We start from the raw sequence: 72,089 nt of genomic DNA, 5'->3' as shown, positions 1-72,089 counted from the left end.
CACTCTCTTCTCCCCCCTCCCTTGTCACTCTCTTCTCCCCCCCTTGTCACTCTCTTCTCCCCCCTCCCGACTCTCATTCCCCCTCCCTCCCCTGTCACTCTCATTCCCCCTCCCCCCCTGTCACTCTCACCCAGGGCCGGCGCGTCCATAAGGCGGCACAGGCGGCCGCCTTAGGGCGCACCGGCTCTGGGGGCGCAAAATTCCAGTGACCGGCAGGAGGGAAGTGCTCCCTCCTGCCTGGTCACCTCCTGGATCCCTGGAGCTGCTGGGAGGCGTGCGGCTGCAGTTGATTAGGAGGAGGCGGCGAGGGAGCTCTCTGATCTCTCTGACCGGCTCCCTCGCGCGCCTTTTGCTGATGCCGCGGGAGCCGGAATATGACGTCATATTCCGGCTCCCGCGGCATCAGAAAACAGCCTGCGAGGGAGCCGGTCAGAGAGATCAGAGAGCTCCCTCGCCGCCTCCTCCTAATCAACTGCAGCCGCACGCCTCCCAGCAGCCCCACTGGACCACCAATGAAAGACCCACGCCAGCACTCCAGGTAGGGAGGCTGGGTGGGAATTTTTTATTTTAATTTAGATAATTAATTACTGTGTGTGTATGTGTGTGTGCATGTGAGTGTGAGTGTGTCTGTCAGTGTGTGTGAGTGAGTGTGTGTGTGTGTCTGTCAGTGAGTGTGTGTGTGTGTGTCTGTCAGTGAGTGTGTGTGTCTGTCAGTGAGTGTGTGTGTCTGTCAGTGTGTGTGTGTGTGTGTCTGTCAGTGTGTGTGTGTGTCTGTCTGTCAGTGTGTGTGTGTGTTCGAGTATGTGTCTGTGAGTTTGTGTGTGTGTGTGAGTATGTATTTTTCTGTAAGCCTGTCTGTATGTATGTATGTATCTGTATGACGGTATGCCTCTGTATGTATGTATGTGTCTGTATGTCTTGTACGTATGTTTCTGTATGTCTCTGTATGCATGTATGTATGTAACTGGATGTATGTTTGTCTCTGAATGTCTGTATATATGTCTCTGTATGCATGTATGTAACTGTATGCCTTTATGTCTCTGTATGTACGTATGTGTGTGTCTCTGTATGCCTGTATGTCTTTGTATGCATGTTTCTGTATGTATGTATGTGTCTGTATGACGGTATGCCTCTGTATGTGTCTGTATGACGGTATGCCTCTGTATGTATGTATGTATGTATGTATGTGTCTGCATGCCTGTATGTCTCTGTATGTATGTTTCTTTATGCCTGTATGTCTGTATGTATGTGCCTGAATGTCTTTGTATGTATGTTTCTGTATGCCTGTCTGTATGTATGTGTCTGTATGACGGTATGCCTCTGTATGCATGTATGTCTTTATATGCCTGCATGTCTATCTCTGCTTGTATGTCTCTGACTGTATGTGTCTGTATGTCTCTGTATGATTATTTCTGTCTTTGTATGACAGTGTACCTGTATGACTTTGACTGTGTGACTGAAAAATGATGCCTGTGTGCCTGTGGCTTGGGAGGAAAGACACACAGGTGAAGATGCATTTTTTTTTTTTTAATGAGGGTTGGGGGCGCCAAAATGCATCTTCGCCTGTGTAACTAAAAATCCTAGCACCGGCCCTGCTCTCACCCCCTATCAATTTCTTCTCCCCCCCCCAGTCAATTTCTTCTTCTCCCCCCTACCCTACCAATTTCTTCTTCTCCCCCCTCCCCAACCAATTTCTTCTTCTCCCCCCTCCCCTACCAATTTCCTTCTCCCCCACCTCTGTTGTAGCGTGGCCGAGCTCTGTATGGTCCGCGGGTACAGGGAGCTTTTTTTTCCTGCACCCGGCCGGACTAAAAGGAAATGCACACTCAGTGTGCACTTCCTGTTAGTCCGGCCGGGTACAGGAGACAGATGCTCCCTGTGCCCGCGGGCCATACAGAGCTCGGCCACGCTACAGTGATGGAGTGACAGAAGGGAGCGCTAAGCGCTTCCCTCCTGTCAGCCCCTCTCCTCATGCTGCGCCCGGGCGGTGCGCCCTCATGGACGCACTACGGTGACAAGATCTTAAGTACTTTTTTCTGTGGCGCAGCCCTTCTCTATCTGTTTCCCTCTTTTGGGCAGGAGCCTTGTGTGCAGTTGGTCAAAATATACTGGTACTGGAATTTGCTGCTTAAATAGGCTGCCTGATTAGCAGCAGGGCTGGTTACTACTATCAGGTGAGTAACCATGGCAACATACTGAATGAGCTGATCGTTTATCTCAGCTGAAAACTCAGACACAGAAAAAGGAAGGGTTACTGTTTAACCCTTTAAGACCGGAGAGCGTACTATTACACCCTATTTTAAGCGGCTCTAAACGCTGCCGGGCGTAATAGCACGCCCTCTGTTTTTTTTTTTTACTTACCCGGTCACGGTTGGGGGGACTCCCAGGGAGCCCCCCGCGGCACGTACGTCCTCCTGGGGGCCCCCCGGCCATGTGAGAGTGAGGTCCTTGTGAGGTAATGTAATGACAGTTAGTCCCCCTGTTGGCTGGAAATCAAATAAAAAAAAAAAAAGTTAATAACTGTAAAAAAAATAATAATATACTTAGATCATATATATATATATATATATATATATATATATATATATATATATATATATAATATATATATGATCTAAGTATATATATATATATATATATATACACATATACACACACACACATACACTGTCTAGGTGTATTTTACTATTATTTTACTATTAATATATATATATTATATATATTAATATCAAATTACACGTAGACTGATACTGATTAAATATATATATATATAATTATTGTTATAAAAAAATGTGTAAATACGTAAAAAAATAAAATTAAAAAAATAATTAAAAAGAAATAATTAAAAAATATATAGATGTGTGTTATTTCGTTCTAACTGTATTGTGATATTAATATATATAAATTTATATCAAAATACACGTAGAACAAAATAATATATATATATATACATAAATATATACATATATATCACTATATATATATATATATATATACCTATATATAAATAAAAATATTTTTCAAAAATTATATATATATACATACGTATATATATATACATATATTAATTATACACATATATTTATGTAATATTTTTACATAACTAGGTATCTTAATTAATTACAATTAGCGGGACCTGCCTGACAACCCATGCCGAAAGTAAAGGGAATTTAATTTGCTAGCACTATATTTAACCCTATAAGACACCAAAAAACCTGTACATGGGGGGTACTGTTCTACTCGGGAGACTTCGCTGAACACAAATATTAGTGTTTCAAAACAGTAAAATGTATTACGATGATATCGCCAGTAAAAGTGACTTTTTTTGCATTTTTCACACACAAACAGCACTTACACGGTCGATATTATTGCTGCAATACTTTTTACTGTTTTGAAACACAAATATTTGTGTTCAGTGAAGTCTCCCGAGTACAACAGTACCCCTCATGCACAGGTTTTATGGTGTTTTCAAAAGTTACAGCGTCTAATATAAGGCTTGTGTTTCATTTTTTTCACATTAAAATTCGCCAGATTGGTTACGTTGCCTTTGAGACCCTATGGTAGCCCAAGAATGAAAATTACCCCTATGATGGCATACCATTTGCAATAGTAGACAACCCAAGGTATTGCAAACGGGGTATCTCCAGTCTTTTTTAGTAGCCACTTAGTCACAAACACTGGCCAAAATTGGCGTTTTCTGCATTTTTCACACACAAACAAATACTAACGCTAACTTTGGCCAGTGTTTGTGACCAAATGGCTACTAAGATGACTGGACATGCCCCATTTGCAATACCTTGGGTTGTCTACTATTGCAAATGGTATGCCATTATGGGTGTAAATTTTATTCCTGGGCTACTATACAGTCCCAAAGGCAACGTAACCAATCTGGCGAATTTCAATTTTAAATGTAACGTGCTATATTTGACCCTGTAACTTCCCAAAACACCATAAAACCTGTACATAGGGGGTACTGTTTTACACGTGAGACTTTGCTGAATACAAATATGTGTATTTTATTGCAGTTAAAGCAAACAGTATTATGACATTGACAGTTAAAATGTCATGTAGAACTAAAAAAATTACATTTCTTATTTTCTCCCATTTTTTTCATATTAAATTATGTTTCATAGCTAAATATTTGATATTAAATGAAAGCCCTGTTTCCCCTGAATAAAATGATATATAATAAGGGGGGTGCATTTAATATGAAAGAGGTGAATTACGGTTGGGCAGACATATAGCGCAAATGCCAGGTTTTGTTTACGTTTTGTTTTGTTCACAACGTGTACATTTGGCTCAGTCCTTAAGGGGTTAAAACAGCAAAGAAACCCTGACAGGGTCATAGTAATAATAAATATTATTATAGGGGCAAGCTCTGATTGAATGACCCTAGCCTGCCTCTATGATGAGGCAGGCTAAGGACACCCCCAGAAGCCCCATGATGCACTGCCTTTAGAAAGGCAGCACCATATTGGAAGCTTGGCAGCTCGGTAGTCAGGAGAGGCATTGCAGGATGCCTTGAGCATCCTTCCAGTGCTCATATTTGGTCCTTAAGGACTGTTTTTTGTTGGAAATACTTAGTACTCCCACGATCCTTAAGGGGTTAAACACTAATATTTGTGTTCAGTGATGTCTTATGAGTACAAGAGTGCCCCCCATGTACATGCTTTATGGTGTTTTGGAAGGTTACAAAGTTAAATATAAGGCTTGCAAATTAAAGGAACACTATAGTCACCTAAATTACTTTAGCTAAATAAAGCAGTTTTAGTGTATAGATCATTCCCCTGCAATTTCACTGCTCAATTCACTGTCATTTGGGAGTTAAATCACTTTGTTTCTGTTTATGCAGCCCTAGCCACACCTCCCCTGGCTATGATTGACAGAGCCTGCATGAAAAAACAACTGGTTTCACTTTCAAACAGATTTAATTTACCTTAAATAATTGTATCTCAATCTCTAAATTGAACTTTAATCACATACAGGAGGCTCTTGCAGGGTCTAGCAAGCTATTAACATAGTAGGGGATAAGAAAATCTTAATTAAACAGAACTTGCAATAAAGAAAGCCTAAATAGGGCTCTCTTTACAGGAAGTGTTTATGGAAGGCTGTGCAAGTCACATGCAGGGAGGTGTGACTAGGGTTCATAAACAAAGGGATTTAACTCCTAAATGCTAAAGCTGTTCAGGTGCCTATAGTGTCCCTTTAAATTCTCTGGACTTTCTGCCGGGGTTGTCAGTCAGGTCCCTCAAATTGTAATTAATAAAACCATATAGTTATGTAAAAAAGATTATATAAATATACATGTAAAATTTCATTCTAAGTGTACTTTGAAAATGCACTCTCTTTGACATTTATGATTTTACATATCAGAATATAATGATAATCATCTGTTCCTTAGCAGATCATTGATCACATAAATTAAACTGCTATCAGCTTCCCCACACCTTTCTAACCCACCATGCTTCCTCTCCCCCAGCTGTGTGTGAAGTGAATGCAGTTTGTTTTTGTGTAAGGGATAGAGAGCAGTGTGTGTTTGTGTGTAAGGGATGTATTGTGTGTTTCTAGTTGTGTTTAAGGGATGCATTGTGTAAATCTGTGTTTGTATGTGTAAGGGATGCAAGGTGTGTGTGTAAGAGATGCATTGTGTTTCTATACATGTGTAAGAGAAGCAGTGTGTGTTTGTCTGTGTGTGTGTGTGTGTGTGTGTGTAAGGGAAGCGTGGTGTGCTTCTGTGTGTGTAGGGATGCATTGTGTGTGTAGTGTGAAAAAGAGAGTTTGTAGGGTAGGAGAGGGGCTGAGTCCTACCAGCCCCTTTGTGCTTCTCTTTCCCCCCTTCCTCAGCCTCTTGTCCCTTACTGTTCTCCCCTCCCATTCCTTAGAGCTCTCTCTGCCCCACTGTCCCTTAGTTATCTGCCCTGTCCCTTAGTGCTCTCCCCTCCTGTCTCCTAGAGCTCTCTCCAACCCTCTCCCCGTCCCTTGGTGCTCCCCCCATCCCTTAGTGCTCTCTCCTACCCCTCCCCACATAGAGCTTTTTCCTGCCCCTGAGTCCTCCCGTGTACCTTAGTGGTCTCTCCTTTCCCCCACCCTATTAGTGGTCTCTCCTCTCCTCTCCTCACCTGCCTCCCTTAGTGTACTCTCCTCTTCTCCCCCTCTTTCCATTAGTGATCTCGCCTCTTCCCCTTCCCCTTCCCCCTTAGTGGTCTCTGCCCTCCTCTGCCCCTCCTAGTGGTCTCTCCTCACCCCTTTCAATTAGTGGTCTCTCCTCTCCCCCTCCTGCTCCCCTAGTATTCTCTCCTCTTCCCCCTCATTGTCTCTCCTACCTCCACCTTTAGGGATCTCTCCTCTCCCCTCCCGCTTAGTGGACTCTTCTCACCCCCCTACCCTAGTCGTCTCTCCTCCACCCCCCCACCCTCCTCTAGTGGTCTCTCCTCCAACCCCACCCTCCCTTACCGATCTCTCCTCACCCCCCTATCCCATCCTTAGTGTTCTCTCCTCAAACCCCCTCCCTCGATTAATGGTCTCTCCTCACCCCCCCCTCCCTTAGTGGTCTTTCCTCACCCCCACCCTTTCATTATTGGTCTCTTCTCACCCCCTCCTCCCTCCCTCCCATAGAGGTCTCTCCTCCACCCCTCCTATTCCTGTTCCCCCTCCCATTCTGGATTCGCCCTCCCCCTGTTTCCCCTCCCATGGTGGTCTCTCCCCCTCCCTCAGTAGTCTCTCCCCTCCGTTCTCCTCACACCCCTCCCCTCCTACCCTGTGTAGCGTGACCGAGCTCCGGTCCGGTCAGCAGTACAGGAGTTTCTGCTTCCTGTACCTGGCCGGACTGACAGTGCTCACTTCCTGTCAGTCCGGCCGGGTACAGGAAACGGATGCTCCTGTACCGCGGACCAGAGCTCGGCCAGGCTACATTGAGGGATTGGCAGGAGGGAGCGCTGTGCACTTCCCTCCTTTTGATCCCTCATATCTTCGCCCCCGGGCCGGTGTGCCCTCATGGACGCGCCAGCCTGGGCACTGCGGCAGCGGCCTGAGGCTCTCTATAGAGTGCTCAGGCGGCTGCAGCATGAGGGGAGGCGGCGTTCCTGGCGGCGCCCCTTCCTAAGGGGCACCCTAGGACACTGCCTAAGTGCCTAAAGGAAGCGCTGGCCCTGTATAAAATATATATATGCAATTGCAAACTGTCATGTTCCGCATTTGATTTTGAAGCCATATCACTTGCTCACACATTTATATCTTATGTCAGCATGCCTGTGATAGAATATTGCCAAGTCATTGCTAGTGTACTAAAAAGACACTATATGCACCAATATAATTTTACTTTTGATGAAACAGTTCTGGTGTTTAGATCATGCCCCTGCGGTCTCACTGCTCAACTTCCTGCCCTTTAGGGGTTAAATCACTTTGTTTATACAGCCCTAGTCACACCTCCCCTGACTGCGACCGACACAGCCTTCCTAAACACTTGCTGTAAAAAGTCATCTAATGTTTACACTTAATTTATTGCACAGTCTAATTAATTTAGAATTACTGAACTCCTTCTCTGTTAGTAGCCTGCTGGAGCCTGCAGGAGCCACTTGTGCGTGTTAACCCCTTAAAGACGATCGCGGGGTTAACGGTGCTCCGGTCTGCCTCTGTATTAGAGGCAGACCGGGAGCACCCGATCGCGCTGCCCCTGCAGCAGTTCTCACCATCCACCTACCTGCGGGTTCTGTGAAGTACAGGGAGACGGATCAGAGCTGAAAATCTCCCAGTGTAAAAAAAATTAAGAAAGTTTCATTAAAATCCCACCCTCCTTTACCCATTTTAAATAAAAATTAACCCCATTCCCTGCCAATTCCCTGATGAAAACTCGGACTGAGTTGAAACGCGTCTGCAAGACTGTGACTCTGTGTGTTACCATATGGGACCTGCACAGTTACCATTTTAACTTTTATTTACAATAAATTTATTCTTTTTTATTCATCACTTTGCTGCTGTTTTTCCTATTTCTGGGGGATACCATCCAAGATTCTCCACAGAGCCTTCTGAGGCACCCTTGGGCATCATATACAGAGCCTGGCACGGCTCTGGAATTCGTGAGTGTATTCAATCACTTCCACATTTCTTTTTTCTGCATATACAGGCTATACTATGTACTATTTTTTATCTTTATAGGTCTTGATATGGAACATCTCCTATACGTACCTGTACATGTATAAGTATTAATATTGCCTGTTCTGATACACAGGGAGTGGTGTGTGTATTTGGCACTTGTTGCTTTTAGTACCCTCTGTTATTAAATTTATTTTATTAATTAATTTAAATATTTTAAAATGATATATTTAGCTAGCTGGGGTGGGTGGAAGTTAGTGGGGAATTGGGGGATTTGGTATTAGGCTAACTAGGGGTTAACGTTAAAAAAGTTTTAAAATAAGCTTTAAAAAGTTTTTAAAAAGTTAAAAAAAAAATTTAATAACGTTTAAGTAAAAAAAAATACTGTGTATTAGTACTAAAGTATTATACTGTGATCTAACTTTTTTTAACCCCTTCGATTTATTTAATGAATTAATTTAAATATTTTATAATTATATATTTTGCTCGCTGGGGTGGGTGGGAGTTATGGGAAAGTGGGGATTTTACTGTTAGTGCTGCTTACTGCTAGTTAGGGGTTAACGGTAAAAAAAAAAAAAGCTTATAAAAATGTTAAATCTGTAAAAAAAAACTTTAAGAACATTTAGGAAAGTTAAAAAAAAATGAATAAGCAAAAAAAAGACTTAATAACTAGTTATAAAAAGTAAAAAAAATACATTTAAAAACGCTCATAACCACTACACCTGGAACAAACTAGAGAAAAAATGATCCCACGCCAAGGTTCAAAATACGCCTTTTGAATTACCCCAGGGTGTATTCTTTAATAAATAGTATGTGTTTGTGGGGAAGTTTCAATAACCAACCATCTAAACTACTCCAAAATGGAACATAGACACAGCATAAAACTTCAAAGTTAAAAAAAAAACTGAATGCCTGTGTCTCAAATGTGCCCCTTCAACATCCACATATATCTGGCAAAGGTACATACGGGGGTATTGCTGTACTCAGACGACATAGCTGAGCTACATATGTAGTATTATACAGTCGTAGCACACATAAGGTTAGCAAAATATACTGCGCAAACTCACTTTGTGTGTCAAAAGGCAGAAAAAACGCTTATTAGCACTACACTTGGTACAAGCTAGCGGAAAAATGATCCCACACTAAGGTTCAAATTATGCCTTTTGAAATACCTTGGGATGACTTCTTTAAGAAATGGTATGCCTTTATGGGATAGTTGGATTATATAGCCTGCTAAAATGGGACATGGACACAGTGTACAAATTCAAAGTTTGAAAAAAACTGGAATGACTGTGTCTCAAATGTGCCCCTTCCATGTCCACATATGCCTGGCAAAAGTACTTATGGGGGTATTGCTGTACTCAGACGACATAGCTGAGAAACATATGAAGTATTATACAGTCGTAGAACACATAAGGTTAGCAAAATATACTGCGCAAACTCACTTTGTGTGTCAAAAAGGCAGAAAAAATGCTTATTACCACTACACTTGGTAAAAGCTAGCGGAAAAATGATCCCACGCTAAGGATTAAAATATGCCTTTTTTAAATACCCTGGGATGTCTTCTTTAGGAGTTTATAAGCCGTCGCTCTGTCAAATACTCAGGCCGACACTGTTGCCAGTGCCTTGGTCTGGATTTTCACCAAAGTGGGGTTTCTGAACGAAATCCAATCTGATAGGGGAACTCAGTTTACCGCAGACCTAACCCAGCAGTTATGGGAGGTCTGTGGTATCAAACCCCTACTCAGCTCCCCTTACCACCCCCAGACTAACAGTCTCTGTGAGCGTTTCAAGGAGATAGAATGAGGTGATATTTGTCAATATATAACGAGGAAAGATCTTGTATAGTATATTTTAATTATGTAAAGATATATAAATTAGGTGTTGCTAAATGATGCAGGTTAAGTTGATGTAAACAATGACTGCTCTTTTCAGCAGATGAATCATGTGTTGGAAAAAATTAAGAGGTCCCTGTAGCCTTCAATATAAAAGCTGCAGGTCTGTGTGCAGTACAAATAATGAGGTAAGTATTCAGAAGAGAATTGTCTCTGTGGTAACTTATAGTAGACTAAAGTCATACACCGTTATAGTTAAAAGGACACTCCATGCTGGTGTAGGAAAGAAAAAAAGAAACAAAAACCCACCATGTCTAGCTAAAATCTACCTACACATTGCACCTAACATCCATGGCTTCCTGGAGTACCATATTTAAAAACATCTAGAGTGAAGCAAGTGATAATAGACATTACAATTAAGTTATTTGTTGAGCACAACCACATTCTAAAGAGCGGGATGTTTTGAGAAGAGTTCATTGGAAATCTTATTTTGACAAACAGAAATAAACCAATACAGTTAAAATGAACACCTCAGATAGGAGTTGACCCATTTACTTGAACGCATTATATGGAATGCAATAAAATATATCTTCATGTCTTCATCCTGAATTTATGTTTTCTTTCATTAGTTGGTCCATTTTCAAACAAATTAGTTCACATATGCTCCTTTTTAGCACATTGTTCTGATTATATTTCTTCCTTTGTAAGGTTGCTTCCTATTGTATTTTTCAACATATTAACCATAACCACTTTCCAAGTCTCCACCCCCTCCAAAGCCAGGAGCCATAAATATATCTTAAACCAAATCCACCCTCCTGTGATGACCAGGAGGGCGACTTAAATCCCATAACAAGGTCACAACATATACAAAAAGTGGGGTGGGTGGGAACAGCAGCTCAAATATTTTAACCCCTTCAGGACCGGCCTGTTTTTGCGATGTTTGTACGTTGAGGACCAGAGCAGTTTTAACACTTTTGTGGTGTTTGTGTTTAGCTGTAATTTTCCGCTCTCTCATTTACGGTTCCCATACAAGTTATATACTGTTTTTTTCACGACAAGAAGGGCTTTCTTTACATACCAGTATATATATTATGTCATATATTGTATTTAAAAAAAATAATAAAATATGGTGAAAAATAAAAAAAAAAACATGTTTTTGGACTTTTACTTGAAAAATCTTTTACTTATCTACAAAAGCTAATGAAAAAAACTGCTAAATAGATTCAAAATTTTGTCCCGAGTTTAAAAACACCCAGTGTTTACATGCTTTATTGCTTTTTTTTGCAAGTTATAGGCCTATAAATACAAGTAGGAAATTGCTGTTTCAATATATATATATTTTAAATGTATCAATAGTGACATTGTTACACCGTTATCTGTCATAAATCCCCGAAACACACCTAACATGTACATATTTTTTAAAGTAGACAACCCAGGGTATTCAAAATGGGGTATGTCCAGTCTTTTTTAGTAGCCACCTAGTCACAAACACTGGCCAAAGTTAGCATTTATATTTGTTTGTGTGTTAAAAATGCAAAAACCGCTAACTTTGGCCGGTGTTTGTGACTAAGTGGCTACTAAAAAAAGCTGAACATACCCCATTTGCAATACCTTGGGTTGTCTTCTTTTGCAAATGGTATGCCATCATGGGGCTAATTCTCATTCCTTGGCTACCATACGCTCTCAAAGGCAACCTAACCAATCTGACAAATTTCAATTAAAAAAAAAAAAGTAAAATCAAGCCTTATATTTGACCCTGTAACTTTCACAAACACTATAAAACCTCTACATGTGGGGTACTGTTATACTCAGGAGACTTCGCTGAACACAAATATTAGTGTATCAGAACAGTAAAATATATCACAGCAATAATATCCTCAGTGAAAGAGCTGTTTGTGTGTGAAAAATGCAAAAAACTTCACTTTCACTGACAATATCATCGCTGTGATATGTTTTACTGTTTTGAAACACTAATATTTGTGTTCAGCGAAGTCTCCCGAGTAAAACAGTACCCCCATGTACAGGATTTAGGGTGTCATAGAAAGTTACAGGGTTAAACACAGTGCTAGCAAATTAAATTATCTGGACTTTTGGCCTGGGTTGGCAGGCAGGTCCCTCAAATTGCAATCATTAAAATTACTTAATTAGGTAAAAATATTACATAAATATGCACGTAGAATTTTAATATATATACATATTTATATATTTGACGTCTACGTGTATATTTATGAAATTATTTATGTAATTATGTATGTGGACATATGTATATTTCGTATTATTTTTATTTATTTATTTATACATAGATATATATATCATTACATTCTAAGTGTATTTTGATATAAATATATATATATCAATATCAAAATACTGTTAGAATAAAACTGAATATATATATATAATTTTTTTTTAATTATTAAAAATTATTTTTATTTTTTGTTATTTATTTTTATTAACATATTATTTGTATTTTATAATAATATATATATACCATATATATAGTTATTATATATATTGTATATATTCGTGTGTAATTTAAATATAAGTGTATTTTTATAATTATATACGTATATATAAATATAAAAATACACTTAGTGTGACATTATATATATGATATATATACATATATTATATATAGGTATATATAGATATAATACATGTATATATAGCATATATATATATATACACATATTATTATTTTTTTACACAGATTTTTTTTTTACACTTTATTTTTGATTTTACAGATGCAGGGAGACTGCCTGTCAGCACAGACAGTCCCCCTGCAGGCAGATACACAGACCCCTATTGCGGTCATGTGATCGAGTGATCACATGGCCGTGGGGTCCTGATCTGCCGAGGGGGGACTGCCCGGGCAGACAGGCAACCCCCCTGGACCGGGAGGAGAGCTGATCGCCGCCGTGGGACCGACGGCGATCAGGTAAGTAGCCCAAAACCGTTATGACGGTTCAGGACCGTCAGCGGTCCAAACGCACGTTTTACCGCTGACGGTCCTGAACCGTCAGCGGTCCTTAAGGGGTTAATACAGCCAACCTTCACATTTGTCTGGCACAAGCTGAGGTAATTAATTTTGGCGCCTTTAAATTTATACCCCTTATTTTCCTTCCACTGTGGTCCTCGCGCTGCTATCTACCAATCAGGCCTCATGCACTGGTCGCGAGCTCACCGCATTTCTAACAGCGCAAGCTGCCCTAGCCCTGCAGCTAAGCCCCAGCACGAACGCTATACTTACCACTCAGTACGCTCCATCAAACCTCATGAGGCTGCTCCTTATGCAGTCCACGTGCCCGACATTACATATTTTTTTTATCAACTTTTTGTGGTGTCTACGGATTGCTTTCAATGTACATTGTTAGAGCATTTTGATGTTGTACTGTTCTTTCCTATGCAGCATATGGATGGTTTTATTTCTAAAACATATTTCAACAATACGTGGAACCCTTTCATTTATTGACCCTGTGAGAAATCTGTTTTTAGAAGTAATTTTTTCAGGGCCATTTCTTTTTTTGTTTCAACTCGACGTTTATTGGCATATCAAGATAAAGAGGGGGTACAGAAATGAAAAAGGGGGGTGGGTTAATGGTACATTTGGAAATTCACGACTGTCCATTACTAATCACAGAGTAGTATTACATGGTGACAGATTTGTTTTATACAGAGTAAAATAAAATCAACGTCTCTGCCTGCCTGAACCCTTTATGAAGGCAGAGACCCTATGAACAGGGGTTTTAAATCGATCATTTATCATAATTTTATTATTACTATTTTAAAACATATAATTGATCCTATACATATCTTATGTGTAAAATATCCAGTCGTGGCTCAACCTGTATGTAGGTATGCTCCCTTGCTTAACTACCGTACTCTTCTTTTTGTATGTCAGAGAAGGTACAACATGCGAGTATTATTGGTGGTTGGGTTTCTGATTGTATAGGTGTTCCTAGTCTGGACTAGTCCTTATGTGCTTTGGGAAAAGATATTCCTCGAGAAAATATCAGTACCTGGGGTTTTGGGATGAATCTGGAGAGGGAGAGTAGTATAGTCCCTATTTTTCATGTTGCTTTCCAGATCTATCAACTCCTCGTTGGAAGTGCTAAGTGTAGTTGGGAAAGTAGGATAAGGATAAAGGGGCATAACCTTATTGTCCACAGCAGGTACGATCTGTAGAGTCCCATATGGTAGTGAGAACCTGGGAGCATTGTGACACTTGTACCTAGTGTGTATAATTTAGAGGGTCACTTTTAAATGTACGTAAAAAAAACAAGTCTCGATATAGGAACATTCAGGCAATAGGCAAGAACCAGTCTCCAGTTTCTGGGCAAGACACAAAATAGCATGCCTTAAACGCATGGGCTATTTTTCCTGAACCAAATGTATATGATCCATATACTGATCATAAGAAAGAAACCCCTGCCCCCTCAAAAAACAACTGAATTGCCATGGAATGTAAATTTTAAGCTAAAATAATCAGCAGAGCTAGTGTGCACATTCATACTCGAATTTGGAGGAGACGCCCTCCTTTGTTAAAGAGGAAAAGGATGTTTTCTGTCAGTGGTACACAGCCGCCTGACTCAGGAAATTTCCCACAGGTGACTTTGATGTCCCTTTTAAAGAACCTACAATGCTTTTGCAGATATATGAAAGTAAATATTTCAATACAGTCACAATTGGCTATTCTGAGCATTTACAAAGCAAGTCATATTAACAAAAGCTGCTTATGAAGTCAAGGGGCATTATTGCTGGATTATTGTCTCAAGAGAGGATTTGGCAACTGTAAAGAAAATGTAAGCATTGGTTAACAAATATAGTAGACTGGGTATAGGCAAGGAAGGAGAGAGATAATTGTGCAACAGATGAGGGGGTGGATACATACTTAACGATATAAACAGTAGGTCTAACATTATTGCTAAATAATGATGAATTCTCCAATTAGGAAATAAAGGCTTCTCAAAGGCAATGTGGCATACCAATAAACATCATATTGCAAATTGGGCGATTTATTCCCCTTATTGGGTTCTCGGCAGCATCATATTTTCTGATTTTTCTTATTATACCAATACACACAGAGAGAGGTGTAGTGTCGTTAGATACTATAGAGATTTTTTTTTAACCCATAATATCCATTTAAATAATAGGCAATATTGCAGAATAACAGCACATTGTTCCAAACAAAAATCGGATTTCGATTTTAGAGTAAAGATGGAATTTGACCTTGCTTCAAAATGTGCCTTCATTTTGATCAATAGCAGAAAAATTGCGTTTATATTCAATCTATATTATGCAGCCATAAGTATGTAAGGAATTTACATGATAGATATACTCACACTCACAAAAGCAGTATAATGTTATAGATTTTCACATCTTCCCCTTTTGAATACCCTTTTCAAATCAACTTAATGTGGCACTGCTAACACAGTTTTGTACCAGGTACCAAGTAACCTACATAGGTATGCCTCTACTGCAAAGAAAAAGTGAAGAGGAATGTACATGTCAAAGGTCTTATAGGGTATACACTAATGGCTGAGGGCACAGGATACATGTAGAAGCAATTAACATTACACAGAGCCTTGTTAGAGCAGAGCTTTCTTATTAATACAAGCCACTCCCTATTCATGAGAATAGTATTACATGGTTGGTCATGCAGAATTACAAATGTTCATAAAATGAGGATGTATGTTCTAAATCTTATTAGAATTGGTCTTCATTGGAAGCCTGCTATCCCACTGTAGCATCCACACCAATGCTAAATTGAATCAAGCATTACATCATAAATTTGTTTAAGAAAAAATAAGAAAAGCTCAATTTTTCTCAACAAGTCAGTACATATGTTAGCTGTTGTGGCAGTGAAATAGAAAAGATCACTTTAAAAAATAAATAATTCAGCACCCAGAGCACTTCCTGAGTGCTTAACACTATCAAGAACTGAGATCCCTTCTCGCTCATAGCCGACATAAGCATACTTGCAGAGGAGAGGGATCGGAGGAGTGAAAGGGTCTCTCTCTTTTTCTATCATATGGTGGCAGTAATTTATGGGTTTTGCTCCTCCTTGTGGACAAGACATCTTAACAAGCACTTTAGATTAAAAGGACCCTCCCCCCTTTCCCTATAATCTGCAGAACCGCAAAACCTACCCCGTTTTTTTTTTCTTGTCCCGATAGGGAAGGACAGGACATCCACAGGGTGAGACACACGGGTTGTCTGTCTGGGGGACCCGGTCTGAGAGCTGCCCAGGCGGGAGGCTGAGAGACCCATGCTCCACAATCGTTACGGAGCAAGTGGAGGTTTGTCTTCTTATGCCGAGAATGGTTCCGGCAAAAGGCTGAGCTTGTTGCTGAGCAAGCGCACAGCGGTGGAAGGCTCGCACGGGTGGTGATGCGTTACACCTAAGCTTCCGGGTGCGCAAAAACGCATGCACAATCCGGAAGCTTAAAGACACCTACCCCCCCCCCCCCCCCCCCCAAAAAAGCAAAAATTTGAATTCTGGCGCATAAAAGAGCTGTGCAGGTACCCACTGACTGCATGGATGCAGGTCAGAAGAGGTACGCCGTGTCACCTGCCCCCCACACGGCTCAGAGGTATTTTGAGTTAAGATTACAAGAAATCTTTACTTCAAAATATTCTCTGGAAAATTTATAGGAACTTTCAATCAATCTAAGCCTCCGTTTATACATTTCTCCACAGATATGTCTAGCCCAGCTTATCCTGAGATGGACAAGGAAAAGCTGACTGCCTCCATGCCTAGAAAGGCTACGGTAAAATCCAAACATCTAGTTTGCAGTGAATGTTCAACTCCTCTTCCAGACGGATCAAGGAAGAAAATGTGCAGTCAGTGTACTGCAAATTCTTTGGAAAGAGATTAGCAAAAAGATATGCAATCTTTCCTAACCTGGTTCCAAGAAAATCTGGCCCAGACCTTGGAGACTATTAAAGAGTCTAAAAAGATGGAATCCCCTATACAACAAAGGATCAAAAAAAGAAGAAGATGATCATCGTGAGAATTTATTTCCTCAATAGATTCAGATGAGTCAGGATCCTCATCAAGTGAACCGGCAGGGTTTCCTTCGGATGAAATCTGAAAATTTATAAAGGAAGTTAACCTAACAATCCTACCTCAGGGATCTGATAATCCTAAAAGAGGTTTTTCTGTTCAACAAAGCCTGGTTGATCTAATATTCAGGGAATGGAAAAACCCTGAAATACACGCCTTTATTTCCAGACACTTCAAGGATATCTTCAGACTGGCTGGCAAAGTTATCTGGGAAGATCTCCTAAAAGTAGATGTGCAGGTGGCGCATGTTTGCTAAAAAAAAACAAAAAAACTATCCCTATAGGGGAGACTTCAGCTTTAAAGAATCCAATGGATAAAAGAGCCAAAACCTCTTGTAGGCGAGCTTACCAGACGACCGGTTTTCAATGCAGGGCTTTACTGTCAGGAGCAGCAGTTGCCAGAGCAAATGGCATTTGGCTAAATACGGTACAAGATATTTTATCTTCTGACCAGGTTAAAGAACTTAGCCACATGTTTAAGAACATGCACTTGGCAAACGAATACCTTTTGGATATGTCGGTAGAAGTTCTTAAATTGGCGTCCAGAATTATGGGATTGTCTTCAGTAACAAGACGAGCTTTATGGTTAAGGTCTTGGACGGCGGATTCAGCTTCCAAATCGGTCCTTTGTGAGCTTCCACTGGAAAAATCTAAATTATTTGGCGCTCCCTTAGAGGAAATCATTAGGCAAATGTCAGAAACCAAAAAAGCGCTTCCTCAGGATAAGAAGTTCTCCTGGAGATCAGGTTACAGGAATTACCAGTATAAAAATAGGAGATCTTATCAAGAGAGACCGCATTTCTTTCAAAGAAGGGATAAAAATCGGAGATTTGAACAAAGAGGTGAGTTTAAAAGAACCTTCAGAGATAAAGAGAGACGTTTCTGACGCCAGAAGTGTGGGAGGAAGGCTCCAACATTTTTTTCCATTATGGGAACAGACCACAGAAATCCTTGGGTTCTAAATCTTATCCAACGGGGACACAAGATTATATTTATGGAGAAACCAAGAGCAAAGTTTCTGGTATCAACCTACCAGTCTTCAAAGAGAACACAGGCCCTATATTGTCAGACCATGCTTCTGTTACACAAAAGGGTGATAGAAAGAGTACCAGTAAAACAAACGTTTCGGGGAGTCTATTCAAGATTATTTCTGGTTCCAAAACCAGACCACTCTTTTCGTCCCATTCTGGATCTAAAGAACATAAACCGGTTTATCCCTTATCACAGATTTCGCATGGAGTCAATCGCTTCTATTTTTCCTCTCTTACAAAGAGGCGACTTTATGGTAAAAATAGACTTGAAGGATGCTTATCTGCATGTTCCGATTGCTACGGCTTCAAGAAAAATTCTACGATTTGCGATAAAAAAAAGGAAGATCCACCGTTCATTTCCAGTTCAGGGCTCTGCCGTTTGGTCTATCATCTGCCCCAAGGATATTTACAAAGATCCTAACTCCTCTAACAGCTCATTTGAGGGAATTGGGAATATCGATTATCCCTTATTTGGACGACTAGCTTCTAATTGCACATACAGAAGAACAGCTGCGCAAGGACCTGCAGGTCACTATAAGAGTTCTTCAAAACCTAAAGAAGTCAGTTCTCATTCCAACAAGAGAAATAGAGTTTCTCGGATTCAAGATCAATTCAGTCTCCATGTCAATTTTTCTTCCCAAACGAAAAAGGAGGAAAATCCGAAAAACGATTTCCAATCTCCAAAGGATGGGAAGTTGTTCCTTCAGACAGGCCATGGGCGTTTTGGGCCTTCTAATTGCCACCTTTCCAGCAGTCAAATGGGCAAGGTCAGAGGTCAGACCCTTACAATGGAACATCCTGACTACCTGGTCAAAAAAGGAGGAAGATCTAGACGAAAAATTCTTGTTATCCCCTCAAGTGAAGACTCAGCTTGCTTGGTGGAAAACCTCAGAGTGCTTTTCAGGAGGATTGTCTTTTCGTCCAAAAGACTGGATAATAGTCACTACAGATGCTTCAAGGACAGGTTGGGGAGTGCACTTAGGATCCACCATGTTCCAAGGAAAATGGTCGTCCGGGGAGGCGAAGGAATCCGCAAATTTCAGAGAATTATTAGCAGTTCTTTACGCTCTATATCACCTCAGGCTTTGGTTACTTCAAAGAGCGGCGAAGATCTAATCAGACATTCGTACAGTAGTCTCATATATCAATCGCCAAGGAGGAACAAAAGTAAGGAAGCTTTACAGTCTTTGTGCAGAAATTATGGAATGGGCACAAAGAAATCTGGAAGACATCTCGGCAGTTCACATAAGAGGCAGTGACAATATAATAGCCGACGATCTAAGCAGAGGGAAGTGGGACCAAAAAGAATGGTCTTTGAACCCGGAAATTTACTGAATCCTGACAGAAAGATTCGGAGTGCCGGATGTAGACTTGATGGCAAGAGCTTCAAACAAGAAGGTTTACAATTTCGCCTCCCTATTCAGAACAGATCAACCCAATTGGATAGATGCTTTTTCAATAGAGTGGGACTTCCGCCTGGCTTACGTCTTTCCACCTCTGCCGTTAATCCCAGAGGTCCTTCTCAAGATACGAACAGACAGAGCGAGAGTATTGGCAATAATCCCATATTGGCCAAACAGAGTCTGGTTTTCTGCTGTAAAGAAGATGACCATCAATTATTGGGAACTTCCCAGATCAAACTTCCTCATCGTGTACAGGGACCTGCCCGTGAAAGTTCAAGAAATATTCAGGTTGATGGCTTGGCTACTGCAAGGCTAATCCTTCGAAACCAAGGTTTGCAAGAAGACAGAATAGCGGTCTTACTCCACGCTACTAGAAAATCTACGTCTAAGATATATTTTAGGATTTGGTCTAAGTTTCTTCACTGGTGTAAGGATCACCAGTGCCCGGTTTTACATCCATCCATAGATAACATTCTCCATTTTTTTACAAGATGGTTTTGAAGCCGGTCTGGGAGTCTCCACGCTCAAAGTTCAAATATCAGCCTTAAATTTTTTTCTAATTAAGGATTTGGCCTCCAATGTTATCAGAAGATTTTTCAGGTCCATCAACCTCAAAAGACCACCTAAGCGATCGGTGTTTCCAACTTGGGATTTAGCCCTGGTCCTACAAGCTCTTAGTGTTCATCCTTTTGAACCTTTGGAGGAAGTTCCATTAAAGATTTTGTCTTAAAGTTTTGTTTCTGGTAGCCATCACGTCGGCCAAAAGAGTGGGAGAACTTCACGCTCTATCCTCCTCGGATGAATTCACCTTATTTCACGAAGACAAGGTTGTTCTTTATCCAAGACCGTCTATTCTACCTAAAGTATTGTCTTCAAAGAATATTAATCAGCCAATTATATTACCTATGTTTTTTAGCGATGCTTCATCTCCTCAAGAGCTCAAATGGCAAAAATTGGACGTCAGAAGAGCGTTATTTGTATATCTAGCCAGAACAAAAGAATTCAGAAATTCTGATCATCTATTTATTAATTTTCAGTGCACCTCAAGGGTAAGGTAGCTTCCCGCGGTACCTTATCCCATTGGCTCATTCAAGCTATCGAATTGGCGTATTCTTCGGCAGGCCTTCAGTCTCCAGCTACAATTAAGGCCCATTCTACCCGAGCAATGGCTACCTCATGGGCGGAAAAAGCACTTGCATCTCCAGAGGTCATCTGCAAAGCAGCGTGCTGGTCGTCTTTTAACACTTTTATCAAGCACTATCGGCTAGACATATTCTCTGCCTCTGAAGCTGCTTTTGGGCGAAAGGTGTTACAAGCTGTGGTGGCCTAATTCCCGCCCAGATGGGTATCTTGCTATATCCCATAAGTTACTGCCACCATATGACAGAAAAAAATGAAATTTTTACTTACCGTAAATTCTTTTTTTCTTAATATGGTGGCAGTACTGCTTCCCTCCCTCTTTATTAAAGAATTTTTTTCAGTATATATTTTGTCTGTGTTTTTCTTGTCACGTACTGGGGTAGGTTTTGCGGTTCTGCATCTTATAGGGAAAGGGGGGAGGGGGTCCTTTTAATCTAAAATGCTTGTTAAAGATGTCTTGCCCACAGGGAGGAGCAAAACCCATAAGTTACTGCCACCATATTAAGAAAAAAAGAATTTTCGGTAAATAAAAATTTCTGTTTTCCTGCTGCATATCAAGGCTGCAATTCTCTACAGGATTCATGTAGGATGATTGAATCTCTGAATTACATAAAATGCTTCTGGACTTTCAGATCATACAAGATGAATGATATTCTGCCAGTGAACTACAAGGTTTGAAGCATTAACTGGCCATTAAAATAGCCAATGGTTAATATAAACCTATATACACACACACACACACACACACAAATATGCATGGACACAATAGAAGAAAAATAGATGTACATTAAAAAAAAAAAACCAAAAACATTGTATATGCAAATAGAATATGGTTAATGACATGCTAATAGCACACATCTTTAAAGATCTAATTAATTACCAGAGCTTGTGACACAATGAATACAAATTCCACCATTTTAATGCACCCAATTGTATATAAAACATTTTACATTATATCGGTACATTGTTCTGTAAATTATCTTTTTGGAAGTTATGATGGAAGCATCTTTAACTCATTTAATTGGACAAAAAAACAAAACAAAATTAAAATATATGACATTTTGGTTGTGGCTGACATTTTATTCAAGTAACCACTGCTTGTCAAATCTTAGAGATTGGTCGGGTGTGTCTGATAAAATAATAATGGCAATTAGACTAATAGTTTGACTAAAAGTCTCTTGGTAGCAGACTAATGTGTAACAATCTATCTTTGATGGAGTTATAATTACATATAAGAAGTGTACCACTGACAACATTGTTAATTTGTAAGATTTAATTAATAAAAATAACAAAAATCCAAATAAGGACCCATAAAAGTCACCAGGTATCTACAGTTAAGAGTCAGGGATTGAATCTTTTATATGGAAAAGTCTGTCAAAAACAAATCTACATCCAGGGAACTCCTGAAGAGGCACTACAGAAGACCTTGGCGTTTCAGATCTTCGTAAGTCTTCTTGTTAACTACGTTCCCACTGGAGTCTTCATATTCTTCCTGTAGCATACAAGAAAATGATAAAGGTTAGTGGCGATTACCCTAAAGACATGAAGATTTACAAAATCTTTTACTAGTGTAAATTTCCATAAATGTTAATAATTCAGTGATCCTTGAAAGAGGAGCAGCACTGACAAAACATGTATTTATGTCCAAAGAAAGTTCCATATTGGAATTGAATTGTTGATTTAAGGAGTTGTAATACAATATAAATATAAATATTTTGGGAAATCCCAGAGTGCTGGCTCAATATTTTACCAATGGATGGAGTGTTGCTCAGCACCCAGTAAGCAATCGCATAGAAATTATTAAGTTGCAGTGCAAGGACATTTGGAAATAATTATACATAAATTGTATGCAGTCTAAATTTAAGAGGGGTAGTTAAAACCAATTTGCAATTTTGATAGATGCAAAATACAAACTACCGATTGAGAAAGCTGTACTGGACACAGTGAAGCGTGAAGACCATAAAGACTTTTTCTTGTATATGTTTATTTCTGTTTTTAAATTTTTGTTGTTAATGCAATTTTCTATTCATTTCAATTTGGGATATACTAATAGTCCAATGGATCATCTTCCACAATTGCTGTTGAAAGAAGGTTGGCAGTCCCCTTAACCCCTTAAGTACCAAACTTCTGGAATAAAAGGGAATCATGACATGTCACACATGTCATGTGTCCTTAAGGGGTAAAGGCTATTGCACCTAGAGTCAGACTTAGGCTCTTATAAAGGTGAGAAGCCATTTGTACATTGCACTTATTTCAATTTATTTGAACTTATTACTCCATGAGCCTTGTTGTTTCTTCCCCTTCCTCCTTATTTCTTCCCTGTTTGTGATGACACCCATGTTAAAGAAACAAAGAGGGAATGTGTCACCTAAGCACACACAAGTGGATAAGATTTGAGCATATCCTAGCTGGCTCTTGTCCATGTGAGTGTGCTTAATGTAGATTTTACACAATTTTCTTTACCCAAATGTATTAGACTATATGAGTTTCACGTTTTCACATCATCCTACTGTTTTTTTAAACCCTAAAAGGGTTAGTATTAATTTTCTAAGTACTCCACTATATAAGCTAGTGGTGATGTACTGTTACTTAGTGTGCACTTCTATCCCTTTTGCATGTAATTGTGTAATAATTGAGAGAAACTAACATTTGTGTGGTAACTGCTATATTTGCCACCCGCACTTAGTTGTATTTAAAGCGCTTTGGTTTTAAACACCTATGCAGAGTTTTGCTACATACTACTCAAGAGTTTCCAAGTGAGAACATCACAGCTTCCTAATTTTCTATGTAGTCACACAAAACTATGCTAGACTATGGGATTTTGCAACCATAAGCAATCCCTCCTGATTGCTTTCTTCCTGTCATTTTGTTCAGTACTTTAGAGCAAGTTTTAGCTCTAATTTATTTGTGAATATCGGCACTATAATTTTTTCCTCAAAGCTTTACTGACACTTTACCAACAGTTTCTGCTTCCTCAAGACAATATAAATTGTTTAAGAATGCAGCATTTATATAATCTAATATTCTGACTACTTGCAAAGGGCAATAAGAAAGCAAGGAAGACATCTTGAAGTGGGTATGAAATACTGCTTCTTCCACTATATCTCAACAGAAACACGCTCTCCATCCACACCATAAGGTAAAAGCAGTCAAAGACCACCACAGGAATAGGAGCATTATTTGGCAGGCAGTTTCTGAAAAGGAAGGGTTTAAGGTAACAAATATTTATGTATTCTTTTGTATAGAACACTATGGGACTGCTTATTTTAGGAGAAAATAATGAATGTACTTAATACTTACAATTTGGCTATTTGGCCTTTAAATTTGCAATACCATGGTAAATTACAGATAATACAGTTTGGCATATGTATATGTCTGTGAAAGAATGGATTATTTTGTGTGTCTTAGTATTATATTTTTGTAAGTGTGTGTATGCTCATGTCAGGACGGAAGGGTGTGTGGTTTCTTAACCCCTTAAGGACCAAACTTCTGGAATAAAAGGGAATCGTGACATGTCACACATGTCATATGTCCTTAAGGGGTTAAAGGAAAATGATACAGTTGAATTAATCCTTTTTAAAAAATTGTTACACATACACAAATTATATATATATATATATATATATATATATATATATATATATATATGCAAAAACAAAACACTAATCTGAAGAAAAAAAGAAAAGAAAAAAAACTATTCACATTAATTGTGGCAACTAATATTTAGACCTAGATAGTAGCTTAGGATCTGACATTTAATACCCCGATAGTATAATCAAAGATTTATTAAGCAGATGAACAAAATATAATGCATCCCAATAAGCATGCGCGAGAGAGAAGGACCAATTCCTGCCCTCCGAACCCAAACCAAACAAAATAAAAAGGAATAGAGAAAGCAGAGAGAGATTGATTTGGATGTAATTAAGAGCATCAAACTACACCGCAAATACATTTTTTGATTAGAGTCTTTTGTGTTTCTAGTGGTATACTTGAAAAGCAACAGTTAACATAAAAGCTACTGTGAGAGAATTTGCTTACCTCAGTATCTGGCTGCCACCGTTCAGATGCCTTCTGGAGCTTAAGTTTGGACCACACTAGAAGGCAGAGGAAAAATAATGCAGCTTTTATTAAAAAGATTCTGTCTGGGCGAGAATGTAACGGCCTATAGATCTTGGTTTCACACTTGCAACTGTATGTTTCTCCCTGTAATGTTTCTCCCATCTTACGCTTCTCTCATGACTGGTGTCACAGGCTAGCAGTCTACTGTGTCCTGTAGGATGCCATTCTTACTACCAGAAAATTAATTCCTTGGTGTTTTTTCAATAGATGTGGCTATAGAAATATTTGGTCCGGAGAGATAGATATTTCCTCCTTCCCCCAGTTCAGCCTACAAACTAATTGCCAATAGGCTCCCCCATCTGTCACTTACATTTCTTCAATGTATCAATTATTAGTGAACGCTTTTACAAATAATGTGTATTAAACACCCATATTTCCTACACAGCTATGGAACTTGCTGGCACATTATAAGTAATAATAATAAAATAATATCAGAGGACACATGTACGGTTATGGTGCAAATTAAAGATCAGCATACAGAGTTCAAAATAATAAAGATACACAGACACTATGCAAGCACATTACAGAAAATGTATTTCATTTAAAATACTTATTACAGTATTTACATAGAGAATGTGTATAGGGAAACTACAAGAACCAAACACACTGCAACTCACTGTAGTAGTTATAATAAATGGAGGTTGTTGGTGCCGACATGAACACAGAGCTCAAGATGGTAGAACATTAGGAAATTTTATTCCATATTATTGTGTGTGCATGTATATCTTTATCTATATCTAAAAAAACAAGTAGCAAGAGAGGTGAGAACAGACAACATCTCAATTAATCTGACCTTAGGTGAGTCCCCGCTCAGATCTCAAGCTGGTTTTAGCACATCTTGTGCCAGTACAGAGAGAACATATTTGAAGCATATCAGACTGGTCCCAGATCTGACATGCCAGCAAGTTCCCTCTGCACGAGGGATACAGCAACCCCAGACAATCATTTCAACCTTGTAAGGTATCAGTGAGGTATAGCCAATATCCCGCTAGGCACTGTGAGCAAGGGGTCCATGTCTGGATTACCCTTTAAACTTAAGGAAAGAAAAAAACAGGTAGCAAGAGAGGTGAGAATGGAAAACAGCTCAATTAGCCACTAATGGCACAAGATGAGCTAAAACCAGCTTGAGAACTGAGCAGGGACCCCAAGAAGGGCAGGCTAATTGAGCTGTTGTCCATTCTCAGCACTCTCCTGCGACTTGTTTTTTGCTCTCCTTAAGTTTCAAGGGTAAACCAGACGTGGACTCCTTGCTGACGGTGCCTAGAGAGATATTGGCTATACCTCACGGAGGATGCCTAACAAGGTTGAAACGATTGTCTGGGGTTGCTGTAGCTCTCATGAAGAGAGAGTCGGCCAGTATTTAGGATCTGTTCTTCCTTTTTGGGTGGAATCAGTCTGAGAAGCAAATAGCCTGGTTCTCTCTGTAATGGCACAAGATGAGCTAAAACCAGCTTGAGAACTTAGCGGGGACCCACCGAAGGTCAGGCTAAATGAGCTGTTGTCTGTTCTCAGCACTTTCTCATAGAGAAACGTGTGTTACAATATATTGAATTGTATTACCAAATTTATGCAAGTTTTCTAGTCTGAGAGAGCCAACAGTTTTGCAACATATGAATCTGCACAGTTATTTTGGACAAAATTACAGGAAAATTAAACTTCCTTATTATGGAGATTCTGATTTGCATTTCCAAAATGAAGCGGGTAAAACACAGGATGCTCCAAAACCGCAATATAGATACAATTGAGTGAGCATTTCATCTCTATACACATGATAAACACACCCGAAGCCCCAGGTGATGAGGAGGTTAAGCATTCAGGTGTACGTAAGCACCCTCTCAGAACTGTATATTTTACAGTTCAATAGAACAAACATTTTGTCTTTATTGCCTAAGGGTCATGTGAGAATAATCCTGTTCTATTCTGTTATTCTAATGTAAAAAACCTACAATAAAAACTATTTTGACAAAAAAAAAAAAAGTGGTGCGGCCTCTACAGGAAATGATTCTCAGTAAAATCTGTTAAAAATCTACATTTACCAAGAGACTATTCTCCAGCTTTGGCAATTGATGGCGGTGCCTGTGCTGCATGGCAATCCATCGTACATTGCTCGAGCTCCTCTAGTCGGCATTGTTATTCTCCTAATTGTTATCTGCACTGAGCATGCAGCTTTGGACCGGTGTCCGACCGTGACGAGCTCTATCATAAAAATGGTGAGTCCTGTTGTACTAGTTGGGCTGGAGATAGGTGACCGATCTCCTGGGCCCACATGTCACTGATACTAGTGGAGTTCAGACAAGAATCAAGACCCCCTCCTCCCCGGGCTGTCGGGGGTTATCCCAGCCAACCACTGAGCTGTCTAGCATACATGCACTCACCGCCAGTACCATCAGTCAAACTCACTAAGATGGCGAACACAAGGAAGGCCAGACGGCTCAGCACAACTCCAGTGTAAACATCCTAGTGAGACTGAAGGAAATCTTTGACCTTTTTTGGATGAAGCTGGATTAGTGTGCAGCCACACCACCGCATTTTCCCCTGATGAATGTACAGCAAACAGAGCATCGAGGCGAGAGGAAGCCCCACCTGGGCCAAATAATCACTGAAGCGCTTGTTCCCTCAACCGATCACACTCCAGGGCTGAAGGCCTAAAGGTTTATAAACCAGACGCATCGCCCACACCAGCAGGAGAACGTCAGCCACATGACTGGGTCCTCTTGCTGATCCAGGAATGGAAAGGACTTTGACTCTGAGAGTAACCAGGTCCGTTGTCTAGAGATGCCGGCCTTCACATTAGCTCAGGGCGAGAGAGGTACCTAGGTTTTGCTAAATTACTGCACTAGGCTATCCTCCAGTATACTCATTATGGTTCCCAAGTATGAGAGTCGGATTTGAATATCAGATGACACCTTGTTTTTACATGTGGGAGCCATTTTGCTCTAATTTATTCTTGTTCGCCTTGTCCTTTATAGTTTTCACATTTTACATATATTTTTGAAGCTGCAGGGATAACATGTTCAGCGGTTTTCTTCTCCTTCTTGATTAAACTAGTTAATGCTCATATAGTACTCATCAAGTCTTGTAGCATCTCTACAACTAAATATTTCTTTAATGCATTAAGACATGTTTGACAAGCTTGATACTTTTATTTTACTTAAAAAAATGAGGCTGGCTAATCTAGGAGTAATCCCCACTATGCCAATAATGTCTGATGTTACATTCTATAACATGCCTTTTACTCTGTACCCATATGCCTCAGAGAAAAACAACAAAAATGGTGTGCTACTTCTAGGAATTGCTGACATTCTTCCCACATGGAAAACAAAAGCGGAAATCTTATTCCATGGGGAAGATTTTTTTTCCCCCAGACAGCTGGGTCTTAGATCCTCATTCCCCTACAGGCCCTGTTGTCTAGAAGAATAAAAGCTTCTATGTTTTAAAACACATGAGCAAAGTTCGCATCAACTCATCCAATGAACCAACATAAAAGAAGAGGTTCCTTCTCAAAAGGTAGATCAGAATGCATTTTCTAAAGCAAACACTGCTGACCAAGACCATATCTTGACAGTTGTCCAGTTAGACTGTAGGAAGATCATTGTTCTGTGGTGCTATCTTCAAGGACTTCTCTAGTAAGAAAGTAACTGGTAACTGTAACTACCCAAATATGGAAATCTCTTAACTGGATCTTTCCAGCTTTGACAGACTGCAGACAGACATTTTGGGCTCTGCTGATCAAGCAATTGGTGAATAGGCTTGATGAAGATAAATAAATCCTGCGAAGAGCTACATATATACATACCTCTCAAGATGCCTTTAAAAGTTGGGTAAGGATGTAAGTGAAAAGCTTAACACTTTCTAGATCTCTCAGACTACACTCCGCTGCTCTACCACAGTCAATCTGAGCAATTTATACTTAGAAAATGTATCAAAATCCTCAGAAGCAATACTTTAGGAGGAGGAACCCATCATTCCCCAAACACTGAAGAAACTTGTTTAAATTTCTGGTTCCATGTCTGAGGACTAGCCACAAGGGGGGGGGGGGGGGGAGAGGATGAACTGATTAAATAGTAGCAGTCATAGCCTTCGTAAAGGTGTGCTACAAACTAGTCTGGAACAAAAAATAGTCAGTTTCTCCTCAGGTCATCTCTGTGATCTCTTTATAAAAGGTGCTTGAGTACTTCTTTTTGTAACCATCTTGTAAAGGAGTACAACAAGGTTTGTAGGACAACTGCTCAGTTTGGAAGCAGCATTAAAATGAGTCTCTTATAGTGATACTGGAGGATGAAAGTGGAGATTGTATGTGTAGAGTTTCACCATGAACTGCTGGTCATATAGACTAAATGCACTCAACACCACCTCCTGCAACGTCATAAGCCAGCTTGGAACTAGAGTTCAGAGTGGAAATGATTAATTCTGTGTATAGTTGGGAGTCTCATCTACCCTCTGAGATGCCCAAGTGCTCCCAAACTCAGCTAAGTCTAGCTTCACTGACATACCCATTTCTCCAATGATGGAAGTGACATTTTGGAAAGCTAGAGGGACAAACTTTGGACCTGGATGTCATTTTCACAATATTTCTGAGTGAAACAAGTGGCACAACAACAATTGTTGATACATAAAATAGAAACTTACAGCAAACTGCATCTTCAATCTGTGTGACATTGGCAAAGTGAGCAGTGTTTGGGATCCCGAGACACCTCATGCCATGAGCATGACGCCACTCCTAAATGAGGAGAGAGATGAAAAAAAGTGTTAACTCATTATGTAAAACAGACACACCTTAAGTTATCGCATCTTTAAAACTTACTTTAGTCACTCAAAAGATGAAAAAGCATGGGCTGCTAGAGCAATAAAACTTGGAAGAAAGACCCTAAAATGTGAATCAATATACTCTGTCATACCATACACAATAGCAAATGTTGCAGCAGTAAAACATTGTGGAAACAGTTGGCTGTGGCATACCAAAAGGGAATAAGACACATATAGCTTAAAAAGACTTGTGCAATAAAACCAGATAAACACTGCAGACATAACTTTAGTGGAATAGCCTAAACTTTGAGAAGACTGTAAATTTACTAACATTGCTTTCTATATTCTTGCCATCTTCAAGAAATAACATCAGTGAGGCGATTTGGTCTAATAATGTAGTACACACATATGCTGTATCTTCATGATTGGCAAGAGTTTGTGAGACATACTAAGTGCATTCAATGAGAATGAGAGCCAGGGCTGCTTCCTGAAGAAGTGGAAGATTTACAGCAAAAAGGGTAATTTCAGAGATACAAACAGGATGGCTAATCCACCGTTTTATCCCAGGAAAAAGGAGAAGGGATCAAACTACCTATAGGACTGTATGATATAAGGTAACAAATATATCATGTTTTCAGAAAAATATTGCAATTCAGTAATATATTTTTAATTCATACATTTTCATACAAGAAACATCTATTTACTGGTTTAATGATTTTTGCTCGCAAGGAAATATCACCAGTACAGATATTTAAAGTGCAATTTTATTAACTTTATAAATTAATAGGAAAGAGCCTTATGTGTGATAGCAAGACTTGGGTCTCTTTGCCCATGCACCTCTTTTACCCCACTTGTGTCTTGCTGCCCTGTCCCCTTTCCACAACCTGTGTCTTGCTGCCCTGTCCCCTTTCCACAACCTGTGTCTTGCTGCCCTGTCCCCTTTCCACAACCTGTGTCTTGCTGCCCTGTCCCCTTTCCACAACCTGTGTCTCTGCCCTGTCCCCTTTCCACAACCTGTGTCTCTGCCATGTCCCCTTTCCACAACCTGTGTCTCTGCCATGTCCCCTTTCCACAACCTGTGTCTCTGCCATGTCCCCTTTCCACAACCTGTGTCTCTGCCATGTCCCCTTTCCACAACCTGTGTCTCTGCCATGTCCCCTTTCCAGCCCACTTCTGTCTGCCCATGTCCCCTCACTCACTTATCACTCTACCCATGAGCCTTTCCCCCCTATCTTTTTCAGTCTACACATTTCCTACTTTTGCCGCCCAGACCACACACCGTTTCTTCCACTTTCCTTTCGATGCCAATACAACCTTTTGAGTCCCTACCCCTTTATCCGTCACTTGCCGCTCCTTCAACCTTTATTTGGTAGCATGGCCAAGCAGCACGGAGTCAAAATCCAATGGGCAAGTATACTCTGTCAGACACTGGGTGTTATGGGCAGAGGGATGTGATATAACACCGCCCTCCTGTATCGTCATGGATGATATTGTGATTTTATGGTAATTGATATAAATCACCAGGCTTTTACTGCCTAGCACAAAAACACAACAAATCGTATATAAACACACAACCATAACCTAGAGTCGATAACCTTTTCTGGTTAGCTTTTGTACAGTACCTTCTTGTGCTACTCTGTTTTAACTATGACCACACCTACTGCTTTCTAATGAAGATCGTAATGTGTATCCAGGGGTGCCATCAGGAGAACCAAACTATGTGGCACGGAGGTTCAGTTTTTCAGATCCATTAATAAATTATCTATTCACATTTTGCAATACCCAAGCTGTTTGCATGAAATAATAAGACACTATAATCAGCATTAAATGAAAAATCTAAAGGTTAGAAATACAAACACTAGCATTAAACTTTTCACCTTTCAAAAGAACACACCAAGCATCATAACCACTACAGCTCTGTAGTGGTTAAGGTGCCCGGAGAAACCAGGTGCCACCTCACTGTAAAGAGTCAAACAGTTTAACAATGGTTTGAACTTTTCATGTGGGGTCTGTCAGCTGCCCCTTCTTGAGTCCACTAACTCAGCCAAAGAGTCAATGAGCTACTAGCAGCTGAGGAAGGCCACAGGTAGAAAGTCAATCAATGAGGTAGCCAATCAACCCTACACTGTCTCTAACTCTTAAATATTAACCCTTACCATACTCCTAAATTAGAGGGATTCTCTCTATTGACAAAAGAAGAATTCCCATTTTACACAGTAGAGAGCACTCTGTAAGCACCCTCTCCTGTGTGATTGAAGCATTAAAAGGAAAGTGATCTAGCAGTCTTCTAAGACTATGCTCCGCTGGTACACTACACCCGTCAAACTCTTTCATATGCACAAGACCCCAGATCTCTGCGGGAGGTGATGTGGCCAGAGGGGGTACCTATATCCACATGTGGTGGGAGTGTCCAGAAGTCCAAGGTTTTTGGGGAAGGGTGGGCAATCTCTTATCCAAGTTAAGCTTGACCCCTGGATCTTCCGGCTATCCAGATCCTTGGACGACTGGCCCAAACCTGAACAGAAACCCTTACATAAATTGACTTTAGCTGCCAGACGAGTTATGGCGCAGTACTGGCTAAAAACAGACCTACCTTCGATCAAAATAAGAGACACATTTTTAATGGACAATTTGACTGCACAAGTGAGATATACGACTACCATCTTTGATAGGCTATGAAACCCCTGGCTCACTACTAACATGGGTAACAACCAGAATGGATTGTAACAATATAGAAATAGTAGGCAGCTCACCGCAAAATGACGCTGAAAAGCCTTGGGTCCCCGGTATGTGTAGTTTCCACAAATCTCACAGTTGTAATTGATATTCAGGCCATGCAGTTTGTACAGCCAGTATGGAATAGGCTGCAAAAAACAGAAAGATAGTGAGAGATCTCACAGTACATAATTTTTCTCTTATATTACAGATAATTTTGCTGGATAAACACAACTGACAGATGCGGCATACCGACAACTCACCTTGCCATCCCAACCAAGAGGTAGGTTTTTGGGATTGTAAATTATCTCATTATCCTCATCATCACTCTCACTCTCACTAATTTGTTCTTCTTCCTCCTCCTCTCTTTCCTCCCCTGTACGGGCCTGTTTGCGCTGTACATTCTCATGGGTCAAGTGTCTTTGCTCCTAAAAGCAGAATTGAAATAGAAATATAACATAAGGGATTATAGTATTGATAATGTTCAGTGTTCTTTTGTACATGTTTGCACATTTAAAATCAGTAAATTAGAAAAATCAGGTGTGCGTTTAGAAGTGTTTTAAAGATTGAAATTAAGAAAGAAAGAAGGAAAAAAAGACAAGTGAACGTCAAATGGTAAAACACTTCAATGATCTTTGTATTTTCTGTAACCAGCTCAAAAGACTGAGTTGGAAGACTGTATTCTATGTATTTTGCCATGCCCAAAACAAGAAACATGTGCACTGGGAGGCAGTGATAGAAAGGTATACCACGCAAGAACAGAAAGCCTGCCACCTGCCTGAAAAACTTGTCAATGACAAGTTCATAAAACAGGATTCTTTAAATGATAATCTTCAAATTCACAAGACTTCCAAAAAGCTTTCAACAGTTTGTGCACATAGCAGGAACAGAAAATTCAAATGAGCATTTCCTGTTTCATGCACAGTAGGTAGTTGGAAACTAATCTATAAATCACAGAATTCATTGGCTGCTAGTATGCACTCTGCACTATTAAATAATACTCCAAACGTAATAATTCCAGCTGAACTTAGTATAACCTTTGCAACACACCAATAATCTATTTGCATTATTGAATTAAATATATTAATGGAAATAAAATCTTCTATGCACCCTGGACATTCCCAATCATGAGTGTATTGATAATATGGCATTAACAGTTCTATATTACTGTCAATTTCACAAAACCTGGACAATAGTGATTGACAGAGTTCTAGAGCAGGTTACCCATCTCACACTTCAGAATGTAAGGCACCACTACCTCTTCATCTCAATGCCGTGGTTATGGAGTTTACAGTCCCTTGGTGTAACCTCGCCTTCCAGAAGTACTGATTGAAGCTGCCTGTCACACTGCCTCTCCTCTTCTGTTCAGTTAAGGGCATGGCATTTGCTCTAGCATTGAAGCAATGGCAGTGATAGGCTGAGCGTTTTAGCTGATGCACTAAGACTATTAAAGGCAGCTCATTGTCAGTAAAAGTTAACAAAGTATGCACGATTACTCAGGATAAAAAGCCATTTATAGGCTGAGAATGTCAGTTATAAGATTATGTTCTTCGCCTTTCAGTACAGTCACTTTGTTGCTTGAGCAGATGTTTCTGCTTTAGCTGAGCACTAGAGGAGAGTCAGCATGAGGGGACCATGGGGACACCACTGGTGTAATAATCCATATTGAAAATGGTTTAACATTGGAAGACACAACATAGGCCTCCCAGGCACCATGACAACTTAACCTTAATCATTACAGTCAAGATCATGGCAGTCCCTGGATTTCAGGAAAACCCTCTGTTAATTTGAAACCATTTTTAAACACTAATGGACTCTCTTATGTAGCATAACCTCTACCACAAGCTGTACTGGTTATGTTGCTGAGAGTGCCCCTGTAACAGGTTAATATTCTTCTATAACTTTAGGAAAAGTCACGCAGAGAAATATAAATGCTTAAAGAGATGAGAAATAGTAAAGAAGGGTTATGGTTTATTAACTTACCCCTAGGATTTCAATATATTCATAAACCTGAGCTTCAAGAAATGCAATGTCCTTGTTCTTCTCAGTGTCTCTGCAGAATATATATATATAATTTTTTTTTTTTTTTTTTTAAATAAAACAAATCCATTAAACAATGCAGTGCCTACTAGTACATATCCGTCTACAAACACAGGCCATCTGCAGTAATGTGCATTGTTCATAATAGTTGGAGGTAAGCAAAGAAAACACAAACACAGGGGAAAAAAATAAAACTATATCTTGGAGAACACAAATGAAAATGAAAGGACAGGGGTGAAATAACCAGAGCAAAACAAAACAGAAAACGTGCTCTGCTTTAGATGTAGTTCTTTCGTCTAAATTACTACACACTGCAAAATAACTGAATATTTTATCACTTTACCTTCTTGTTCCCTTTGCTTTGGGATTTTTCGCAAACAAAGATGTATCCAGAGCTTCCAAAGATTTGCCTTTTGTGCCAAAAAGCCTCTGGGATCTTTCCTCTAGGGTTCTAGGATATAAAATGAAGTATAATGCAAACAAAACAAATGCATTCTCTATAAAAGGGAAACAACATTAGGAAATGAATGCGTAAAAATATATTTACAGTAGACTAGCTAACATTATGTAATAATTGCAAGGTATCATATCCTAAAGTACTGATCTGTGAATAAGAAGAACCCTACAATTATTGCATGGCACGTATGAGCAGTGGTATGAAGAGCTCTAATTTAGTTACATGATTTACCTGAAGAAAAATAAAAATAAAAATCAGAAATAAGAGGGCCTCTAAAGGCAGCACTGTGAAGCAGAATTCCACGGTGCTTATTTCACGGTCATGTCTCTTAGAGATAGACCACTGGGCACATGGCTACTCGGCTGTGTGTCATGGTGACCTAAAACATATGGCGTTAACTAACCTTATACTAGTAAACAAAGGCGTCATTTAGAATGGCCATTCCACTCTACAAACAGCTCAACTAAAATATGCTGTCCTTCTGTAGCTCAACTGATGGTTAACTCTGCATGACATAAGTCTTATACAAATATAGTCACGTGGATACTTTACACACATCATATACACATTCCAATTGACTGTTACACTGCTGCTATCATCACAGATTATGGGTGGCTCTGCAAGGGCAGGCACTGTGTAAAGTGTTCGAGAAGGTCGTGCTCTGGCACTTATGATTTACATACACAAGTGTCTATAACGTAGACAAATGTTACAGCATTCTGAGCATGCCAAACATCATTAGCTGGGAAGTAGTAGTTTTAAACTGAACATAGATAGTAATGATGAAAATATTTACTTACCCTCCACATTTTAATCCTAAAGCCATCAAAGCAGATTTTAACCTGTCCAATCCAAGAGAAGCCAATTCCTGCCATGGACAGAGAAAGAAAAAATCCCCTTAAACACATTTTGTAACTTTGCCCTAACTGTTCAGTGTAGACCACACAAGTACATCAAATGTTACAAACACGAAATGCTGCAGGCACTCAGTAATCGAAGGCGACATGCTTACCCTAGCTGGGCTAGGATATTTCAACATTACTACCAAATAAAGAATGATGTGAGAAGGACCAAAACAAAACTATCTTTAACATACAAGCCATGAAGGGAACTCAATCAAGATTTTAATGGACTTGAAACACCACAAAAACAATATACAGTGCAGAAATGTGTATTATGCAATGTGATAGTTAAGATAAATGGGCATGCACCTTAACCACTCTTTGCACCATCCTGCTACTACAGGTCATATTGTTTTCGAACTAACATGTACCTGAGGCCCAATGGTTTGGCTTCTTTTCACATATATCACTAAAGTTAAGATTCCTCTTCCACTGTAGAAAAACATTTTTTCCAATTTTGGACAGAACTTTATGGCTAAGCATTGTCAACTGACACTTAGCCAACAAATGCTATGCAATGATGGATTGAACTGATATTTCTAAAGATTAAGCAGAACGGTTGCTTCAGCAATAGTGGTGGTATGTCAGATCGTTTGAAAACAGCCGGGCTCTTAGCAGAGAGATGGCTGCAAGGGACCATGGCACCATAACCACCACTGCTTGCTTAAAGTGCATTTTTAATGCTCAAAGTTCATAAAAAATTCTAAAAATGAAAAACGATTATTGTAACATTGGTTTTACCAAGGTACTAAGATAAACACATGCATTTGATTTTACAAAGGTAAACACATGCATGCGTTTGACCAAGTCTGGGATATTTAAAGGGACACTTTATAAGCAGCATAACAACTTAAGCTTAATGGAGTGGTTTTGGTGTATAGACCATGCCATAGCAGTTTTACTGCTCAATTATCTGCCATTAGGGAGTTAAACCACTTTGTTTATGCAGCCCTAGCTACACCTCTCCTGTATGTGACCTATCGAGTCTACCAACACATTTCTTGCAAAAAGAGATCTAACGTATAAACTTCCCTTATTGCACAGTTTCTTATCTATTTCTCTGCTAATAGCCTGCAGGAGCCTCCTGTGTGTCGTTACAGTTCAATTCATAAAGAAGGAGACAAAAACTAGCAAAGACACACATACACACATTGTACGACTGTGTGTATGTGTGTCTGCAGTACTGTTTCTGAATTACTGCATGTTTATATGTATGGCTTTGTGGGGGATATTTAAATGTTCTGAAAATGTAAACAGTTTGATAAATCCACTGTCATGCTAAAACTGTATATATTAAAAATGTATAGGTAAAATGGATGAGAAGAGGAAGAGTCATGTCGAGAAGAAAGGGGCTTTTCTTTATTTTGAAATATCAGCTGTTTAGTAGAGAGTTCTCTAATTTGGCATCCTTATATATGGCAATCTCACATAAGGAAAGAAAATTAGGGGGTCATCTACTAAACTGCTGAAAGATGAGCATTAAGAAATGAGCTTTTTTCCTGTGTTTATTGTTATTACTGTCATTACTATATTACAATTTTAGCTATGAGAATGAATGCGGCCCTCTGTGCATATACAGACTTGGCATCCAGCCCACATGCAAAAAGGGTTGTTGATCCCTGATTTATACACTAAAACAGCTTCATTGAGCTAAAGTTGTTTTGTTGCTTAGAATATCCCTTTAAGAACACATGTTTCTGCTTTTGTTTCATATTAAAGACAAACCACAAATTATTTTTTTAGTCCTTGGAGTGCTATCATTCAGAGGATAGAGAGAGATATACACACACACACAATCCATGTATATATTACACACACACACACACACACACTTATGTCCAAAATTTCCAGTTCTCTGCTACTAGCAAAATGTAATTTTTAAATCATGTAATACGTGATTTTTTTTGAAAAATTTTTTTTTAAAGGTAATTCACTGTGACTAATTGAGGAAAAGAAAACCTACTTTTGATGTAACCCACTTATAATCAGCCTCTCTAGCAGTCTGAAGTACTAAACTTAATCGTGCCTGTGAGGGTTGGTGGTGGATCATCAGATGTCTACACTCTTTAAACTCATGATAGTGTGGTGTGGTACATTAGTTGGTTTATCCCCCTTAAAACAGCCACTAATATCAGATATGATTCCATTGTTACAATGGACTGCTGCTTTCAAACAGCACTGAGTGTAAAAGGGGTCAATGACCCACTTAATTCTCACTTGACAATGGTTAGTGAAATATCGATGACATGGGAAGATTTGGGGCTAAATTTTAAGTTGTTACAAGGCTCATCTTGAGTCACAATTAACAAGTGCCAGTGTGTTTGTGGTGTATATGCACCAGATTAACTTCTCAATGTACCTACCTCCCAAGAAGAGAAGGCAGAGAGGTCTAAATGAGCTCCAGCATGAGTGAGGGCACTGCTTGTCTCTTTCTGCAAGTGAGAAAATATACTAGTATTAAAACATTTCAGATAACCAATTGTCATACAATTCCAACAGCAAATTATACACACAATAACTACAGCTTCCAGCTTACCCATCACAGACTGTAGACAACATATGCTAAGGACAATATATTAAAAGGATCATAACAGTGTTTATGGTGAAAGACAGTCCCTGTATCTAGCTCCACTTAGACAATATATAAGTACAAATTTATCATACACCAAAATGTGTTATGTTGAGAAAAAAAAAATAGTTTCCACCAACTAGTGGTTTGCACACAGCACCAAGTAACCTGAAGCTTTGCAGAAACTGCTTCCAAATCTTAAGAAAATGGGGGACAATTGGGTGCAACTTGCGACTTTTCATGTGTTTTTTAACGTATTACCAACTCTCACAAGCAGTAAACAAATACAAATTCAACTGAAGTTGATGATGAACTTTACCGGCCAGCCTGGAAATGTCCCACTATCCCACTTCTTTTCAAAATCTGCCTGTATCTTCCCAAAGAGTTCATTCTGGTCCAACAGCGGCTTCACCCGGTCTGTGTAATCTTGAAGGTATTCTAGAACACCTTCCAAGTACCTGTAGAAATATTTAGAAAAGTCAAATAGTTAATTTACTACAGGATAAGCAAATGCAAACAACAATTTCAGATTGGCATTTTGCAGCTCCACTATCCTATTCTGCTTCTGGTGCCAGGAGATTACTTTGTTGCTATACTCTCATGGATGCGTGAGAGTACAACAGAGAAGTCTATGGAGGATGCCAAAGGATCCTCCATAGATAAAGCCATTTTCCTTGCAGCTGTCAAGGGATAAACACTTGCTGACGAGTATAGCTCCCCCCAGTGTCAAGCGTAGGAAAAATAGCGAGACAAAGTAGTCCCTTACTTTGTCTCAGTATATTTTTTGTCTGGGTAGAAATTTCAGTGAACTTCCAATAAGTCAATATGACACATTTCATAAAGAGGGGGCAACAGTGCTGCAATAAATCTTTGTTTCATATTCGTATGATATGTATATGGAAAGTATATGCAAGTGAACAAGAATGAGGGTTGTGTACCTAAAGACACGTAAAGGGACACTCTAGGGACCCAGACCACCTCTGCCCATTGGAGTGGTCTGGGTGCCAACTCCCACAACTCTTAACCCCACAAGTGTAATTATTGCAGTTTTTTTTTTATAAACTGCAATAATTACCTTGCAGGGTTAACTCCACCTCTAGTGGCTGTCTACTAGACAGCCACTAGAGGGCACTTCCTGCATCATGGCACAGAAAACCTGTGCTAGAGCGTCGCTGTGTGAGGACCTCCAGCGTCGCTCAATTCCCCATAGGAAAGCATTGAAATGCATTTTCAATGCTTTCCTATAGGGAGTGCTAAGGCGCATGTGCGGCATTGCCGCGCATGCGCATTAGGTCTCCCCGGCCGGTGGGCGGGATCAGTCTCGCCCACCGGCCGACGCAATGCATAGGAGGAGCGGCGGGGGAGGAGGAAGCAGCGATGTGGGACATCGACGCTGCCTCAGGTAAGTGACTGAAGGGGTTTTCACCCCTTTAGCAACCGGGGAGTGGGAGGTGGGAGGGAGAGGGGACCTGCAGTGATAGGAAAACGGATTGTTTTCCTGGCACTGGAGTTTCCCTTTAAGTACCTAAGCAGTATTATAATAATAAAAATGATGCCACATGTGCAGAAGGTCCATGGTAAAACTAAAAATATTTAAAGGGACATTCATCACTAGACTTTTTTTTTTTTTTTAAACCAACAAACTTTTAAACTAATATACAACACAATACAAATCAAGAAAAACTTTGAAAAGTATGAAATAAACTTGGTTAGACTGTATTGTTGTGAACGCCTCTCAGCTGGGTGAGTTTCTTCAGCTTCCCACCCTTTCCCCTTCCACACCCATAAAAGTATTATATCAGTTAACTAATAAACAGGGCATCATTTTGCAGCAGCAGAAGAGAGAAATCAGACACTGCTCTGCATGAATCAACCTGATCAGACACTTTCTCTTTCTCCTGTCAGGATGTTGCAATGTGAATTGAACAAGTGTAAATCTGTCAGACATACACAATGAACTATTCCAGCATTTCTATGGATAGGACACGGATTGGTTTTATCAGTGTCCCACACAGTGGGTGTGAATAGTATAAGAAGGAAGTAAATATACAAAATAATATATATATATATATATATATACACACACACACACACTTTTTTTTTTCAGCTTGCAGAATGAGGCAACTGTCTCAAAGCTAAAGCTTTTGAATAAGAGTTGTCTCAAAGTGGTGCATATTCTTTTAAATGTTAATTTTCTTTGTCTAGCCATTTCTATCAAGTGCAATGAAAAATGTACTATTTAATACGAACCTTTTGTATTCTGCGTTTTTCCTCTCTTTGGGGATATCAAAAAGCTGATCAAAGGTTGATAAATATGAGATGTAATCCAATTTCTGAAAATGCAACATCAAATAAGTACAAACTGTATTAGATTTTTCAGGGTACAAAAAAAAAAAAATATATATTATTTTTAAATCGTAACTGCTTACTTCTTTCTGTTCCATATTACTCAAAATTGGGGGCATATCTGTATACATTTGATATATTGGAATCTATCATGCAAATATCTATTAAACAAATATGTCTGTGTTAATGTGTAATTTCCCTGCTTTCAAAAAGTTGTGGATACAACAGACATAAGGAAAAGCATTGGCATCTTTATTTAGCTTGTCAAAGAAAAGAATGCAGAAGAGACAACATGAGCCTAGCCATAAACCTAGGTGAATACAACAGATTTTTTTTAAATGCAACAGGAGGGCTAATTGTGCATAAATAACAAAAGGAATGTTAGTTAGCATGCTTACTTCTGATGATTTCAAATTAATGTACTTCAAATAGCAATCATGTAGATCGAGGTATCTGCCATAACCCTCTTCATCGGTGAACTCTACTAAATCTGTGAACAAGGAAAAAGTCAAATCGGACATTAATAACTTGTCTCAATGGGTAACAGATTCCAGGAAAGCACCGAAAGCCACGTGCAACTAGTTGCACTAGACACACACCTAGGTGAACTAATGCTAATTAATGTAGATAAACTCAAATGTGTGCATTTTGGGATAATAAACACACAAGCAACTTACATTCTAAGTGGTAAAGCATATAGATAAAAAGACTTGGGAACAATCTTCAAAGTCAGCAGTTGCAAGAGCCAGTAAGGCATTGTGATGAAAAAGGTGTATTAATTGATAAAATGGAAATATAATTTACATTTCTAAATCAATGGTAAGACTTTAAATATAAGAAGCGATTTTGTGTTCAACAATGTTTACATAAAATGTGCAGAGGCAGGCTACAAAATCAATAAAGGGAAGAGTTACAAAATACCAAAATAATATTGGGCACATTAAATACTATTAAATGTTCTGATCCACATCTCATTATCACTGGGGATTTACAATTGGTGTGTCATTTGTCAATTACTTACTTTGTGCTTCTTCAGTTGGATTCTCTCTGGATTTTAGAAGCTCATCAAACTCAACAGACATGGGTACACAGATCTTTAAAAAAAACAAATACAATGTTTGTCATACCACAGGGATATTGCATATAATAATTATATTACACCAGAGTGTGCTTACTAATCTTTCCATTTATAAAATGGGTTATCGCATAGAAAACCCTAGGTTGAGAACATTTTCCAAGAACCCTTACTAATCACTGAGTTTTGGTGGTTCATAGGAATTATAAACTAGTGGTTAAGGGTCAGATTTTTGACTACGCGGATCTATGACATAGATTCTCAACAATGCTATATAAATAATGAGATCACTTTATCAGGGTCCATACCTACATATACACGAAGTGTAGAAACACAGCACTAGATTGCTGGTCTGTGAGAGGATTGTCTTTAACAGCAATAGCATAACAAATGCAGTCATATAATTTGAAACAGCACAGGGCTTAAATCTTTCCTGATCTTTCATTGGGTACCGTTTATCATGTAGCATAGCTTTTTAACATTGCATGAATAGCTACTCTCTATAGCTATAATTTTTTGTAATTTTTTTTTTTTTAGGAATAATTGGATATACCGTATATACTCGAGTATAAGCAGAGTTTTCCAGCACATTTTTTGTGCTGAAAAACCCCAACTCGGCTTATACTCGAGTCAATAGTCTGTATTATGGCAATTTGCATTGCCATAATACAGACAGGGGGAGAGGGGGACTGGCAGAGAGTTTACTTACCTCTCCTGCAGCTCCTGTCAGCTCTCTCCTCCTCTGCGCCGTCCGTTCAGCACCTCGGTCAGCCACGGCTCTCGCGAGACTTACACTGTGAGCTGGCAGAAGAGCTGAACGGACGGCGCAGAGGAGGAGAGAGCTGACAGGAGCTGCAGGAGAGGTAAGTAAACTCTCTGCAGCCCCCACAGCCCCCCACTGAACTACCAATGCTGGACCACCAGGGAAGGAGAGCCCCCCTCCCTGCCATGTATCAAGCAGGGAGGGGGGACGAAAAAATATAATAATACAATTTTTAAAATAATAAAATAATGAAATTAAATAAAAAAATAATAAGAAGAAATAATAATAATACAAAAATATTAACATAATTAAAAAAATAATAAAATTGCCCACCCCCCACCAAGGCTCTGCATCACACACACACACTGCACTCAGACACACACGCTGCACTCACACATACACACACGCTGCACTCATTATACACACACTGTAAATAAATATTCAATTAATATATTTTTTTTAGGATCTAATTTTATTTAGAAATGTACCAGTAGCTGCTGCATTTCCCACCCTAGTCTTATACTCGAGTCAATAAGTTTTCCCAGTTTTTTGGGGTAAAATTAGGGGCCTCGGCTTATATTCGGGTCGGCTTATACTCGAGTATATACGGTAATTGAGATTTTTCAAACAAACTTTAGTTCTGACACTGAACTAAATGTGTTTTAAATTTGGTATACTGCAGATCTAGATATTTATCTTAGTGTGGGCAATGATTTAAAATTAACACACCTCATTTGGATGTTTCCTGTGAAATTCTTTGATTAGTTTCAATCTGTTGTAGAATTCTCCAAATTCATTTGGTCCTGAAATTGCATTCAGCTCTTCCTTCCTCAGTCTGGAATGAAAATCATTACATCTATTTTAATAATGCTGTTTTCAACATAAAAACATATTACATAGAAACGTCAGTTAAACTAGGAAAAACTATTCTATATATAAATACAAATAATTTGTTAGACACTGCAAGTAGATTCAGAGTATATCATGTAAACATGAATAGCTTAATTTATACTTGAAGACAGACCTGTTCGCAAGGCAAGAAAGTAACACAAATATTTTTAGAATGAACAGCGAAAGCCTGGAGAGATAAAGCATTTTTTGTTATAGATAAAAATACAATTTAAATCCATGCAACTCTAAAATGTCCCCATGTTAAAAAAGCACATTATAAACATATTCAAAATATAGGGTATAGACATATATAAAACAGGAGATGATAAATAAATGTATAAATTTGAAGTTATTAAAAATAATGGACTGATATAAACTAGTTTTATTTAGTAAAGCGTAATGATTAAAAAAATATTTTTTTACCCATCTTTGTCTTCATACAAATCTCTTAGATTTGAGCTGACATCCATATATCGCTGCAAATAAAATGAACATATTAGTGTATTCATTGGTTTGATACAACTCAAATCTATGCCTTATAATTAAGCTGGGAATAACCAGGGGAGGAAATAAAATACTTACATCTTGCATTGCTCTGGCTCTGTGGTCTGAATTAATCTGTTCTCGTAACTAAAGAACAAAATAGTTATTAAGGAAACTGCATGGCACAGGCACATTGTATTATAATGGTAAATGCACATAACACTGCACACATACAGCAAATAAGCAAACATTACCTACACAGAAAATACCATAGCATATGCTATGAATAATTTGATATAATTAAAATGAAAAAAAAGTGGATATTCAAGGTCTTAATGTAAAAGACACAAACAAATTGGTCTGTGAATACTATTTGCAGCAATTTCCTCAATTACTGTTTGGAAATGTCCAAATGTCTACATACTCTATGGTATTCAGACATTTATCAAAACAACATATCAAATTGCTCATTAGAAGAGAAATAAGATTTCACAATGTCTCTGCTTTTTTTTTTATATATATATCAAAGAACAGGATTTGCTACCTTATGAAGCAGACTGTGTTACAATAAAATGTAAATCAGTGAAATGAAATATGATGTTCGTGTGCTCCCTATTAATCAGAGTGTGCATGTCAGAAGAGCATTTGGGTTCCATGTGAGTATGGGGTAAGGGATGGTTGCTGGTTGTATTGGGAAGTGAAGAGATTAAGTGGATTGGGGGAGATTATTTTTCTTGTGGCACAAAGGGAGCTATAGGTTCTGTAGGAGCAAACCAGAAAGCATTTAATTGGAAGAGAAATGGGATGCCCAGATGAACATGAGCACATGACAAAGGACTAAAAGTGGCACTGTCATCACTTGTGGTTTTTGTGACAGTATCAAATAAAAGTGTGTGCTCAAAGTAGGTGCTCACAATTGTTATTAATTTCTGCAGGAATGGCAATGTTTTCTTTGCAGGATTAAAGGGACATAGTCACCCAGACCACTTCAGCTCAATTAAGTGGTCTGGGTGCCTGGTCCCCCAGGTTTTAACCCTTCAGACGTAAACATAGTTTCAGAGAAACTGTTATGTTTACATTGCAGGGTTAATCCAACCTCTAGTGGGGGTCTTAAGGATGATATAATGTGAGGAAAACAAGTTTGTTTTCCTGACACTATAGTGATCCTTTAACCTATCTCTAGTGGCTGACATACGAACAGTCACTAAATGCACTTTCATGAAATCAACAAAAGAGATGCCATCTAATCGGAATAGTGCTTTGCTGCGCATGCGCACTAGCTTCCTAAAGCTTTCCTATGGCAAAGCATTGGAATGGCTAAATTGATCTAAAGTTATAACGGTCTCATGGGATTGCCAGACAGGCTGGAAAACATAGATCCACATTTCCAGTGTCAATTTTCTCCTTACTGTGTGTGCATACGGCAACATTAATCAAACCAAAAGGTGGAAGGTGAGAGAGAACCCTCCCCTACTAATGTCTCGTACGAAACCCAAACACAGGTCAATTCACTAAACAGTGAACTAGACTATAAACTGGTATCCGCTTTAGTATGGCTATCAGGTTACTGATTTCAGTCATCCTATGTGATAATTGTAACTGCTCTATTGAGGATAAATTAATTATTCCACAATTTATTTGATAAGAGGATTATGGTATAAAATACGTCCCTACAAACTAAAAAGGAGATAGATGCTACGGCTTTTTTTTTTTTTTTTTTTATAGTGTGAAAGGGGTCTGTATGCAGCAGCAGCAGTACTGTCCCATCCAGCTGTGCATGCAAGTAACTAAAATAATGAAAATTAAAAAATAGTTTAAATCATTTTTTTGTAACCTTAATTTTTTTGGGGGGGTAAAATAATTTCCCTTAACTTATACGTTATGAAGTTTGATTCCTAAGATCACAGTTGGCTAAAGTTTGCTGGCGCTATATAAATAATAATATAGCCATAATAATAATAATATAATAATTAGCCATGTGACTGACTCGAGCTCACAGCAGACCTGCTGGACTCACACGGACTGGTTATAAGCGGGTAACAGTGTGCATCCCCCCCTGTGAGCTCCCCGCTCAGAGCACCCACAGCACCGGCCGGCATGTCCCGGTGCTCCCCCTTCACACCCCCTGGGGGCTTACCGTGGTTTTCTTAGCCATCATCTCCTTGGTCATAACGTCCATTAGTCTCTCTTTCTCCTCATGGTAGCGGCGTTGCTGCTCCAGCATAGTCTCCATCTTCGTAATTTGCCCGGACCGGAAATGGCGTGGAACGCTCAAATAACCTTCCTCACAGCTCGGCTGGAGAGCGCGAAGGTTCCGCAATAAACAAAGAGAACATGGTTCCTAAGCTACAGCGAACTGGAGGGGGAAAGGAATCCGAGATACACTCCGATATAGCCCCCACCCACGGGGCAGGGGAGATCATTACATTCAGCTTTCCTGGAGATACCCGGAAAGTGTCCGTGTTTAGGAGAGACACTCACTATTTTATATCAGAAATATGTCTGTCCCTCTTTTATTTCCTAAAGTTCTATTTTTTAATTTGTAATAGTTTATTTGTAATACTTCGCACAATGCAAAGAGGATTAGTGACTAAAGTGACAATGCAAAGAAAATTCCAAGTAAATTTTACTTTTTTTTTTTCTTTTCATTCTTTATTTTTAAAATGCGTGAACAAGACAAGTTCAACTTGCCACCACAGCACAGATAGGCAGAATCAAGTAAACAATAATATGACGTAGAATACAACTGCACGATTTTAACATGTCAGAGGGATGAATGCGTGAGAGTAGGTCAAACAGAACATTGTAATGCTCATTATAAAAAAAACAAAACAAAAAGTCAGAGGCGTATCTAGGGTCTGGAATCATATGGGCAATCCCCCCTTAATGTGAAAATACAAAAACTTTTTTAGATCAAAGTTTTCCACCATGTAAAGGGAAGCTAAAGAAATAAATCTAGCATCATATTTTGTCTCCTCATCCTCCATGTCCCATAAAAAGTGAATAAAGAGGAATTGAAAGTTCTGTCAGTCACCCAAAGCCCCTTCTCTCTATATGAAAACACTACAAGGAGAACGCCATCAGCTAGTGCACATGAAATCGCAAATCTTCTTATACAATGCTTTCCCAATAGAGATGTCGCGAACTGTCCGCCGGCGAACAATAGCGTGTTCGCTTTGGGCGAACATATGCGATTTCCGGTCCGCCCCCTATACGTCATCATTGAGTAAACTTTGACCCGGAACCTCACAGTCAGCAGGAAGTGTTCCGGGTCAAAGTTTCGGTGTGAATTTACTTTAGGAGCGTGCATGCACTGAATATAAATAATTTGTTTAGGGGCAGATATTCAAATCATCAAACACTTGGTTTGGTCCATAACATTTGGCGCCCAACGTGGAGCATCGAGCTGTGTCCCAACGGACAGCCGTCCTTGAGGTCACCGGAGAGCTGACCTCGAGACAGGACGGATATTGATCAACTCTGCATATACGGTAATTATTGCGGTAGCACCTTGCCTATATCTCCTGTCTTTGTGATTGGCCTGGCTCCGTGTCTACGCTGGCTGCCAGAGGGCATCAAAGACAGGTAAATAGCTTGCACAATGTCACTTTAAAAGAACCTGTAAATTGACTATCTGCCTCCTAAGTATGAGTGTATTTTGCATTAAAGGGAGGAGTTTTGCATTTGTGTGTTTTTATTACCATTAGCTTGCTGTCCAGTGCGAGACAGGGTTTGCAGTGTTTATTAGCTTGCTGTCGAGTGCGAGACAGGGTTTGCAGTTTTTATTAGCTTGCTGTCCAGTGCGAGATAGGGTTTACAGTTTTTATTAGCTTGCTGTCCAGTGAGAGACAGGGTTTGCAGTTTTTATTAGCTTGCTGTCCAGTGAGAGACGGGATTTGCAGTATTTATTAACTTTATTGTCATGTGAGAAGCAGGGAGGTTTTATTATTGTTATGCAGAATTCATTATTGACCTTTGTTGTAGTGTGGTGGTTGCTTAGTTGGGAGTTCATTGTTTGTGACGTAATTGCATCTGCGTGTGTGGCGTGGTTTATCCTTGATTCGTGTTTGTGTGCACGTATCTTTGTTTGTGATTCTTGTAAGTGCTTTATCATTGGCATTTTCACTTTCTCTTTCTCTCTCCTCCTCCTCGTTTTCTCCTGTACCCTTTGTCCGGAGAAGTGTTACACACTACTGACTTCGCTCCAATCCATGGCCACCCGGGTGGGCAGACACAGTGACTGGTCTACGTTTCGGGAAGACGCATGCAGATTAAGCATCTCGTGGCAGTCGAGCACTGTAGACGTTCTTTTCCTATTTATCTCTATCAAGTGACGACTTGTGTAGTGAGAATGGGACAGGAACATGTGAAGCCCTCGAAGGGCAAATTGGCTCCCGTCCTCGGAGCAGACCGGTCATACTATTATCCTGATCCCATTTTGCCTTCCCTATCCTCTACAGTCATGTCTCCCCTCCCTGTTTCTGACACGCTATCCCGTGGTTTGCCCACTCCCTGTCCGCCTGTCACTCCTGCTCTTGCTCCACCCTCTTTTTCAGTTAATGCTGCCTCCTTCAACCCATCCCCTTTCCCTGTCACTTCCACTCTAGTCGCTCCCCTCCCCGATCCTGTCATTTCTGCCCTTACTCCATTGCCCCTTCCCACATCCGCCCCATCCACCCCTGCACTTGTCGTCACTTCCTCTCCCAGCATCCCTCCGGTCACTTCCTCTCACACCTCAGCATCCGTTTACGTCCCCGCCCCGGTCATGGCCGTCCCCAGTGGGTCTCTTCCTATTATGACGGTTGGCTCCGGAAAATCTGTCTCATCACATTTCCCAAACCTCCCACAAGTACCCCACCAGTTACCATCACAAGTCCAACCAGCCCTGCCAGCACGAGAGGTCGTTGCCAGCACAGCACAAGCTCCAGATTCCTCTGATACAGTTCATTTTCACGCACCACAGAACCCAGCGTCTCCTGTTAGTAGCAGTGTACATGTTGAAAGCCCACCTCAGCCCCTGGCAAATAGTGTTCCTCGAGTACCCCCGGCCGACCCACAAGTTGCCCAACCTACCACGGATGGTGCACCTTTAATGTACGTCACATTCAACCCAACCCAGGCCGCAACCTTGGTAGCTTCCCTTCCAGAGAGACAACCCATGCCTTTCTTCCAGAGGATCGCTCAGATCTGTATAACATACTCTGCCGCATGGCGTGATTTGTTCAGTCTCTGTGAAACTAAAGCTGGGGATGCCTATTGGCCCATAATTGAAAGGAGTTTTGATGATGCCTGTCTCACTAGTGATACAGATTTCCAGTCAGGTATAATATTCTGTGAGCAGCTCCGTGCATGGGCCCAAGATAAATTAGCCGATCAAGCTACATGTATTAATGATATTGTTCAAGAAAAGACAGAATCAGTAGAGAAATTTCACTCAAGGTTAACACAAACCTTCTTTGATCTGGGTTTTAATTTATATAACAAGGATCACACCCAGATGTTGTCTGCGGCCTTTGTGGCAGGCCCTTAAAGAACCCATAAAGAAAGGTCTGGTCTTATCCCGCTCCGAGTATAGGATAATTCCCCTGGATACTCTCCTGTTGGTTGCAAAGGGCCTAGAGTCTTCCCAATTGCCTTCCACAAAGAACCCTGCTCCCCTTATGTTTTCTTTCCATAATCCTGCAATTAGACCTGCCCCAGCCCCTACTGGGTACCCCGTACACCCACCTTTTGACCCACTTATGCCCCAGGCTTCTAGGCCTCTGACCAGATTCTGTTTTAACTGCAAATAGCCAGGTCATTTTAGGAAGGACTATCCTGCTCCCAGGGCTCCTAGGCCACAACCACAAGCAGTAAGACCATCCTACCCTGTGGCTGGCTACCCTCCAACTGTATATCCACCACCTCCAGCCCCTGGTTACCCCAAGGCTGGTAATTACCCACTCGTGGGGGCTCACAGTTATCCTAAATCTCATGACTATGCTGCCAGTTACCCCGCAGATGACTACCCTTCCACTGCTTACCCGTCCACTGACCACCCTGCACCAGTTCCCCAATGTTCTGCTCAACGTGCTCAACAATCAAACCATCCTGCAGCAACCAACTGCCCCTACACAGGCCCCGATCAGGCCCATCTAGATCTTCTACAATAGGTAACTGGCACACCTGTGTCTCATGCCCCTGTCATGGCAGTGTCTACAGGGGATACAGGGGGGCTCCTAGCTACAGTGGTTTTACCCATTGAAGGTAACCCTACTACCTTTTAAGTTGACACAGGCGCAACCCGTAGCGTTCTCAGAGAACAAGACCTGCCTGACTCCTCCTTCCTGTCCAATATTGATGTTTCATGTGTAGGTGTAGATGGTACCCCATGCAGTAACCCATTAACAAAGCCTCTTCAAGTGGGCACCTTCCCAGATCTCCTTACACGATTTGTGGTTTCATCTACCTGTCCTATTAACCTGTTAGGTGCTGATGTACTTTTCCGCCTACAGGCTTTTATCACTTTCACTCCTGATGGCCATGTATCCACATTTACATTTGATTACTGTTATATCGTCACTTGTACATTTCCATATTTATTGTTCTTGACAATTTACAAAGATATACCTAACAAAAAGGACCCGTACATATGTGTGATAGATGACTATTGGGGGCATGCCTGAAGTTCCTGGAAGGCGGCAGGTTGGAACACAGGATTAGCATGGGGTTATAATCTACTAAGTGCCCTAGACAGGGTGGACAAGAATGGGAAGTCTTTATTACATAGAATGACTTTACGGAAATCAACAGGGATGACCCCAATGAAACTTACCTTAAATATAGATCACCCTAGCCCTGGAGATACTGGTGAATACGTAATGGGGATGTATTGAAAAGGGGGGGGGGGGAGGGGAAGGGGGCTCATACAACAAATTGGGGACTTTCTATCTACAAGACATGTATCAATCACCTGAGTGGGTAGACACACAACACATGACAGTTAACCCTCTTAAACCGCACATCAAGACCCTCAAAGACATAGTAGCCATAGCTAACCCCACATTCGAGGACACTATGGCAGTAGAGACAGGCTTCTCAGACACTAACCTATGGCTTGAATGGATGAGTTATAATGCTAACTCTCACAATAGAACTATTTGTTATGTATGTGGAGGAGCACGACCCCATTTGGGTACCGTGCCTTTAGACTTACCCCCCGAAGTGGAAACTTGCTTTTTGAGTCTTTATGTTTATCAGAAAACTAATTGGTCAGCATGTGAGTCGTGGAAAAGGGAATATCCCCTAAGTACTAGGAATGTCAGGCCGCCTGAAGGTGTTACCATATATCCCGGGAATTACACTTGCTACGCTATACCCAGTGGGCCAGGTACATCTCTAGGAAATTTCCCTAAAGGCTATTGTGCTACATATAGAACACCACCTCCAGTTGACCTCTTAACAAGACATGTCAGATCACTAGGAGACATATTTTGGCTGTGTGGGGACATGCAACTCAGATCCAGATTGGAAGGTCTCTTGTGGGGGGGAATGTGCCCTAGCTAAGGTTATCATGACCATACACATAATATCAGATAACCACCAAGTTCCTCTTGACACACCACATGCCTTTCTCAGAGCCAAGATGAGCACACTGTTATGGTTACTCCCAGGCTAGCTGGAAGCTGGACCGCTTGGATAGTCTGGATCCCAGTTTAGAGAGAGAGAGAAGCCGCTTAGCATGATATCCAGAAGGATCCTGTAAGCTGCTTACTTTGCTGCAGAAGGATTTAGATAGACTGGAGGACTGGGCACTCAAATGGCAGATGAAATTTAATGTTGAAAAATGCAAAGTTATGCACTTCGGCGTAAAGAATACACAAGCAACGTATACCCTTAATGGAAGCGAATTAGGGATAACAACACACGAAAAGGAATTGGGAATTGTTATAGACAACAAGCTATGCAACAATGTGCAATGTCAATCAGCAGTGGCCAAGGCCAGTAAGGTATTGTCATGCATGAAAAAGGGCATTCATTCTCGGGACGAGAATATCATTTTGCCTCTCTATAAATCACTGGTAAGACCACATATTGAATATGCTGTGCAATTTTGGGCACCTGTTCTAAAGAAGGATATCATGGCACTAGAAAAAGTGCAGAGGCGGGCTACAAAATTAATAAAAGGAATGGAACATATCAGCTATGAAGAAAGGTTAACAAATTTAAACCTATTTAGTTTAGAAAAACGTCGCCTGAGAGGGGATATGATAACATTATACAAATATATTCGGGGCCAATACAAACCATTGTGTGGAAATCTATTCACAAACCGGACTTTACATAGGACACGAGGCCATGCGTTTAGACTGGAAGAAAGAAGATTTCGTCTAAGGCAAAGGAAAGGTTTTTTTACTGTAAGAACAATCAGGATGTGGAATTCTCTGCCTGAAGAAGTGGTTTTATCAGAGTCCATACAGATGTTCAAACAGCTACTAGATGCATACTTGCAAAGACAGAATATTCAAGGATATAATCTTTCAATGTAGGGTAATAACTGCTTGATTCAAGGATAAATCTGACTGCCATTCTGGGGTCAATAAGGAATTTTTTGTCCTAGCTTGTTGCAAAATTGTGCTTCAAACTGGGGTTTTTTTTTTTGTTTTTTGTTTTTTTTTTCTCTTTTGGATCAACAGCAAAAAACAGGTGTGAGGAAGGCTGAACTTGATGGACGCAAGTCTCTTTTCAGCTATCTAACTATGTAAGTGTAGAACAATCCCACTAGCTATTTTACAGCTAGGATAATCTTTCCCCACAAAACAAGTCGAGGCTGCGATTTGAAGGTCAAACAAGAACTGATTTTAATGGCACACAGGGATAACACGAGGGATCAACCAATGGGAATACAATGTATCATTTGAATTTGATACCGCCCAGCTTGGAGATAATGAATCCAACGGTTACAGTAATACTTATACTTAATAATTATCTCCAAGCGCCCAAAACCCACGTTTATTTTACACACAGAAAACAGATTAAAATACATGACTCTAACAGTTTAATAGATACTGTAACGGATCGCCTGGCACCCCGACTGGGTACCTCTGTTGAAGGATGCTCCTAGCGCTCCTGAGGACTTCAAGCACTGCAGCAGACACCACAATCACCGAACCGGAGAAACATTTAAATTCTCCCAAGCATATGAATGCTGTAGACAGTTGAATAGGAACCATACGAATAGTATGAGACGACACTTCACTTTGAGGGTTAAAACAGGAACTCACGTTTATTAACACAACTGGCTTATAAAGGATTCTCCCATGCAAGGGAGGGATTTACAGTACACCAATCACACATGGGTTACCTCCGACACATCTCCTTCCCTAAAAATGACACATAATCCCCTTAGTCTTATATATTATTTCCCCACTTTCTGCATGTACACTCCTAAATAGGGGATCCCCTGCTAGCCCTAATCTGGGTGAGTAACATACTCAAAGATCACTCAGATCGGACCAGGGGTTCGGGAGTTATGGAGGTTGCAAGATTTGACCGGCCGCACAGGCACCAGTAGCCAAAAATAGTTCCATAAAGTTCCAGACACTCGACGGCAAAACACTGCTGTTCGGGAGTTAAGATGGCCGCCGCCATGTGTTCGTTTGACGAACAAACACCACCCAGCGTTCGTCAATTAAGCGATTTTATCTACCGAACAAACTACCGAATTGAAGACCACACAGGAGCTGGAGTGTGCCGCCAATTAACCTCCCTGAAGCTGCGGTTAACCGCAGCTTAATTGACGAACCCCGGCAGAAAGGCACGAATAAACCCTCCTGCAGGGAAAATAGAAGCTTTAACATGTAGGGCCATAGTCCAAAGGGAGCAGGCAAGCAACCAGGCTTCTCCAATGCCCAGTGGCGAGGTTGGTTTCGCCACAGATACTTCGGTACTTTCACCACTCATTTTATAGCTCCAGTCTGTGTGCACTAGTTCACCGAATAGCGACTCAAGCGCACGAACCCGCTGCTGTATTTCGTCGAGAGAAAGTCTGTTCGTGTATTTGGGTCGCAGGCTGAAAATGGCGGCCATGTTTTTAGGTGCAACAATAGGCAGCGGGACCTCGGCGTCAACTCGTGGAACTAATAACGGCCAGAGTTGTGCCCGAATCCCCGCTCTCTGTCTGGATGTGGTCGCTGTTCGGTATACGAAGTTAGCCCTCCGTGAAGGGGCACTTAGCCTGCGGTTAACCGCAACGTTCTACATTCTAATTGAGGCCACACGCCAGATTGAAGGTGGTCCCCATCCTCTTTCGGTAGTTTAACCATCGGTAGAGAAGGCACGAACGGATATATACTGAGGCCGTCAATTAGCCTGCGGTTAACCGCAAACAGCAACTCCATGGGTGATCGATTGGTGGCACACGCTCTCAGTTGGGTGGTCGACCGTTCGGTAATTTGAGAGGTGACCGGGAGAGGGTGCAGCATTCAAGTACCGAAGCCATTATATCACAACATAGTCAATATAATCCTGGTTTGTAACAGTTTTGTAACACACACCTATTAAAGGTAGTTTTGACCCACACACATATATATAGATGCCATAGGAGTGCCTAGGGGGTGCCAAATGAATTCAAACCAATGACGAAGTTGCAGCAGGCTTCGAGACAATCATCCCACTAATCACTGCCAACAAGAATTTGAATTGGATTAATTATATCTATTACAACAAACAACGTTTTGTTAATTATACTAGAGATGCCCTTCAAGGGCTGGCAGAGCAATTAGAAGCCTCTTCCCAGATGACCTTCCCGAATAGGATGGCCCTAGATATGATGTTGGCAGAAAAAGGAGGAGTATGTAAAATACTTCCAGACACTATGACATGTTGTACCTTCATCCCTGATAACACAGGCCCTAATGGAAAGGTGACTCTGGCAATAGAAAAATTAGAAAGCCTCTCAGAGGAGCTAAAAAAAAAATCAGGGGATAGAGGGTTTGAATGGTTGAGTGGCTGGCAGAAAGTGCTGAGTGGCTGTCCTAATCATGATGCTTCTCCTTGTAATTTTCGTCTGTTATGTGTTGCCATGTGTGCAGAAATACCCGCAGAAGACAGTCGACCAGACAATTGACCGGACTACCCCAACCTTCCTCCATCAGGAGTTAGATGACAAAGATTGTGACAAACTTCATTCACCCCACTCTCCCTTGCAGTCTCTCCACACCAATCACGCAACTACTTCCATTTAGGGACAGTAGAGATAGCGTCTGTCTTTACAGGCAAAGTCTGTAGCGGGGGAGGTGGTGGACAAGCCACTGCTTGTCTAATGCGCAGCACCCAGAAGAGTTTGAGAGGCCTGTGGGACAGATGTGCGGCAGCCTATTAGGGACAGCAGTAGGGATAGTTGACTTGGTGCTTATTTTAGTTATTTTAGTTATTTAGTAAATAGTCATTTTAAGGGGGGACGGTTATGGACGTAAATTAGAATTAGTAAAATGTCTATTTACTCATACATACTCATATTCAATATTTACTCAAAATGGCTATTAGAGGCAACCCCTCCCATCGACTAACTACCTTGTGTAACAAGATGGTGCTGGAAGCCGGAGTAAAATCCCGTGATGACATTAACATCACGCCTTCTAGGACGTGCATTAGATAAAACACTTAACACCTAACCAATTATTGATGTATTTTCTCTGTTATCTATAATTTTGCATATGATGTATTCTTGCTTTATAAGGGGCATGCTGGCCCCCTGAATAAACATTCCTGAAGTTCTTTCATCAACCAGAAACTTGTGTCCGGTGTGAATTTACTTTAGGAGCGTGCACGCACTAAATATAAATAATTTGGTTAGGGGCAGATATTCAAATCATCAAACACTTGGTTCGGTCCAAAATAAAACAGGGAAATACATAAATCCTGGACTGTTGGTGGGCCATGAGGACTGGTTTGGGAACCACTGCTCTAATGAATATGTTATCAGCTTTAAATCATAAATATATTTCCTGGCTAATCATGGCAGCATCCCTTATAGGTAGCTCATCCCTTAGCAGTCACAGGACAGGAATTAATTAGATTAATTAAAGGACCACTCTAGTGCCAGGAAAGCATACTCGTTTTCCTGGCACTAGAGTGCCCTGAGGGTGCCCCCACCCTCAGGGACCCCCTCCCGCCCGGCTCTGGAAAGGGGAAAGGGGTTAAAACTTACCTTTTTCCAGCGCTGGGCGGAGAGCTCTCCTCCTCCGATCCGCCTCTTCTCCTCCTCGTCGGCTGAATGCGCACGCGCGGCAAGAGCTGCGCGCGCATTCAGCCGGTCGCATAGGAAAGCATTCATAATGCTTTCCTATGGACGCTTGCGTGCTCTCACTGTGATTTTCACAGTGAGAATCACGCAAGCGCCTCTAGCGGCTGTCAGTGAGACAGCCACTAGAGGATTAGGGGGAAGGCTTAACTAATTGATAAACATAGCAGTTTCTCTGAAACTGCTATGTTTATAAAACAATTAGTTAACCCTAGCTGGACCTGGCACCCAGACCACTTCATTAAGCTGAAGTGGTCTGGGTGCCTAGAGTGGTCCTTTAATTAGACTGATAGGTATAAAGAGTCCCTCCTCCCCTTACACCACAGTCCAGTTTTTTTTCCTGTCCTTAGCTGGTTCTGCAGGACTCTTTCTTTTTTGGCCACCTTCCTGTGTTTGTCGTGGGTTCGTTCAGCCTCTCTTCATTTGAAGGACCCAGTAAACAGCCTGCATGAGCAGGACTAACTGGGTCAGGTTAAGTGTCAGTACTGAACTGCTGGGGGGGATTTATGTTCTGAGGGAGACACAGCTGCATTATGGTATTTATGGGGTTGGTCCCCCATAAAAATTCCCCTTTTCTTTGGCATTGCCCCTATAAATTGGGATCTGAAATCCAACTAAAACAAAGAAGAAAAACGTACAAGAAGTCCAAATAAGGGAAAAAAAGAGAGAGATATCTAACAAGAAACCCCCTGGAAATTCTAGTACTCTAACAGCAACCCGGGTGTAATTCTCATAATGAGGAATAAAATTTAACTTTTAATTCTAATAGTTAAAATAACTGTAAGTCAAAAGCAAATATTACTGCGTTCGAATTTTCTATGCGAACGCCTGACTGCATTCACCTGTTTGATGTGAACCAGTCTGCCTGCCTATTCTCCTATTGCTGCATTCAAATTTTTCATTTGAATGCTGGATTCACTTGTTTTATGTGTTCCCCCCGGCGGCCATTTTCTATCAGTCACTTTGGCGCTCTTTTTCCCTCCGTTCTCCTTATCTGCCGGTCTGGACCCTGGTGAGCTCCCTCCTTTTTCCTCTGTTTACACTGCCTAGCCTGGGGTGATTAACTCCTGCTAGTTGCATCCTTCACATATTTAGCAGCTCTATTTTCTATTCACTACTCAGTATATATTTTGGTTGTCTCCCTATATATTATACTGCATATTATACTGCATATTCCCTGCATATAGATATATATATATATATTTTATTTGGACCTGACCTTAGCCTCAGTTAATATTATTATGCCTAAACCTAAAGGGCCTGTCTCCCCTCTTTCCCCTGAGGATAGGGATATACCCCAAGCGCTGGCTGACCCTATCTCTGCCAGCTCTGGCCCCCTTCTGCGGGCGACCCTATGTTGGTGCCGGATGATGCCCAGGCCTTAGCAGTGCAACGTTCAGTCACAGACGCCATTATGGCCGCCATGGGCTCAATGTCCGCAACCCTGTCTCAGACTATTTCTCAGGCTTTATTGGCACAACCTGTACCCGCAGAAGCGTCTGCCATACCTACACGCTTAGCGCATTCCTCTGTAAACCGCCCAGGGGGCGACTCTAGAAAAGCCAAGGCCAAATCTAAACACCTGATCCCTCCCGCCTCCAGAACCACCAAGACTGGTGTGAAAATAGCCACCCAAGATAGCGTGCCTGTGTCACGCAAAAGAGCCTTTCCGCACCAGGCAGAACGGGCGCGGCACTGGAAATGTGCCATAGCACTTACAGAGAGCGACTCCGACTCAGAAATCGGGTCTTGTGAGGAGGCTATTGATGAGTCCGGGGATGACTCTAAGAACGAGTCGGACGGGCAGGACACTGACCCATTTGCCCCTACCCTACCAGAATTGGTAATTAGTGACTCTCCCGCTACCGCGGGTTCGACTCTCATGGACCCGGCTGGAGAACCTATGTTTGACCCGGATGCTCTCCATCACCCGAGGTCGGCAGAATGGCTCCCAGCCGACCATGTAGCAAAATATCTTGAGAACTGGGTTAGGTGCCCTCTTAGCAAGACGGCGCGCAACAAGCTCAGGGCAGAATGCCCTAGACCCCTTATCCCTGATAAAGTCTGCGAGACACCTATTGTAGACCCTAAAATGACGCAGTAGCAAAATTATTTGACCTGGCCGAGATGGCCAGAACTGAGAATAGACAGGTTGACCCGGAAGAACTCCGTGGTTGGGTGCAGAGGGCAATCTGCATAGCCGGTAGTGTGAACACTTCCCTGTCTATAGAACGGCGTAAAGCCATCCTCTTTAAAATCGAGCCCAAACTGGCCAACCTCGCCCTCACTGAGGCGGGCAAAGACGCTCAGGGCCAGCTGTTCGGAGACTCCTTTATCAAGGATCTGGGGCGCTTTGTAGGTGCTTTCACAGCCTTAGACAAGGCCCAGTCCTCCATGAGGAGAGTGTTTCAGGGACGGATCTCTTCCAGGGCCGGCAGATTCAGGAGCCGTCTGTCTGGCCGATCTAATTTTAACTCCCGAGGATCGGGACGAGGCTCTTATAACCAGAGGCCACCTTATCAGGACACGAAACACCAGTCTCCCTTCTTCCCATCTCGTGGAAGACCATGGCGCTCCAGAAGCTTCAGAGGGAACCCCGGTTCCAGACGCCCTTACGGTAAGACCACACCTAATTCATGCTTTTTCCAATATCTGTGTAGGGGGCAGACTCCGTCATTTTTTACATGCCTGGTTAGAGATCACCTCAGATGCCTGGGTTGTGAACACGGTAAAGGGGTTCCACATAGAATTGGTAGACTCCCTGGGTCGCATTCCTCCCCCTCACCCTATGGTAATGTCAAAGGCAAACCGCGCCTTAATAGACAAGGAACTATTGTCACTCCACATGAAAGGAGCGATAGAACGGGCACCACTGAACCATGCTGGGGTTATCCTGGTGGAAAAGAAAGGCGGCCAGATGCGCCCAGTTATAAACCTTCGGGCCCTAAACTCCATAGTGCGCTACCGACACTTCAAAATAGAGGGAATCCACCTCCTTCGGGACTTACTCCTACGTGGAGACTGGATGGCAAAGTTAGACCTCAAAGATGCCTACCTAACGGTCCCGGTGACCGAGTCATCCAGGGACCTACTGAGGTTCCTCTGGAAAGGCGGAACATGGCGATTCACATGCCTCCCGCTCGGACTCTCGTCTGCTCCGTGGTGCTTCACCAAATTGATGCGACCGGCCATGGCTTGGCTGCGCAGTCGCGGGGTAAGGCCGATAGTCTATCTGGACGATATCCTCCTCATGGCATAAGATCGGGGAGTTCTCTTAGAACACCTTCAATGGACAATGGATCTCCTACGTCGCCTGGGTTTCTTGCTCAACGGGGAGAAGTCCTGCCTATCCCCGACCCGACACATGGAGTTCCTGGGGTTCACGGTCGACTCGGAAGCGGAGTCTCTCAGTCTCCCTCCAACCAAAATACGCTTAATCCGCAAGGAACTACGACATGCCCTCACGAGACACCAGCTGTCGTTGCGACACCTGGCACGACTCATTGGACTACTGACCTCGTCCATCCAGGCGGTGTTCCCGGCTCCGCTCCAGTACCGAGCTCTTCAACGCCTGAAGATAGCACACCTTCGCAAGTAACTACCAAGCAGCGCAAGTAACACAAGCCCAAAATCTACACGCCCCTTACGGAGTCAAGCGACATATTCGGTAGAGACCACCCATCCCTGTACATATGGCTTCCAAAACAAGCCAGAGCCCCCATGCCACGGACTACCCCAGCACTGACCAACACAATCAAAATATGGGACAAAGTCACACACAAAAGCGGCTTAATCGCACCCCTGTCCCCCCTCACCCCAATACTCCGCAACACAAAATTCCCCCCAGGCATGACACCCAAAGACTTCACGCCCCACGAAGACAACAACCTCACACGCCTATACCACTTCTTCCAGGGCCAACACATTACCCCTTTCTCCGAACTACAGCAAACGACACCGTTCCAAACATTTGACCTATTTAGGCACATACAGATCAAAAGCTTCCTAGCAACACCAGAAAACACAAAAGCAGGTACAACGGCACTTACCGCCTTCGAGAAACAATGCATGCAAACCCCAATTCAGAAGGGACAAATCTCAGCACTTTACACCCGCATTATCCAAACCGTCAAAAGTGGAGCTCTCACATACGTGTCGGCTTGGGAGAGGGACCTAGGCCCGGCAGAGGACCCAACAGACTGGGCAGACATATGGGAGGCCACAGCAACGATCTCCATCTGCGTAAATCATAAGGAACAGGCCTACAAAACACTTATGAGATGGTACATCACCCCCCTCAAGCTTAAACAGATGGGCAGGTCAGACACAGACTGGAAGGGATGCGGCCAAAAAGGAACCTACCTCCACCAATGGTGGGAATGTCCCCCGATCAGACAAATCTGGCAACAAGTGGCAACCATGGTCTCTAGAATCTTACACACAGACATCCCGCTAAACCCCTGGATCTGGCTGCTATCGAAACCACACGCTGATATACCCAGAGCCCAAAACAAACTGACAGCAAAAATAGCATTAGCAGCCAGACGGGCGATAGCCGAGAAATGGGGCAGCAATGAAACGCCGACCATGGAGGCAATCAGACGAAAAATAACAGATACAATTAAAATGGACGAATTGTCCGCATTATTACACGATACTACCAAACACTACCACAAAATCTGGGACCCGTGGTTCTACGAATACCCGAACCCCACCGGCACACACTGAACAAACCACACACCCAACACGCCTCGAACCGGGACACCCTACCAACCCGAAAACACCCCCCCCCCGCCCCTCCCTCTTGCCCCCTTCTAGACCTACATGGCCATCCGACACTAGGATCAAGCAAAAATAACCAAAACTCACACAACTAAGACCAACGACAACAAGAGAGCCCAATGCCACAAACAACACACCCACGCCAACGACATAGGGGGAAACCCAAAAGGAAACTTAGGACAACATAAGCCGACCCCTGACCCTCACCATTATCCCCCATACCAAACGAAATAGACAAGAAACTACCAACACTCAATGCCCACAACTAAGAGGCACAAGATATACAGACCACAAGACAGGACCAAGATACGGCTAACTCTCGCGGCCAGCGTGCTCTGCGGAGCGTTGCCATGGTAACCACTCAGGACTAGCAAGATTTAGACAGGAGAGCTGCAGGGAGCTGCTGGGAAGGTAAGTAAGAGCTTGCTGCAGGCCCCCCCAGGTTCGCCGGGCTTGTCATGGGCCCAGTGGTCCTGGTATGTATTATTGGCAATATCGGTATCTCTATTTGCCGATACCAATATTGCCGAAAAAACTGAATATCGGACGATAATATCGGCCAGACCGATAATCGGCCAATCCCTACTCTGTGTATGTATTCAGCCGTCTGTGTGCGTGTGTATTCAGCAGTCTATGTGTATGTATTGAGCAGTCTGTGTGTGTATTCAGTAGTCTGTGTGCGTATGTAGCAGTCTGTGTGCGTCTGTATTCAGCAGTCTATGTGTATGTATTGAGCAGTCTGTGTGTGTATTCAGTAGTCTGTGTGCGTATTCAGCAGTCAGTGTATGTTCAGCAGTCTGTTTGTGTATGTGTTCAGTAGTCTGTGTGTGTGCGTATTCAGCAGTCTCTGTGTACTCGTCAGTCTGTGTGTGTGTGTGTGTGTGTGTGTGTATTCAGCAGTCAATGTGTGTGTATTGTATGAATGTATTGCATTTGTTGGAGGTACCAACAAATATAAGCTTAATTTTATCAACAAGAGTGGTTGTGTAGGCAGGGCCCCAGTGAACTGCTTTGCCCTGGGACCAGGGCCGGATTAACATAGGGGCTGATGGAGCTGCAGCTCCAGGCCCAGGCCCATGGGATACGCCCATTGATTTAAAATAAAATCACTACTCTTAGGGTTGCCAGGTATTTCTCATGTATTTCTTATGGTTGCCAGGTATTTCTCAGAAATATTTCTCAGGTATTTGAGGCCGCCTAGCCGGTGCCAGTATTGCAGTAAACAGAGTATAAACAGAGATTATTCTACAATACCAGCACCGGCCAGTAGGGGTTGCTGTTAATGTGGAGAAAGGCAGGGATAAGAAGTTACAGCATCTCCCTCCCTGCCTCTCTCTACTCACTGATCCGTGGGGGAGCAGCTCTGCACAGAGAGGCCAGACAGCAGCTCCGGGCCTTCGAGACAATGGGACAGTGAGAGACTTGGGGACGCTGAGACATAGGGACACTGGGGAACATGGGGACCCTGAGACACTAGGGACACAGTGGCCCCATGTCTCCCAGTGGCCCCTAGTCTCTCAGTGTCCCCATGTCTCCCAGCCAGTGTCCCTAGTCTCTCAGTGTCCTCATGTCTCTCAATTGTCCCTGGTGTCTCTCAGTGTCCCCTAGTCTCTCAGTGTCCCCATGTCTCCCAGCCAGTGTCCCTAGTCTCTCAGTGTCCTCATGTCTCTCAATTGTCCCTGGTGTCTCTCAGTGTCCCCATGTCTCTCAGGGTCCCTAGTGTCTGTGTCCCTAGTCTCCCAGAGTCCCCTAGTCTCCCAGAGTCCCCATGTATCCGTGTCCCCATGTCTCTCCCAGTGTCCCCATGTCTCACAGTGTCCCAATGTCTCTAAGTGTCCCCCAGTGTCCTAGTGACATCGGGACACTGGGAGACATGGGGACAAAGACTCTAAGGGACACTGGGAGACATGGGGATACAAACCCTAGGGGACACTGGGCAACATGAGGACACTGAGACACTAGGGGACACTGAAAGACATGGGGACACTGGGGGACACAGGGAGAGATGGGGACACTGGGCGACTTTGAGACCTGGGAGACATGGGGCACTCCCAGTGTCCCCATGTCTCCCAGCCAGTGTCCCTAGTATCTCAGTATCCCCATGTCTCCCAGTGTCCCTGGTGTCTCTTATTGTCCGTAGTGTGCCAGTGTCCCAAGTGTTTCAGTGTTTCCTAGTCTCTCAGTGTCCCAATGTCTCCCAGTGTCCCCATGTCTCCTAGTGTCTCAGTGTCCCCTAGTATAAAAGAAAAAATCTCAGGCACTCACTGTGATAGATTTAAACAGGTTTATTGGACACCGCAACGTTTTGATCTGTACCCAGGTCTTTATCAAGTCTCCAGTGTCCACTGTGTATCACAGTGTCCCCTATGTATCAGAGTGTCTCAGTGCCCTATCTCTCCCAGTGTCCCTGGTGTCTCTCAGTGTCCGTAGTGTCTTAGTATCCATGGTGTCTCAGTGTCCCCATGTCTCCTAGTGTCCCCATTTCTCACAGTGCCCCCAAGTGTCTCAGTGTCCCCTAGTATAAAAGAAAACAATCTCAGACACTCACTGTGATAGATTTAAGCTGGTTTATTGGACACTGCAACGTTTTGACCTGTACCAAGGTCTTTATCAAGTCTCCAGTGTTCTCTATATATCACAGTGTCACCTATGTATCACATTGTCTCAGTGCCCCATGTCTCCCAGTGTCACCTCATGTCTCAGTCACCCAGTGTCCCCATGTCTCCTATTGTCCCCAAGAGTCTCAGTGTCCCCAGGTCTCCCAGTGTTCCCTAGTATCTCAGTGTCCTCAGGTCTCCCAGTGTCCCAATGTCTCTCAATGTCCCCTAGTGTCCTAGGAGATTAGTGATTTCTGCCCTACTGTCAAGTAAGGCTCCTCCAAAATGAGTTCCTGTTCACCTTCTCACTGACAGTCACTTACCTGTTCTACAGCTTGTTTTGCTGCTACAGCTCCTGGAGTTAGACAACTGTATGAATTTCATCTGTGATGTATGGTCTAACCTATATTGTGTGTTTAATACATTGTATGACCTATTTTGTCACCTATAATTTTCCAAACTGGATTCAATTAGTGACAGCAAGGATACAGTTAATTTTAAGTATATACCTATAAGATAGTGTATCTTAAAAGCTGAAACAGGAAAAAGAAAATCGCTCCATTTTTAGAGACCTGTTTGATTTGCAGACCAACGTTCTGATTTGTTGCCTAGAACATGGCCAGCTTACAGCCTTGAAGTCTTGGAGCTCCTGTTACTGTCCTTGCTATAATCTGCTACAAATTACTGAAGAAATTAAGAAATTACATTGGAAATCAATGCATGTAGCCTTGTGATTGTTTTGTAAAGTGTTAGTGGATGTTAAAATTACAAACTAAGTAAAACTCATCTTAAAGCTTTGGGAGACGTAAAAATAAAAAACTATTGGAAAAAAAACTATTGGATAAAAGAAAGGAGAGTGTGGATGAGAGGAAAGGAGCAGAGGAATTGGGAAGAAAGATGAAAAGTAGTAGGGCTAGCAGCAGGTCCACTGGTGCTGTATGTAATTCTGCACAGTTTTCACCACCTACCACCAGCAGTACCACTGTCATTATTACCACCCATGTTGATGATAGTACCAGTAGCCAACAGAGACAGGTTTGACAGGGACAGTTAGACTCCTCATCAGCTGTCACTCTGATCCAACAGCCTCATATACTGCAGGAATACAAAGTCAAAACTAGTATTGCATATATAGTGCAGACCATCTGATCCAACTACGCTGGTATAAACACACATATAAGGCTTACACTGACATCCCAGAGAGGAACAGGGAGGGGGGAGTGAGAAGAACACAGGAAGTGGGGGGGAGTGAGAAGAACACAGGGAGTGGGGGGGGGAGTGAGAAGAACACGGGGGGAGTGAGAAGAACACAGGGGGGAGTGAGAAGAACACAGGGGGGTGAGGAGAAGGGGAGATGAGGAGAACACATGGAAGGGGGAGATGAGGAGAACACAGGGAGGGGAAGGTGAGGAGAACACAGGGAGGGGGCAGTGAGAAGAACAGATGAAGGGTGGGGGTGTGTGAGAAGAACACAGGAGGGGGTGAGGAGAAGGGGAGATGAGAAGAACACAGAGGGGGTGAGAAGAAGGGGAGATGAGGAGAACACAGGGAGGGGGAGGTGAGAAGAACACAGGGGGGTCAGAAGAGACAGCTAGGGGAGGGTGGGTGGAGAGGAGAGACCACTAAGGGGCAGGGGAGAGCTCTAAGGGACGGAAGCGAAAGCACTATAGGACGGGGGCAGGACAGTGAGCTTTTTCACACTATGCGCACACACACACACAATGCATCCCTATACATACACAGAAACACACAATGTATCCCTACACACACAGAAACACAACATGCTTCCCTTACACACAGAGAAACACACAATGCATCCACTACACACACACACAATGCAACCCTTAGACATAAAGACAATGCATCCTTTGCACATACACAGAAACCCACAATGTATCCCTTACACACACATGCAAACACACACTGATTCTCTTACATACACACAGAAACATAATGCATCACTCAATGCACCCCTAACAGACACACACACTGCATCCCTTACATACACAGAAACACATCTTGCATCCCCTATGCATACAAACACAGATTCAGACAATGCATCCCTTACACACAACCAGAAACACGCAATACATCCCTTATACACAAACACACTGCTTTCTATCCCTTACACAAAAACACATGGCTTCCACTACACACAAACACACTGCATCATCTACACCATACGTCGTCAACCTGGTCCCTACCGCCCACCATGGGTCTTCAACCTGGTCCCTACTGCCCAGGTGGGCGGTAGGGATTTCCTAATTTTGCGGGCGGGTGCGAGCCGGCGGTACCCCTGTGACCGGGTACCGCCATCACCACTTGCGGCCGCGGCCCGCGCGGCAAACCACTGGGGCCGCATATGAAGGGGTCCATCGGGTGGCCCATGCTGTCAGGGCCACCCGATGGATGTGGATTGTAAGGGGGCCTGGTCAGCGCTGGGCGCTTTAACAGCGCGACCGGGTCCCTGTGATTACATCACAGAGCTGGGAGGAAGTGATTCCCCGGTCACTCCTCCCAGCTAACACACAGACCGCGCGGGAGAAAGGAGGAGGGGGTCAGAGTGGGAACTCTGACTCCCATCCACCTGAGCCACCACTGGACCCCAGGGAAAGTCACCCTCCTGCACCTTAAAGGTAGGAAACAGGAGGGTGACTTAAATATAATGTGTGTGTTTGTTTGTGTATGTGTCTTTGTATGTATGTCTTGTGTGTGTCTGTATGTATGTGTCTGTATGTGTGTCTTATGTATGTGTCTTTGTATGTGTCTTGTGTGTGTGTGTGTGTGTGTCTGTCTGTATATATATATATGTGTCTTGTCTTTGTATGTATGTGTTGTGTGTGTGTATGTGTCTTGTGTGTGTGTGTTTTGTGTCTGTATTTATGTGTGTATGTGTCTTCGTATGTATGTATGTGTGTGTCTTTGTATGTGTCTTGTGTGTGTGTGTGTGTCTGTCTGTATATATGTGTGTATGTATGTGTGTCTTGTCTTTGTATATATGTGTTGTGTGTGTATGTGTCTTTGTATGTATGTCATATGTATGTGTGTCTTCTGTCTGTCTGTATGTGTGCATGTGTCTTTGTATGTATGTCTTATGTGTGTGTCTTTGTATGTGTGTGTCTGTATGTATGTATGTGTGCCTGTCTGTATGTATGTGTCTTGTGTGTGTGTGTCTGTATGTGTGCCTGTCTGTATGTATGTGTGTGTCTGTATGTGTGTCTTGTGTGTGTGTGTGTCTGTATGTCTGTATGTATGTGTGCCTGTCTGTTATAGTGGGCTATAGTAAGTAATAGTAAGAGGGATACCTAGCTCAGCCTTCCTACTGGGCATTGCTATAAGGAAGGTTAAAAAAAATTTAAAAAGGGAAAAAAAAAGGTGGGGAGGGGAATTGAGGAGGGAGAAGAGGGGAGCTGACGCACAGATTTGAAATCATATTATGCGCAAACAGAGAAGTCGTCTGAATATCACCGAAAGAGGAGACCTTTGTTTGTTCCTTACGAAAATCGAACCAGATTTCAAATATTTAGTCTTGCAGCATCAACCTCAAGGATCTCATAAATCACTAGTAAAGGTAATTTCAATTTACTTTATTGTTTTCTAATTAAACTTTATTAAGTAAAAAAACATTCTAAACATGTAGAAAGTAAAAAGACAAATGTACGTACATTTATTTTTTTAAAACACCCTCCTTTCTAAAAAATATTCTGCACTTGCGCGAAAACTGGAATTTTTTTCAACCAAAAATATGCATTAGTGGGTAGTCGGTAGGTAGAAAAAGGTTGACTACCACTGATCTGCACAAACTGGTATCCCTATACACTGCATTCCATAAGCACACACATTAGATCCTCTACAATAACACATAACACATCCCCTACACACTCCACTCTCTGTGAGCGAACTCATGGGTGGAAAATGTAGGTGAACTTATGGGTGGGCCTTATGGGCATACTCACTATCATGCCCTGGGGCCCAGAAATTGAGCTGTGTAAGGGACCCCAAAAAATAGAGCTGCTTCCCGTTCTCCCTGAACATTGAATTTTGTGACCACAGGTACAAACAGCCTCCAGAGATCCTGTTGTACACCAGACCAGTGGAGCTAAACTGCAGCCAGAGCCCATCACCATCCTCATCTGGTTGTAAGTAGGCAATCTAGTATATGATTAGTGACACTAATCTCTAATTTACCTCACATTAAAGGTACACTATAGTCCCCAGAACCACTGCAGCTTAATGAAGTGGTTCTAGTGTCTATAGCCGGTCCCTGCAGGCTTTTTAATGTAAACACACACTGTGTGCAGCACTGGCGTTAGTTCATATGGCAGATCATATGGGTGGGGCATTGTGATGTCACATTAGCCCTGCCAGGAACCCCAAATGGCACAGAATACAAAATAACTTTATTAGCAAATAAATACATATGAATACTTCTGGTAGTGGTGGGTATGTCTCGCTGAATCTTGCAGTGTGACTATGCCTGCTCTCTGTGCTGATACAAATTGCCTTCAAGTTTAAATCTTTTTGCAAAATTTCTAAAAGTATTCTAAAATTGACTTTCATAGTAGTGGTTTCACACTGTTTTTATTTATTTGTTATTTGTTTTTATTTATTTACAAAATATTTTACCAGGAAGGATACATTGAGATTTCTCTTGTTTTTAAGTATGCCCTGGGTCCACAAATATTGCACCATTACACGAGGGTACAAAATAATATTAAAAATACAAAAACAATATTAACACACAACACGCATTAAATTTTTACATAGAATAGGTAAGAATATGTAATCAACCATAACACGTGCATTCTGTTTTGATATATTGATATATGTAGAGAGGGATCTGTTAAAGGATTTTAGGCTGGGGGAAGTTTTGAAAGTTTTCCATAAGTCTTACAGGAGGTCGTTCCATAATTGTGGTGCTCTGTAAGAAAATAAAGATCGAGCAGCTTCATGTTCTTAGATAGTGGAAATATACTATAAACATAATTTGGACAGTAACAGGGATACCTTACTTCAGCGGTTTCCAAACTGAGTGCTGCAGTGCACAGTTGCGCCGCAAAATATTTCCCTGGTGCTATGATCATATAGCTGGCAGCCGACAGTGGATGGAGGTAGGGAGGACCTGGGGGAGCTATAACTTGCAGGTCCGCCGGGTTCTCCTCTCGCAAGCTTGGACCGTTACCATGGCAATGCTCGGAATTTCGCGAGAGTGAACTCTAGCCTCGGGAGCTGCTAGATTTCACTCTCACCACTGGGACCACCAGGGCTTCTCTACCAGACCACCTGTCCCCCCTCTCAGGCAAAGGTAAGAAGGGAGGGAGGATATCAAAAATATTTATTTTAAAATTTAAAAAAAGTTTATATTTATTAATTTCCCCCCAATACACTAACACTGCCCCCATACACACACACTGCCCCATACACACACTGTACACACTGCCCCAATAAACACACAGTACCCCTCAATACACACACACTGCCTCAGGGGTCAAGTCCTGGGGAATAAAGTGTGTTAACTCACCCAAGATCCGCCCCCCCTTCAAAAACAAAAAAACACTTGTATGCGTATATAAACGCGTGCACACACACACTGACACACACATACACTCACACACATACACTCACAGACACACATATACTCATACACACAGACTCATACACACTCTCAAAGACACACACACACACATACACTCACAGGCAAACACACACATACTCAGACACACACTCACAGACAAACACTCTCAGACACAAACACACATACACTCACAGACACACACACAGACACATACACTCACAGACACACACACACACACAGACACACTCACAGACACACACACACACACATACTCAGACACACACTCACAGACACACACAAATTTTACATTTATTTTTTATTTTAAAAAGTCCACCCAGCCTCCCTACCTAGAGAGCTGGCATGGACCTGTTCCTGGGGTCCAGTGGGGCTTCAGTGAGGCGGGCGGCTGTCTCCCAGTCAGACGCGGCGAGGGAGCTGTGTGCTCCCTGCTCTGCTCCCTCTCGCCGTGCGGGCTGTCTACTGATGCTGGGAGCGGGAATATGATGGCCACCAGGGGGAACACAGTGGACATTTGGGGGCGGCATTTTTTGCCGCCTCCTGAGTGCCTGCAGGAACAACGGGAACGGCGTTCCTGCACTTTTTTAAAGCAGGAACGCCGTTCCCGTTGTTCCTGCAGGCACTCAGCACTCAGCGTTCCTGGTGGACTGGTGGACTCGAGCCCTGCAAAGCCCCCACAAACACTGTACCTCATGCATACACTGTACCCCTCACGCACACACAGTATCCCTCACTCACACACTGAACCTTTAAAACACACACACAACGCACCCCTTACACACACACGCTACATCCTTTACAAACACAATGCAGACCCGTACACACATTGTACCCCTCACAGAAACACACACACATTGTACTCCTCACACACACACACACTTAACCCCACACACATACATTGCACCCCTCACACACACACACACATACACACACACTACTGCACCTAGCCCCTACTACAGCCCCTATCTTGGCAGACCCCAGGTAAGTTGTCAAACTGTTCTTAAACAGTTTGACTACTTACCCTGGGAGGGCACCACAGCACTCATGGCACCATAATAACTACATAGTAGTGGTTATTGTACCTGGATTGTTTCATTAAATAATCTACCAGTGCCCCTAACAAGATTAGGTTCTGGATTCGCCCTTGACAGGGAAACATTTCTGCTGAACAAGTGCCCAGGATATGCTGCAGTGGAAAAATACTGAAATATTAAGGGCGCCTTGAACCTAAAAAAAATTGTGAACCACTGCCTTACTTGATACTTTTTTTTTTTTGCAGTGCAAAGAAATATAACAACAAGCGTGAGGTACCACAACGGCATTCCTCACACTGAATTTCAGCAGTTGCATCAGTGGGGTATACAAGATTACTTGCACATTTTTTAATAGTTAAGATAACAGCGCGTTAAGTTACGTATACGGTGAATATTAAAGTATTAGCTACGTCTAGAGATGCATCATTAAGTCGCTTAGCGTAAACATATTTTAAACAGTGTGCTAAGTTACGTATATGGTGAATATTAAGGTATTAGCTATGTCTAGAGATTCATCAGGTTAACCTATAGTAGACAAACAGTAAATATGCTTGAGTATACATTTGTTAACTGTGATAGCTGGGGGCACTGACGTTACAGTCCCTGCGATTAGCTAGACACAATATTGAGCCACTTTTGCTTTAACAAATATGGTGGGATGCTGAGTGTAGCCTTGAGGAGTACAAACACCTGCAATACTGACTGCAGCTGTCGGCCCACATTGTTTCATGTGAAGCTGGATGGCGTCCAAGGTGGACACTGTTCTGAGCAGTGTCCACAGTGCTTTTCCTGTACAGGATCCGTTGTGTATTCCATACCCAGCCTGGGAAGGAGCGGTGAATATGTGTGGGGGTCATGAAGGGGCATGTCGTATGGCCAGTTCAGGGCGGGGGCCTCAGAGAAATCCAGACAGGTGACCTCTGCAGGTGTATGGGGACCCGGCCCCTGAAATAATGCGTTTAGCCCACTCCTATGGTCGGCAGGTGTGGGAGATCCGGGCAGTGGTCCTGAAAGGTGGGAGCAAGTTCCCCGGCCCCCGGCCTCCTCGGAAGCCAGCATCGGCAGTCCACTGGCCTGAGACCCTTGAGTGGTCAAGGCTATGCCCCCCAAGGGGCGGGTGGGGGGTTGAGATGGTGTCCGCCACCCACAGCGAGTTATCTTCCCCTTGTGTGGGTGATGTCTTGAGGTTGTGCCTCTGGTGGCCTTCGGCCTAGGGGTGCGGTGGGTGGCATACTGTGTGGCCTGGGTGAGTGTTCTGTCTTTGGGAAGCTTTCCCGCCATCCCCAGTGGGGATACCTTGTGTGGGGTGGGTGATATTGATACGTGCCTGCAGCTTGTCCCTGAAGGCTTGGAAGATTGTCTCCAGCCTGGAGTCAAAGTAGTCGAGGCTTGTCTCACACGCTTGGCTGGGTGTTTGCGATGTCTGTAAAGGGGCCTCCGCCATCTTGTGTAGTCTGGGCTCCGCCACGTGTCCGCCATTTATGAAATCTGGTGGCGGTCGAGTGGGATCTGGGCGTCCAGTGAGGACTGAGATAACCCCCACCGGTCCAAAGGGGGGGGGGGATAGGAGACCCTCTGTGTCGCTTGTTGGGTCTGGCTACCCAGTTCCGACGGGCATCTGTGAGGCATCGTTCTGTTCCGTGGTGCACTCCCAGTGTGGGTAGTGCACCCTGGTTGTGCTGTGGGTTCTGTAACCGTTGATTTAGCGTCCAATTCCGCCCGCTCTGCAGGAGCTCGCGGCATGCACGTCTGTGCAGCTCTGAGGTCAGGCTCCGCCCCTACTTGATACTTTTGATGTCTCAGAATGACCCTTAGTATTAGCTGTATGATAATAATCCAGTAAGCCTCATCTGCATGTTTATATAGTTTTGGTGTATTTTTATTTTTTATTTATTTTGCATAGGAAACAGACACTTGTATTTATTATTCTTTGTATTTCCTCCATATCCATAAATATAACCCACAAAGAAAAGTGTGTTTTTTGTTGACGTCTTAGATAAACAAAGAAAATAGAATCCGTTTAGTAAGTACCTCAAGCATACAGAGTTCATATAAAAATGACTAAAAAGTAAAGATATGATGCCACACCTTTCATGCTGCTTGAAAACAAAGTGCAAGTTTCGTTTCTCTAA

General features: G+C 42.0%; 1 protein-coding gene across 1 annotated transcript; it reads right to left on the bottom strand.

The window, feature by feature from the left end:
• Positions 1–21,463: 21,463 nt before the first annotated feature.
• SF3A3 (splicing factor 3a subunit 3) lies at positions 21,464–45,973 on the bottom strand. Its single transcript, XM_063444500.1, has 17 exons — positions 45,806–45,973; positions 43,768–43,815; positions 43,609–43,661; positions 43,024–43,129; positions 41,478–41,550; positions 40,855–40,946; positions 40,361–40,443; positions 38,430–38,568; positions 37,905–37,973; positions 35,440–35,507; positions 34,526–34,633; positions 34,126–34,195; positions 32,406–32,570; positions 32,181–32,291; positions 29,311–29,401; positions 24,601–24,656; positions 21,464–22,054 (listed from the first exon to the last, which is right to left on the bottom strand). The coding sequence occupies exons 1-17, from the start codon at positions 45,899–45,901 to the stop codon at positions 21,977–21,979; spliced, it is 1,506 nt and encodes a 501-aa protein (XP_063300570.1). The 5' UTR covers positions 45,902–45,973; the 3' UTR covers positions 21,464–21,976.
• Positions 45,974–72,089: the final 26,116 nt, after the last annotated feature.

The sequence above is a fragment of the Pelobates fuscus genome, chromosome 1 (assembly GCF_036172605.1).
Source record: "Pelobates fuscus isolate aPelFus1 chromosome 1, aPelFus1.pri, whole genome shotgun sequence".
Taxonomy (NCBI): Eukaryota; Metazoa; Chordata; class Amphibia; order Anura; family Pelobatidae; genus Pelobates; species Pelobates fuscus.
The sequence above is the reverse complement of the archived record's forward strand: the minus strand, read 5'-3'. Positions and strand labels throughout refer to the sequence as shown.

Bases quoted from the DNA above. Each gene is read 5' to 3' on its own strand.
- SF3A3 (XM_063444500.1), bottom strand. From the start codon at position 45,901: ATGGAGACTATGCTGGAGCAGCAACGCCGCTACCATGAGGAGAAAGAG. The intron at 32,292-32,405 runs GTGAGTTGTCGG...TGTTTTTTGCAG, and splicing joins CTCTTGGTTGGGATGGCAAG to CCTATTCCATACTGGCTGTA. The intron at 24,657-29,310 runs GTAAGTTTCTAT...TCTGCCTTCTAG, and splicing joins GATTGAAGATGCAGTTTGCT to TGTGGTCCAAACTTAAGCTC.